The sequence below is a fragment of the Cervus elaphus genome, chromosome 20, assembly GCF_910594005.1.
Source record: "Cervus elaphus chromosome 20, mCerEla1.1, whole genome shotgun sequence".
NCBI lineage: Eukaryota > Metazoa > Chordata > Mammalia > Artiodactyla > Cervidae > Cervus > Cervus elaphus.
In genome coordinates, this window is record NC_057834.1 from 65,774,555 (window position 1) to 65,846,643 (window position 72,089).

The 72,089-nt window shown below is 38.5% G+C and overlaps 2 protein-coding genes across 3 annotated transcripts; both read right to left on the reverse strand.

Moving 5' to 3' along the window:
• Positions 1–4,367: 4,367 nt before the first annotated feature.
• Positions 4,368–27,416, reverse strand: LOC122677317 (vascular cell adhesion protein 1-like). 2 transcript variants are annotated; one of them, XM_043877291.1, is made up of 9 exons: positions 27,210–27,411; positions 26,392–26,670; positions 23,653–23,973; positions 21,905–22,171; positions 19,718–19,993; positions 17,340–17,660; positions 16,008–16,274; positions 12,142–12,408; positions 4,368–5,282 (listed from the first exon to the last, which is right to left on the reverse strand). In XM_043877291.1, the coding sequence occupies exons 1-9, from the start codon at positions 27,271–27,273 to the stop codon at positions 5,137–5,139; spliced, it is 2,208 nt and encodes a 735-aa protein (XP_043733226.1). In that variant the 5' UTR covers positions 27,274–27,411; the 3' UTR covers positions 4,368–5,136. The 2 variants fall into 2 exon arrangements, with proteins under 2 accessions (XP_043733226.1, XP_043733227.1); XM_043877292.1 differs by lacking the exon at positions 12,142–12,408 and having other exon boundaries at positions 27,210–27,416.
• Positions 27,417–44,907: 17,491 nt separating this feature from the next.
• Positions 44,908–65,057, reverse strand: LOC122677316 (vascular cell adhesion protein 1-like). The gene is made up of 9 exons (XM_043877290.1): positions 64,865–65,057; positions 63,840–64,118; positions 61,229–61,549; positions 59,477–59,743; positions 55,426–55,701; positions 53,056–53,376; positions 51,700–51,966; positions 49,515–49,781; positions 44,908–45,814 (listed from the first exon to the last, which is right to left on the reverse strand). The coding sequence occupies exons 1-9, from the start codon at positions 64,926–64,928 to the stop codon at positions 45,654–45,656; spliced, it is 2,223 nt and encodes a 740-aa protein (XP_043733225.1). The 5' UTR covers positions 64,929–65,057; the 3' UTR covers positions 44,908–45,653.
• Positions 65,058–72,089: the final 7,032 nt, after the last annotated feature.

The window sequence follows — 72,089 nt, forward strand, 5'->3', positions numbered from 1 at the left end:
AGCTCTGGAAACCTTCCTCAAGCTGGGCTATGGAGGTTTCCTATACAAGGAAACCACCCAAATCTGGGGAAAGAACCACCCAGTAAGAACAAGGGGAATGATTGTTGGAATTCCACAGGACAAAGAATAGTTTGTGCTATCTCCAACAAGAGTGGGAAAACTTGTAAGTCATAGGGTATCAGGTAGAATACTCAGAAGAGTTTTGATTTAGTGATAAAATTAGCCCTCGACTAAAGGTTGCTCCAGTCCCTCATAACAATACTTAAAAACAAAATCCTAAAAAGTGTCAATCACCTTAGCAATCACCTAGGGAAAAAAGCTCACAAATAGTTACGAGTGTGAATATATTCAGCACCACGCAAGGTAAAATTCATAATGCCTTGCATCTAATAAAAATTAAAGGTCACAAAAAGGCAGATGACAAATATGACTCATATTGAAGAGATGAGTCAATCAATAGAAACAGACCCAGAAATGACACATATGATAGAATTAGCAACAAGAACATTAAAAGTTGTAAGATATACTTACATTCAAGAAGGTGAAGGAAATTTGAGCACAATAAGTAAAGGCAGGAGTAGAGCTATTAGCCATAAAAATGACAATGTCTATGATTTAAACACACACACACACACACAAAATGTGGTTAATAGCAGATTAAACAATGTAAAAGAAAAGGTTAGTAAAATTAAAAACATAGCAATTGAAACTATTCAAAATGAAAAACAAATTTTAAAAAAGAATAGAACAAAGAGGCAAAACATCAGTGAGATATCAGACAATGCCAAGCACCTTTATGTACCAGTGTTGGGGTTTATGAAAGGGAAGGGATGAGTGGTACAGAATAAAATTCTGAAGAAACAATGATTGAATTTTTTCCAAATTTAATGAAAACTATAGAATCATAGATCCAAGAATCTGAACAAACCTCAAACACAAAAGAAACCATAAAGAAAGTGATATAAAGGTGTATCATAATCAGATTTCTTAAAGCCAGTGTTAAAAATGCCTTAGAAACGACCAGAGATGAAAAAGATGTTACATTAAAAGAACGAAGATAAGCAGATTTAGAAGACAGTGAGATATTTCTAAAGAACTAAAAACAAAACAAAACTCCCTATCAAGCTAGAATTCTATACCAATAAAGCTATCTTTCAAAATGAAAAAAAAAGAGAGACTTTCTCAGCAAAGAATTCATTACCAGCAAACATGTATATCCTATGAAGGATGTTAAAGGAAGTTTTTATTTATTTATTTATTTTTTATTAGTTGGAGGCTAATTACTTCACAACATTTCAGTGGGTTTTGTCATACATTGATATGAATCAGCCATAGATTTACACATAAAGGAAGTTTTTAAACAGAAGGAAAATGATGGCAGAGGAAATTCTGAATCTATGGAAAAGAGTGATGAGTGCTAGAAATGGTAAATATCTGGTTAAACACAAAATTTTTTAATTTTCAAATATCTTTATTAAATAATTGACTGTTTACAGTAAAAACAACATCATATTATGGTGTTTATTACATCTACAGAATAAAAATGTCTTATTAGCACAAAGGGCTTCCCTGGTGGCTCAGAGGTTAAAGCATTGGCCTGCAATGTGGGAGACCTGGGTTCGATCCCTGGGTTGGGAAGATCCCCTGGAGAAGGAAATGGCAACCCACTCCAGTACTCTTGCCTGGAGAATCCCATGGATGGAGGAGCCTGGTGGGCTACAGTCCACTGGGTCGCAAAGAGTCGGACACGACTGAGTGACTTCACTTTCACTTTCATTTTATTAGCACAAAGGCTGGAGGCAGAGATAAAATATACTGTTATAAAGTTCTCATAAAAGTGGTGTAATAGTAAACTGTGATAAGTTAAAGCTATGGACCATAAAGCAGTGGGCTTCCTTGGTGGTTCAGTGGTAAAGAATACACCTGCTAATGCAGGAGACACAGCTTCAATCCCTGGGTTGGGAAGATGCCCTGGAGCAGGAAATAGCAACCCACTCCAGTGCTCTTGCCTGGGAAATTCCATGGACAGAACAGCCTGGTGGGCTACAGTTCCTGGGGTCACAAAGAGTCTGATATGACTTAGCAACTACTAAAAACAAAAACAAGTAAGCCAACAAGAAGGATAAAATGTAATTGCTAAAAATATAATAACCCAAAAGAAAGCAGAAAAAGAACATAAAGAACAGATGGGATTATCTTACACCATATAAAAAAATTAACTCAAAATAGACAAAGACATAACCTTAAGACCTAAAATTGTAAAACTCCTAGAAGAATAATAGGGGAAACCAACAAAGGACTAGCATCCAGAATAAATATATACACACATATACATATAAATATTATATATATTGAATTTTACATGCATGCCTGCTAAGTTGCTTTAGTCACATCAGACTTTTTGTGACCCCATGGACTGTTGCCCACCAGGCCCCTCTGTCCATGGGATTCTCCAGCAAGAATACTAGAGTGGATTCCCATTTCTTCCTCCAGGGTATCTTTCCAACCTAGGGATCGAATTCCTGTCTCTTCCATCTCCTGCTTTGGCAGTGAGCTCTTTACTACTAGTGCCACTTGGGAAGCCCATATAAATATATATATATATATTGACCAGGGATCGAACCTGCGTCTCCTGAATTGGCAGGCAAATTCTTTATCACTGGGCCACCAAGGAAGCCCATTGTTTTAGGGTAATATATATACATATTCTAAAATATATAAACATATTTTAAAATCTCCCCAAAATCAATAAAAGGCTACCAAACACCAGGAAAACAGCAAAAGAAATGTACAGATATTTCACAAAAGGGCCAGCTCCAATGATCCTAAACACAGAGTCCTTAAATATTTGATAAGATGTTCAACCTCACTAGTAATCAGGAAAATGCAAGTTCAAACCACATGGAAAATCATTTTAGGGCATAAGAAGGGTAAATTTCAAAGTCAGACAATGTCACTGGTAAGCTATTTAGTAATGTGAACTCTTTTTCGCTGCTGTTGGGAGTATAAATTATTTCAACTACTTCAGAAAATAGTTTAGCTTTCCTTATAAGCCTGAAAGCGTACATTTCCTGCAATCCAGCGATTTCATTAGAATGTATACACTACAGAGGAATTCTTGCACCCTAACTTAATTCATACACGTAATTCAGGAATATGTAAAACAGTGTTTACAGAAACTTTGATCATATTGTAAAAACTGTAAACAGGTCAAATATCCATCAATGATGGGATGGATAAATAAGTTGTGGCAAAATCTTATAATAAATAGACATAGCTGAATATAACAATATGGATTAATTAAGCCAAAACATAATTTTGAGTGAAAAACAGTCACTGTCAAATATATCATTTGATTATATTTAGGGGCTTCCCAGGTGGTGCTAGCAGTAAAGAAATCACCTGCCAACGCAGGAGACACAAGAGACAGGAGTTTGATTTCTGGGTTGGAAAGATCCCCTGGAGGAGGAAATGGCAAGCTACTCCAGTATTCTTGTCTGAAGAATCCCGAGCACAGAGGAGCCTGGCAGGCTACAGTCCATGCGGTGACAAAGAGTCTGACTCGACTAAAGCAACTTAGCAGGCATACATGTAAAATTCAAAAGCTGGCAAACAAAACAATGTTCTACTTAGGGTTACCTATATAGGTATAAGGACTTCCCAATGGCTTAGCAGATAAAGGATCTTCCTACGAATGAGGAAACACAGGAGATGCAGGTTCGATCCCTGGGTCAGGGTGATCCCCTGGAGGAGGAATGGTAACCCCCTCTTGCATTCTTGCCTGGAGATCCCGTGGACAGAGGAGCCTGGTAGGTGGGCTACAGTCCATGGGGTCACAGAGTTGGGCATGACTGAGTGAGTAAGCATGCATATAGGTATAAAATTTGGGGATTTTATACCCCAAGAAAGGGAAAGGTTAATGTACAATCCAAGATATTGTTGAATCCTCAGTAACAGAGCTACAATCAGTGAGTGGCATCTAAAAAGATTTGAAGAACAATAATGTTCTATCTCTTCACTTTAATGGTACATATGGGTGTTCACTTGCTGCCCTTTAACGTGTCCATGTTCATCTGTATTCACTCTTTCTGTGCATACTATATTTTAAAATTTATTTTAAAATTGCAGATTCCAAGGCTACAAAACAGATATTTCAATTCAATAAGTCAGGATGGCCCCAAGATAAGTAAATATTTGTAAAGTTTCCATGGTGATTCTGATAAAAGTAATATGAGGACCACACTTCAAGTATCTGCTTATTATCACCATGGGTTTGAACACTTCGGTCTTGGGACTGATATTACAAAAAGAGTTACAACATGATTAAAGGAGGCAACTTGTAATAAATAAACACACAACTCTTTCAATTCCAGAAATCATTGCTTTACTATACAAATAAAAAGCCCTAAATATTTACAAACGAAAATCAAAAGAAGTTGCATTTTTAGACCACTTGGGAAAGTCACACAAGAGTCTGACAAACAAACAACATCAAAAAACATCTCCGTACCGTGTCAGTACCACCCAGAGAAATCCAGTTAACCATTAAATCATAGGTTGAAGTGTTTAGTACCTGAAAGTCAACCCAGTGCCCCCTTGGTCTGTCATTTGCCTATAACAATATAAAACCCTGGCATCTTTCCACAACATGAAATTGTTGCCCATGAACTTTATAGGAATAAAATTTTGTTACAGGAAATAAAATATTAAAAAGATGACATAGGTCAGCTGCCAGTTGATGTGAAGATGCATTAAGTTATAACAATCAGTTCAAGCAACATTTTAATAATTTTAGATATATTGACTCTAGTGTGCTGATATTCCAAGCAACCTTGCTACGGCATAGTTTTACATATATACAAATCATATTATTGTATATACACATCAAGAAATTACTCCAGTCACCTCAATGGTAGTGCCTAGGTTTTAAGCAGAAATTTTCCTTTGGCTTCTTGCTCACAGTGAGAGCCATATGCAGCCTTTTCTTTCCAAGTGTTCACTGCATTCAAGGAAGCCTGAACTCCCAGTTTCTGTTTTCCTCATGGAATGATGAGCAGTACTGAGCATCTGAACTGATAGTGTCTTTGGTAGAGCATTTCACGCAGTAGCTACACTTTACAAGCATTAGCACACTTTCTATGCTTCTACAAGACTGTACGACCCTGTCATGTTAGCTCTTCTAGCAAAGTAAATAATCATTCCAATGGCAGGTATTATTAAGGAGGATGCACAATAGAGTACCAAAAGTCCAGGAGAAAAATAGTCCTTGTAACTTTCTCTTCCTGGAAAATAACAAAATAGATGCAATTAATGTCTGGTACAAAAAGAAATTGTTTAAAAATAAAAGTCACATGTTTTATTTTAATAGTACCATTAGTTCTCCAAAGAAAAGTGAATCAAAGTGGTGATATGAATCAACAGGACTCAAAATGCACATTTCTTTGAATTAATCAGATAATCAGTTAGCAGTTGCTATGGTCATGACGAGTCTAAAGATGTTGTTGGTTTCCGCAAACTTGGATTCAAATACTGATGCTGGTTCAGTAACAGGATGGAAGGAAGGGTGCAAATTTTTAGGGTTCATTTAGAAGAGTAAGAACTGGAGAAGAGTGTTTGCCTTGGGAAATATAAGTATATACTAAAGAACTAGAACGCTGATCATTATGAACTAAAATAACTAACTGTTTCTCCAAGAAAAGTATTTTAACACCTACCATGACACCATTATAGTCAAACGTCACCTGTAAGATATTAAGAGAAAGAATTCTTGCTGATGGTTTTTTTTAGAACTATGTAGAAAATTTCATATTTTGTATCTCTGATGTAGGGCACCTTAACATACATTATTCCTCTTCAGCAATTATATCATTTCATGATAATATGAAGTTCTTTGGATAGTATTGTATTTTAGCTTGAGAACCCCATGAAGAGTATGAAAAGGCAAAAAGATAGGACACTGAAAAAGAACTCCCCAGGTTGGTAGGTGCCCAGTATGCTACAGGAGATCAGTGGAGAAATAACTCCAGAAAGAATGAAGAGATGGAGCCAAAGCAAAAACAACATCTAGTTGTGGATGTGACTGGTGATGGAAGTAAAGTCCAATGCTGTAAAGAATAATATTTCATAGGAACATAGAATATTAGGTCCATGAATCAAGGTAAATTATAAGTGGTCAAACAGGAGATGGCAAGAGTGAACATCAACATTTTAGGAATCAGTGAACTAAAATGGACTGGAATGGATGAACTTAACTCAGATGACCATTATATCTACTACTCTAGGCAAGAATCCCTTAGAAGAAATGGGGTAGCCCTCATAGTCAACAAAAGAGTCTGAAATGCAGTACTTGGAGGCAATCTCAAAAACCGACAGAATGATCTCTGTTCATTTCCAAGGGAAACCATTCAGTATCACAGTAGTCCAAGTCGATGCCCCAACCAGTAAAGCTGAAGAAGCTGAAGTTGAATAGTTCTATGAAGACCTACAAGACCTTCTAGAACTAACACCCAAAAAAGATGTCCTTTTCATTATAGGGGACTGGAATGCAAAAAGTAGGAGGTCAAGAGATACATGGAGTAACAGGCAAATTTGGCCTTGGAGTAAGGAATGAAGCAGGGCAAAGGCTAATAAAGTTCTGCCAAAGGAACACACTGGTCATAGCAAACACCCTCTTCCAACAACACAAGAGAAGACTCTACACATGGACATCACCAGATGGTCAATACCAAAATCAGGTTGATTATATTCTTTGCAGCCAAAGATGGAGAAGCTCTATACAGTCAGCAAAAACAAGACCGGGAGCTGACTGTGGCTCAGATCATGAACTGCTTATTGCCAAATTCAGACTTAAATTGCAGAAAGTAGGGAAAACCACTAGACCATTCAGGTATGACCTAAATCAAATCCCTTATGATTATACAGTGGAAGTGAGAAATAGATTCAAGGGATTAGATCTGATAGATCAAGTGCCTGAAGAACTATGGACAGAGGTTCATGACTTTGTACAGGAGGCAGGGATCAAGACCATTCTCAAGAAAAAGAAATGCAAAGAGGCAAAATAGTTGTCTGAGGAGGCCTTACAAATAGCTGAGAAAAGAAGAGAAGCTAAAGGCAAAGGAGAAAAGGAAAGATATACCCATTTGGATGCAGAGTTCCAAAGAATAGCAAGGAGAGATAAAAAAGCCTTCCTCAGTGATCATTGCAAAGAAATAGAGGAAAACAACAGAATGGGAAAGACTAGAGATCTCTTCAAGAAAATCAGAAATACCAGGGATTATTTCATGCAAAGATGGGCTCGATAAAGGACAGAAATGGTATGGACTGAACAGAAGCAGAAGATATTAAGAAGAGGTGGCAAGAATACAAATAAGAACTGCACAAAAAGATCTTCATGATCCAGATAATCATGACAGTATGATCACTCACCTAGAGCCAGACATCAAGTGGGCCTTAGGAAGCATCACTAAGAACAAAGCTAGTGGAGGTGAGGGAATTCCAGTTGAGCTCTTTCAAATCCTAAAAGATGATGCTGTGAAAGTGCTGCATTCAATATGCCAGCAAATTTAGAAAACTCAGCAGTGGCCACAGGACTGGAAAAGGTCAGTTTTCATTCCAATTCCAAAGAAAGGCAATGTCAAAGAATGCTCAAACTACTGCACACTTGGACTCATCACACGCTAACAAAGCAATGCTCAAAGTTTTCCAATCCAGGCTTCAACATATATGAACTGTGAACTTCCAGATATTCAAGCTGGGTTTAGAAAAGGCATAGGAAACAGAGATCAAATTGCCAACATCCGCTGGATTATTGAAAAAGCAAGAGAGTTCCAGAAAAACATCTACTTCTGCTTTATTGACTATGCCAAAGCCTTTGACTGTGTGGATTGCAACAAACTATGGAAAATTCTGAAAGAGATGGGAATACCAGACCACCTGACCTGCCTCTTGAGAAATTTGTATGTAGGTCAAGAAGCAACAGTCAGAACTGGACCTGGAACAACAAACTGGTTCAAAATCAGGAAAGGAGTATGTCAAGGCTGTATATTGTCACCCTGCTCATTTAACTTATATGCAAAGTACATCATGCGAAATGCTGGGCTGGATGAAGCACAAGCTGCTGCAATCATGATTGGTGGGAGAAATATCAATAACCTCAGACACGCATATGACACCACCCTTATGGTGGAAAGCAAAGAAGAACTAAAGAGCCTCTTGATGAAAGTGAAAGAGGAGAGTGAAAAAGTTGGCTTAAAACTCAACATTCAGGAAGCTAAGATCATGGCATCTGGTCCCATCGCTTCATGGAAAATAGTTGGGGAAACAGTGGCAGACTTTATTTTTTTAGGCTCCAAAATCACTGCAGATGGTGATTGAAGCCATGAAATTAAAAGACACTTGCTCCTTGGAAGAAAAGTTATGACCAACCTAGACAGCAAATTAAAAAACAGAGGCATTACTTTGCCAACAAAGGTCCACATGGTCAAAGCTATGGTTTTCCCAGTGGTCAGGTATGGATGTGAGAGTTGGACTATAAAGAAAGCTGAGCATCAAAGAATTGATGCTTTTGAACTGTGGTGTTGGAGAAGACTCTTGAGAGTCCCTTGGCTAGATCCAACCAGTCCATCCTAAATGAGATCAGTCCTGGGTGTTCATTGGAAGAACTGATGTTGAAGCTGAAACTCCAATACTTTGACCACCTGATGTGGAGAGCTGACTCATTGGGAAAGACTCCGATGCTAGGAAAGATTGAAGGCAGGAAGAGAAGGGGATGACAGAAAATAAGATCGTTGGATGGCATCACCGCCTCAAAGGACATGAGTTTGAGTAAGCTCCGGGAGTTGGTGATAGACAGGGAAGCCTGGTGTGCTACAGTCTATAGGGTTACAAAGAGTAGGACACGATTGAGCAACTGAACTGAACTGATCTGATATTTTAGCTTAAGTGTTACTTAAACAGAGAGGCATCCTCTGACCTGCATTTCCTCCAGCCTAAATTAGGAAACTTAATATAATTTTTTTCCCTAATATACTTTTATAACCACTACATTTTCCCTCCATAGTTCTCATTACAGCTTATAGTTAAACGTTTCTTTGATTATCTGTTAATTTTGGTTTCCTCCTTCAGACTGTGAATTACATGAGGAAACAACCTAGTTTCTTTTTGATCCATCACTGTATAGCCAGTAACTGGCTCACTGCTTGGAGTAGCTTGCACCCAGTAAATTTTTTTTTTCCAATAAATATTTTTTGAATAGTAATAAATATTTTTCTTTCTACATCCTATCATTTTGTCATTTAGTTATAAATTGAGTACATAAAGTAATAGTATCCCAAAACTTGAAATTTAGTACTCTTTCTACTCTACCAAAAATCATCTGACAGCTACAGTATTATTTAACACTTTAACCTTATAAGAACATCTGAAGAAGACATCATGGTATTTACTGGAGAATCATCTCTATTTACATTTATATTTGCATAGCACAGTATGACCTCACAAATACTACGTTTTTTCAGTCCTGGAAAAAATGAGTGATTTGGCCTTGGAAGTCATTACTTTACTTCTAGGGGTTTCTAATCACTGGAGGTCAACCAAGAAGAAAAGAATCATTAGATGAAGGGAAGCCCATTTTTGAATTATTGAAGTAAAAAATATATCACCACAAATATAATGATAACTGTCTTATTTTTCTACTTTCCCTTGCTAGAGTAGAACTAGTCAGAGTATGAGTCCTAATTTAATGGGATATTCATTATCAAAATTATAGTTAGGCATCAATATTGATGACATGGTAAGTAATGGTATTGTTAGGGGAAGCACACTGATTGAAACTGCCCACCCTGGCCAGGCACCATAGTAACCATTTGCATGAGTTGTTTTATGACAGGAGATCCTGATAAGGAATACGGAACTAATAAGCCACCACCAATGGGAAGAGTTCTGGAAAGGTCAAAAGGAGACACTGCCTCTCCGTCCACTTCCCAGAATCCCTCTCACTAGCATCCATCTTGGCTGAGCGATGCGTGTGCCACCAGGAAAGACTCTGAATTAGAATGATTGGCCAAAGACCACCCAGAAACTAATCCCATCACCATAAATCCCAAGACTGCGAGCCACGCGGCAGAGCAGTTCTCCTGGGTTCCCTTACCCTCCTGCTCTCCGCCCGGGTGCCCTTCCCAATAAAATCTCTTGCTTTGTCAGCATGTGTCTCCTCGGACAATTCATTTCCGAGTGTTAGACAAGAGCCCAGTTTCAGGCCCTGGAAGGGGTCTCCCTTCCTGCAACAGTATTTTTGATCCTATTGTTTTCTTTTCAATTTAATAAATAGTGTATTATCTTCTCCCTTTGGTTTCCCCCTCAAGCATCTATGGTAAAATTTTGCCAATGAGTTGGTTACCAGGGCAACCTTCAAATACAATTTTCTATTAGCTGTAACACTGAAATTCTTAAAGACTTCCAACCATTTCTATCATTGGACTACATTTGAGCAAATGTATTTTTAAAACAAAACAAACAAAAAATAGTTTAAAATATCAGCTAAATGCAAAGGTTGACTAGATAAAAATTTCCAGGAAAATGACAAATTTTTGTTTCCGTTCATTTATAGTTCTTTGAAACCATAATTAGTTTGGGGGTTCTAGCTGAGTGCCTATAATATACTTCAATTGTTCATTTAAGTAATGAGTGAAAAAATAGCAAATAAATAAATTTACTAACTTAATAAAGCAATTAGAAAAGACAGCAATGTGTGAGAAAGAGTTAAAAAGTGGAGAAGAAGCTTTGCTATGTCTTTAAAAGAGAAACATTAAGCACAGAAAAAATTATAAAAATGTTAGGAGTGCAAGTTTCTGGAACCAGGCTTAATTAAAGGTGGTCTGGAGCCAAGAGGGATTAAATAGGAATAGGTGAATTTCAATGTACTCATAATGGAGATCTCAATCTCTCCAGAAATGTCCCCAACCTCATTGGAAGCACTGATTACATACACCCCTGTATCATTTTGAGTGACATGATACAAGGTAAATGTCCCATTCTTTGAACACATAGTAACTTCATTGGCCAGATCAACTCTTTTCAGAATGATCACTGCATGTGGATGACTAAAAGTTTTACATGTAATAGTGATATTTTCCCCTTCTTTAACATTTCTAGATGGATATATTGATATTGTTTCAAGGAGGTACTGTGAAGACAGAAAACCTATGGTAAAGCATGAAATCTTGAGAGATTTGGCCAGATGAGTAAAATTTTAAGTCATTTTCTGACCCAGGTGTAAATTTTGTTTACATTGATAAGTAGTTGCTATATCTGGGAGCTCAGTGCCAGAGGCTCTTAATAGTTGGTATTTGTTTACAATCATGTTTATTTCAAGTTTGGCTTCCAGTACACAAAGGGGGCTCGTTAGCACTCAAGGAGTGGAAGATTGAGTAGTAAAAGCTGACAGATTCTATTCCCACTGATAAGATCAACATATCATACAGTGTGTTCACAGTAGGATTAGCAGGGTTAGAAGATTAAGAGGCCCCTGAAATTCCTCTGCTGAGGCCATTGCCGCCTCCCTTCCTTTTTCCATTAGAATACAGCAGGATGAATAAGGATCTTGGATATCTAAGGAAGCAGTTCTGCAGTCTAGAGACTCGTTATGCTGTTCAACATTAAGATCACTATTCTCAATTATTATCCTGTAAAGAGTCAATCCCAGAAAATATGCAGTCACTTTGTGTTCAGAGAGTGGCCCTCTCTTCAGGTAGGAAGGAAAAGGGCCTGGATAGAAACTTGCTTTTTCCATGAACCAATTCTACTTCTTCGTTTCCTAATAACTCCCAAGGAAAGGTTTTGAAAATGGATTTAAACACGTAAGAAATGCAAGACCTCAGAGACAAATGATGAATTGTCAACGTCTCAAAAAGCAAATGGGAATTCTACACTGACTTATGATAAAAAGTCAACATCCTGGCTAAACTCCTTAGGACAGAGCACCTGTACATGATTATTTTAGGAAACACTAAGAAATAACCTAAGTCAACATGGAATTCAGTTCCATTTTGCCAACTCATTCATCTAACCCTTGAAATTTTTTACAATCCACCAAGCTTGTTATAAAAATAACAAGAAACAAAAATAACAAAGAAATAAACTAACCTTTAACATCAAGTGTTAGGCTTCTTAGCTGTGAGCCAACTTCATTTTTGGATTCACATTGGTATACTCCCGCATCCTCTAACTGAGCCCTGTGAATGGTATATGCACCATCTGTAGACTGTAGCACTGTGTAGCCAGTCTCTGCTTTTTTCTTCAGAATTATCAAAGTTGGGGGAACATTTCCACATGTACAGGAGATAATGACAGTGTCTCCTTCCTTGACACTCTCAGAGGGAAAAGCTGTAAGTTGTATATCTTTTGGAGCAACTGTGGAAAGAATTTAAAGATACCTCTGATTGACTGACATTCAATCGTCATTGAACAGACAGAGGAGACCAGTGGGCTACAGTTCACAGGATCGCAAGAGTCGTCCATGACTTAGCAACTAAACCACCACTGATTGAATGAAATATAAACAAATTCCATATTAATTTAATGACAGTAGTAATAGCTGTCAAGATAGTACTTGTGCTTACTGTTTGCATTAACTATTTATAGAGGCAATTAGAGAGGTCAAGCATTTTTTGGATTCTTGTAAAATGATCGTGTTTTAATGAAAGAAGACATCTTATGTTTCTCTCATGCTCCTAAATACAAGGGTCCCCAACCACCAGGCCATGGGTCTGTGGCCTGCTGAGAACCCAGTCACACAGCAGGAGGTGAACAAATAGTTATCAAGCTTCTTCTGTATTTACAGACCCTACCCATTGCTCAAGAAGTGAGGTGACAAGAATACACGGAAGAATTATACAAAAAACCCAGATAACCACAATGATGTGATCATTCACCTAGAGCCAGACATCTTAGAGTTCAAAGTCAAGTGGGCCTTAGGAAGCATCACTATGAACAAAGCTAGTGGAGGTGATGGAATTCCAGTTGGGCTATTTCAAATCCTAAAAGATGATGCTATGAAACTGCTGCATTCAATATGCCAGCAAGTTTAGAAAACTCAGCAGTGGCCACAGGACTGTAAAAGGTCAGTTTTCACTCCAGTCCCAAAGAAAGGCAATGCCAAAGAATGCTCAAAGGATTGCCCAATTGCACTCATTTCATAGGCTAGCAAAGTAATGCTCAAAATTCTCCAAGACGGGCTTCAACGTACGTGAACCGTGAACTTCCAGATGTTCAAGCTGGATTTAGAAAAGGCAGAGGAACCAGAGATCCAACTGCCAACATCCGTTGGATCATAGAAAAAGAAAGAGAATTCCAGAAAAACATCTACTTCTGCTTTTTGACAATGCTAAAGTCTTTGACTGTGTGGATCACAACAAGCTATGGAAAATTCTTAAAGAGATGGGAATACCAGACCATCTTACCTGCCTCTTGAGAAACCTGAAGCAGCAGTTAGAACTGGATATGGAACAACAGACTGGTTCCATATCAGGAAAAGAGGACTTCAAGCAGGTTATATTGTCACCCTGCTTATTTAACTTATATACAGAATACATCATGCAAAATGCCAGACTAAATGAAGCACAAGCTGGAATAAGATTGCCGGGAGAAATATCAATAATCTCATATGCAAATAACACCACTCTTATGGTAGAAAGTGAAGAACTAAAGAGCCACTTGATGAAGGTGAAAGAGTAGGGTGAAAAGCTGGCTTAAAACTCAATATTCAAAAATGAAGATTGTGGCACCCGGTCCCACCACTTCATGGCAAATAGATGGGGAAACAATGGAAACAGTGACAGACTTTATTTTCGGGGTTCCAAAATCACTGCAGATGGTGACTGCAGCCATGAAGTTAAAAGACACTCCTTGGAAGGAAAGCTATGACCAAACTAGACAGCATATTAAAAGCAGAGATGTTACTTTGCCAACAAAGGTCCATATATATAGTCAAAGCTATGGTTTTCCAGTAGTCATGTATGGATATGAGAGTTGGACTATAAAGAAAGCTGAACGCTGAAGAATTGATGCTTTTGAACTATGGTGTTGGAGAAGACTCTTGAAAGTCCCTTGGACTGCAAGGAGATCCAACCAGTCCATCCTAAAGGATATCAGTCCTGAATATTCATTGGAAGGACTGATGCTGAAGCTGAAGCTCCAATACTTTGGTCTCGTGATGCAAAGAGCCAACTCATTAGAAAAGGCCCTGATGCTGGGAAAGATTGAAGGCAGGAGGAGAAGGGGAGGACAGAGGAAGAGATGGTTGGATGGCATCACTGACTCAATGGACATGAGCTTGAGCAAGCTCAAGGACAGGGAAGCCTGGCGTGCTGCAGTCCATTGGGTCACAGAGTCGAACATGACTGTGAGACTGAACAACAACCCATTGCTTGAATTACCGCCTGAGCTCCACCTCCTGTCAGATCAGGGGTGACATTAGATTCTCACAGAAGAATGAACCCTACTACACTTGAATCTCCCCAAAACCAGCCCCCTCTCCCATCCATGGAAACATTGTGTTCCATGAAATCAGTCCCTGGTGCCAAAAGGGTTGGGAACTGCTGCCTTAATGTAATTCTTACCCAGCTTAGCCAACAAATAGCTGTTTTAAAACAGTCATAGATTTCAAATCTGAAAAATAATTTTTTTTTGTCACACAGTTGTGCAGATATTTCTTTAAGTGTAAAAGCCTTTGCAGGATTCTGAGTTTTGAGCTAGATCATTCCAGATCAAAAAGTTAAGCTCTGCAGTGATGGCTCTTACAATCCTTAACACCAGTTGTTATCCTGAGCTAAGTGCCTGACATACAACACTTCTGTTAATATGCAACCTGTGGAGGGAGGTAACACATCACTGTTTTGTGAGGTTCCCATTAAGATTATCTGTTTTGCAACTTGATACTCTGTCTTCAACCAAAACTACAGTCTAAGGGCCTTCTTCAAGGCAGTGAATTGCTCCTCCAAGTTTCTTCCTTTCCTTTAAAATACAAATTATTATTATAATGGTAACAAGACAGTCACTAACACCTTAGTGGAAATAATACCAAGGGATAAGAAAGGAACTGACAGCCTTAGTGAAGAAGAGGACCTCAAACCCCAAAAGGGAAGGTATGAGGGAAATCCAAATTGACTACTTCGTGACTTTGCCCAAAACTGCCTAGAGCTTCAACCTGTCAACTAGAAATTATTTTGTCCTCAGTTTTGCTTCTCCATCCTGGAAAGAATGGGTCTGGATCACCTAACTTAATCCATCCTGGTAATTTGATGCCATTTTATTGACGAACCAGAGGGCAAGGTAAGTGCTACTCAATCTCTGAATTTATAAAAGATTTAAGAGCCTTCTTAGGCTTCTAAGCAAACCCTAGCAGTCAGTTTATGAGATTACCATGAGGAATTTATCCAGTCAGATAAGGTGATCTGTATGCTAGGTGCTAAGTTGTTTCAGTCATGTCCAACTCTTTGCGACCCTATGGAACATAGCTTGCTTTGCTCTTCTGTCCATGGGATTCTCCAGACAAGAACACTGGAGTGGGTTGCCGTGCCCTCCTCCAGGGGATCTTCCAGATCCAGGGATCCAACCCACGTCTCTTACATTTAACCCACATTGTCAGGCAGGTTCTTTACCACTAGAGCCACCTGGGCCCTAAGTAATTCCAAAATATGTATATACATCTGTCTATCCTTTTTTTCAACACCATAATCAATGCCTCGAAAGTATAACTGGAACTTTTGGCACAGTTCCTGGAGATAGCCTTCCACTTGAGGTTGAAAGAATTTTAGGATAAGTGACTTGGAATGGTTCATGGGGATAACTCTTCCAGGAGCTTTCTATGCAGAGGAAATATCATGAGCTCTTCAAAAGGCTCACTACTTTTTATTTTAGAAAATCTTATTTCCAGAAGGACTTTGTTCAAAACCAGTAACACAACCAAAATAAGACTAGCACCAATAACTCATTTAATCACTTTAGCTCACCTTGGATAATTAATTCGACTTCTTTTCTGCTTCTTCCAGCCTGGTTAATGCCTTCACAGACATAAATACCAGAATCTTCCATTTTTGTAGACGTGAAGGTGAGAGTTGCATTCTCAGAAATAGGCTGTAGATCCCCATTACTTAACTGCCTGTGCCACAGGATTTTGGGAGCTGGAAGGCCATCGCTAGCACATGTCATATTCACAGAACTACCTTCCTCCAGGATGGAGGAGGGACTGACCAAAATGGTTGTATCCCTGGGAGCAACTGAAAAGGTAAAACACACTTGTTAGCTTGGCTGGTTACACCCTGCCAAAGAGTTTTACTAATGTTATAAAACTTGGCTATGAGTTTAGTGGATTAGAACAATTTGTATCTTGATAACTTTACCAAAGGAGTTTTCTGCCCCCATTTACTATAGCAGATACAGACTAATTGTTGTTGCTATTGTTTAATCCCTAAGTCATGTCTGCTTCTTTGTGAACCCATGGACTGTAGCCTTCCAGGCTCCTATGTCCGTGGGATTTCCCAGGCAAGAATACTGGAGTGGGTTGCCATTTCCTCCTCAGGGGATCTTCCCCACCCTAGGATCCAACTTGCGTCTCCTGCATCGGCTCTTTACCACTGAGCCACCAGGGAAGCCCAATACAGAATGATAGAGGAGAACATGGATGCATCATGGATATTTACTCTCTTGCTATCAAAGACTGGATGGTCAATGATATTGTGTATTGACATTTAAGATACATTAAACATGACCACGAACCATGTAAACCACCTATGAAAAGGTGGACTCTATTTTTCTACCTCTTGAATCTAGGCTCCCCTTGTGATTAACTTTGACCAATATACCCTGGAAGAAGTAACACCGTAGGACTTCCAAGCCTAGACTGCAAGAGGCCACCTTCATTATCACTCTCTTGAAACACTGCATTCTGGTGACTAAATCTATGCTACCTTCCCTGAGAGACACCACATGGAGAAAGGAAGGTCCAGACAACCCCAGCAAAGGCCCAGATGTGTGAGTGAAGCTACCTAGGACCAACCCCCCACTGACCTTCTAACTGACTGAATGAATGTGTAAGCTCATCTAATACCATATTGAACATACTACCCATTTGACCTCTTCTCAAAGTGCCAGCTTAGAATCATAAGCAAATAAATGGTTGCTTTAAGCTCAGAGGTGTTTAAAAAAAAAAATCAATATTTTGTAGTTTCTTTTCATTTATTTTTTCACAATTGTTTCAACTATGAACCTCATGCTAACTATTACCTGGCAAACATGATAAAAAAAATCATAATCTATTGTGAATACATCACACATGTACTTACCATTAACATAAAGTGTTTGTGTTCTCTGCCTTTGTTTGGGTTCAAATTCCATTTCATCAATTGATAACCGAGCCAGACAAACAAGAACATTTCCAGTATCTTCAGTGGTGGGGATGAAGGTCTTTTCCAAACTCTTGGTCTCTAGGGCTTTCTTACTTACATCTTTTGAGAAGATTTTATTCATCATAATACTCTCTCCTTTTAACAATTCAATCTCCAGCCGGTCAAAAGGATATACATTAGGAACCTTGCAGCTTACAGTGACTGGGTTTCCACTCACTAATGGACCACTCATTTCAATTTCTGGATCACTAGAGAAGGCTGCAAATATCAAGCAAAATATGAGGTTTATATGTGACACTAGAAGAAAAGCAGAGCTAATCTTTATTAAATGCAAAGGCCTCAAAATGAAGGCTTTAATTCACCTGAAATAAAATGATTACTAATAGATGCATCACAACATTAAATATAAACATTTATGATATCAAATATAAATAATGCTGGAAACAAAAAATACCTAGCACATCAAATCATCAAGAAATAAATATACTTCTCACTCTTCTCTCCTTAATGATACAGTCTTGTTGACAGCTACGGACTAGTCTTTTCAAAGGACACATCAGCTTCTACCAACTTATTTAGTAAATATATATTCTAAGCATTGTATTATTTTTTGTGATATAATAGATGATTACTGTGTGCTAGTCCCTTAATATTCATTATCTCTGCTTCAAAGCAGCCTAATCTAATGGGTGTCAACTTATTTTAAAGCCAGAAAAATGTCCAGAGAATGTATTTGATAGCTAGGGAGACTTATAAAACTTATAAAGGCTAAGAGTCTGCCATTTGACAACATATCTAGTAAGTCACCCAGCTGAAATCAGAATTCTTATTTCTTTGATTTAGAGCCCAGGCTTGGTTTCACAGAGCCATGCAGTTTAGACATTTTTATTTCCAACAGCCAAATTTAGGCAGATAGCTTTAAGTGTTCCTTGGATAATACTTGTAGTTCAGAAAAAACTATAAGAGATTTAGATTCTAAATAATGTTGATAATATATCTGATAAACAAATCAATAAAAATGAGATTAGAATTTTTATGAAGAGCAAGAGCAATGCTGAATTATTTCTTTCTCCTTAAGCAAAATGTCATCAAAGTGATAGGTTCTCTAATGTTCCTACATGACTGTAGGCTTCACTGCTGGTTCTCGTTGCTGTTGGGAATATGCCTGATTCAGCAGCTCCTGGACTCTTGGTAACATAGTAAAGCAATCATATTGCTTCTTTGGAGAGATTCAGATATCTTCCTGGACATGCTCTAACTCATTTTGAACAAAATCCTGAGGGGTAACACAAGTTTGGGCAGGATTTCTGGAGGAACGTGTCCACAATTGTTCTCTTGAATTCTGCTGAATAAAAACAAGGCAGAATGTACGGGCTGTGTGCTGTGCTTAATCATTCAGTTGTGTCTGACTCTATGCAACCCCATGGACTATGTGGACCCCCAGGCTCCTCTGTTCATGACAAGAATACTGGAGTGGGTTGCCATTTCCTCCTCCAGAGAATCTTCCTGACCCAGGGATCCAACTCGCATCTCCTGCATTGTAGGCGGATTCTTTACCATCTGAATCACCAGGGAACTTTCTGATCACTTTGCACATCTTGTCCCTCATTCATTACAAGCCGAGTAACTCCAGCAATGGCAATTCATAGAGATTGAAGCTATTCAGGATTTTTGTTAAGGTGACAAGACTAGCAAGAAGAATGTAGTATACGTATGTGGTATAAATCAATACTCAAATCTAGTGCAGTCTCCTGGTGCTTCTTTTCACCTGAGCTGCTGCACTGACCGTCCCTGGTGATCATTCTAACTTCCCAGTTTTCTCCTGCTCCCCATTGCCTCATGTCTCCATCCTGCCAATCAGCTTTCAAATGTGCCTTCAAATCTGGAGGTTCGGGCCTCACCCGCAATTTGAATAACTGGGCAACAGTCATCCCACCCGATGATCTGAATGGGCACTGACACTACTCTTTACACACAACCATCTCTGTATACACCATATACATCATATTTCCACCAGAGTAGGGTAGAAAACAGGGAGTATGAAGTTTGTTCAAGTCCATGATGAGAGAGTATCCACATGACAGAAACTAAGGATTGGGGATGCTTGGTTTATACATAATATATACTTAAGATTTAGGGCAATTAAGCTGCATCAAAAACTCTGGTTTGGAGATTTAGGAACCATTCCCAATGCTAAATTCCCTTCCTAAACACAAAGATCTTGTTGGGTATCACAGATTTCCATTCTGCTTCTTCCAATGGAACTGGGAACAACAACAACAACAAAACAGTAAACAATTCTGAAAACCACTTACAGTAAGGCTTCACCTGGATTCTTTTTTCCAGTTTCTTTTGCCCACACATCACAGTGCACAGGTAGAAATGTTCGTTCTCAGGACTCACAGGGCTCAGTGTCAACGTGGACTTGGAGCCCTCGCTCCTCACCTCCCCTTTCAGAGGGCTGTCTATCTGGGTTCTCCAAGAGAAAGATGGGGAATCGCAGTCCCTGACATCACAGGTCAACACGACTGAGTCTCCAATCTGAGCAGCAATCTGGGGTCCAGGCAAGATCTCAACAGTAAAGTTTTTCTCTGGGGTGAGGGGAGAAAAGAACAAAAAAATAAAATAAAATAAAATATTTTTCTTTCACCAAAGTTTAATACACTGTATTTTTTCTGAACTCTTTTCAGTTAACATCTGTGCCAAGAATATATTACTCCTTTCCACTTTGAGACTATCAGGAAGGGAACCACATCTTTCAAGAACAAACCCACAAGACACTGTGATTCATTCATTAAACAGATTGAACAAGGATAAAAACTTGTAGATGGAGATTGGCATATTTTCCCAACAAAAATTCATTCTCCACTCAAATGTATTTATCAAATTCCTATAAATGTGGAAGAACAGCTCAAAAATATGAGGTTCCAGTTTATCAGGCACTATTTAAACCACTTTACATATATTAATATTATCTCATTTAATCCACACAGCTTAATGATCTGGTATCATTACTTCTTCTCCTTGACTCTCATTTTCTGTTTCTACTTTTCCTTATTTTCCGTCCCTTCCTCCTCTCCCTCCTCCTCCCCTTTCTTCTTGAGGAAAAATGATAATTTCACCCAGCTTGCAAGCGGCAAAATTAGGACTTGGAGCCAGGTGATTTAAGATCCCAGCTTTTAACTTGAACAACTAAATCAAAACATCCTCATGTGGAAATAAAATCTAAGAAAAGTACCGAAAAAAAGCTATATGAATATGCCTTCTGATTAGAAGCAGTACCCGTAATGGACCAGTACTTAGAGCTTCTATACCAACAGAATAAAGTTGTACCATTGAAAGTCACACAGAATCACACTGAAAACAAAGTCAAAATTTAAGCTTTAAAGTGGTATGCAAGCCACCTCTTAAACTTGTTTAACACAATGTAAAAATACAATAAATTCAGGGACTGAAAACTGAAATGCTGGGTCAAACTCCTAAGTCTCATATATCTAGGAAATCTCTTTGGCTGCCAATGCTATCCCCATGGGGCACCCTGGCTGCTTTGGGATGACTACTGTCCCAGAAGAAAAGGAATTTCAAATCTTGACTCTATTCCCCCAGCGAAAGTGGGAATCCTTGAGCACCTCTCTAAGTGACAGATGAGACTCCACAGAAAACTTGCCCTTATAAATAGCCGGCTGGAGGCGGAAGAAAGAAAGCTCAGCATATACATGATCCAAAGGCACTACATTTTGAAGGGTTCTCATCTGTGCCAGAAGATTTTTTTCAGTCTGATTGGTCTAATAGGGACATTATGGTATCTTCCAAAGAATGCTTTCCTCAAATTACCATAACAAGCTGATGTGCTATCAGATTTTTGAAGAGAAATTTCATTCAGAACAATAAGCACTGTTTCTGAATTCCTTATATACTAGTGTGAGAATGGAGAATTTAAGGAGATACTTCCTGCCTGTGAACAGTCTCAGGTTGTTCTTCACAGTTGCTGCATGTGTTACCCTGTAAACTCACGGCTCCTGGAAAAGCAACTCTGAGATAGAAAAATGTGAGTGTTAGTCGTGTCTGACTCTTTCAAACTCCATGGACTATAGCCACCAGACTCCTCTGTCCATGGAATTCTCCAGGCAAGAATACTGGAGTGGATAGCCATTCTCTTTTTCAGGGGATTTTCCCAATCCAGGGATCAAACTCGGGTCTCCTGCATTGCAGGCGGATTCTTTACCATCTTGGTCACCAGGGAAGCCCTCAAGGGGCAGAAAGAAGAGGGATGAGACCATGGAAGAATGATGAGCAATGAAAAAGAACCAAAACAGCAGAGCCATGGAAGCTCTGGCAGGAAAGATTTCCAAGAAGCAAGAGTAAGATGAGTATATAATTGTGCTAAAGTACGTAACAGTCAGATGGATCATTAATAAAACTTAATGAAGTAATTCTGACATTGAAGCTTTTTCACTATTGCTTAAATCGCAATGACAGCACCTTTTTCACATTTTGCTTACCTTGAACAATTAATTCCACCTCTTTTCTGTCTTTCCCAACAGGGTTATCTCCTTCACACACATAAATCCCAGAATCTTCTGCCCTCATAGAAATCAAAGTGAGAGTTGCATTCTCAGAAAGGAGCTGTAGATTCCCATTGTCTAATTTCTTGCTCCAGAGAATCCGGGGAGCTGGTAGACCTGCACTGGTACATGTCATTGTCACAGAGTCGCCTTCCTGCAGCCTTGTGGATGGATCCACAGATATAGCTGTGTCTTTGGGTGAGACTGAGAAGGCAGAGCACAGAATTAGTCATTGCTAAGCATCATAATGGTCCCACAGGGCTACTGTGTTTCTCTCATAGACTGTATTTACAGCTTTCTCAATTGGACATACTCTGCCAAACTAGCATAAAGAATTGCTGAGTCATAAAAATTAGTCAGTCCAGTTTCTGACTGATTTGATGGAGTTATTTTTTTTTGATGTTGGTGTTTTCAGGTGGCCATAGATACTCAGAAATTAAGAAAAACCCTTAGAATTATGTGGTTCAACCTCCCAGGTAAGGTACAAATTCTAGCTCAGCTTCCTTGCCAAATGTTCATGCAAGTCAGCTTCAACACTTCCAGTGTACAAGGCAATCCACTGCCTTATAGTAAATATTGTCCATTTGATTTTTGGATAGCTCTGATTATTAGAACATTTTCCCTCTATTGAGCTGAAATCTTTCTCTTTGTAACTAACTTCTATACACCGGTCATAGTTCAGTCCTCTATTGCTAAAGAATAATCCAAATTTCACTTCTACATGACAGCCATTCAGATAATTATAGCTCTCATTTCCAAGTTTTATGTTCCTAGGAAAAATATCTCCTATTTCTGACTATTCTTCTCAAAACATTGATAAAATCCTTTCCATCTCATTCTGTCTCAGCTAGACACATTGTAGAAGGCAATGCTCCTTTTAACTATGGTGTCTAGAGAAGACCAGGGCATTTTAATCTAGAACAGAGCACAGTGATCACTCCTACACACACTTTGGGATTACAAGACTGCCTCAACTCCCCCAGCCATCTCCGAGAGAATGGAGACAATCAAATCTCATCTCCTCTCTCCCACCCCATGCACACGTATCCAGGTATGCACACACACATACGCTCACACACAGACTAAGTGCTGCTTGTAAAACTTCTATACCTTGATATTTCAAGGCATGATATAAGAGTTTACAAAACATAATTTAAAACATTTTATCACTTGAGCCTATTATTTCCCACTACCTAATCAGATGGTGGTGATTTAGTCACCAAGTCTTTTCGACTCTTGTGACCCCTCTGGGCTATAGCCGCGGGGCTCCTCAGTCCATGGGATTTAATAGGCAAGAGTACTGGAGTGGATTGCCATTCACTTCTCCAAGGGATCTTCCCAATCCAGGGATAGAACCCTGGTCTCCGGCATTGCAGGCAGATTCTTTACTGATTGAGCCACCAGGGAAGCTCCCCAATCAGGTGGTATTATCATTATTCTCCTTTGCTAGACTGAGAAATTAAGTGACTCTAATTCACAGTTAATGGAGACAGAACTTAAGCTCAACTTTTCTCAACCCTAATTGGGTGTGCTTTTTTTTGAATTATGCAGTTGACAAGAATTATGCTCTCAGTGAATCAAAATGATATAAAAACTACAAACTTGTTTCTTCTTGACTGTAGCTGCTCGGTTTATCGCTGTGTGCATCCAAGAGTAGATTCCCATAGACAGACACAAGTACTTACTGTAGACTTCCAGTTGTTTGGTAGTTTTCCTTACTTTGGGTGGAGAATCATCATCATAAATGTGTAATGTAGCTTGACAAACAAGAGCTTTCCCAATATCCTCATCAGTAGGCGAGAAGGTCACTTCCAAGCTCTTTGTTTCCTGGGCCTTTTCTTCTGAAGGCTCCAGAAAATCCTGTATTTTCATGGAACGGTTCCCTTTGAACAACTCTATCTCCAGCCTTTCAAATGGGTAAACATCAGGCACCGAGCACGTGACTGTGACTTGCTTCCCAACCTCTGGGGGGCTACTGAAATGAATCTCTGGATCCTTAGAGAAAGCTGCAAAGGTCAAAAGAGTACAAGCATGTGGATTTTTTGTTCATATTGTATAAAGTCCCTTACTGATTTAAATCAATGTAATCTGAGTCTAATATTTTTGTGAATACAATCTTAATACAGCAGAATGAATTGTTTAAATAGTTTTTCATGGTTTGGAGTGCATTCAAAATCAGAACAACCTGTTAGGGAGTTCTTTAGTTTGATCCTGCATGTACAAAGGGTTGCATGTTGCAACCTTTTGTAAAAAGAGGGAGAAGAAACTTATGTTTATTGAATATTGCTATGTGCCCATCCCTGTGCTATTCATTTAACGTTGATGACTTTATTTTATACTCACAACAACCCTAAGAAATAGATACCACATTTCATAGATTATGAAAGCATAGATTTAACATATTTGCATAACTTTGCTAAGGTCACACAACTAGTAATGGTAAAGCTGGGATTTAAACTCAAGATTTTTCTCATTCTGTATTGCTACTGGGGCTTTCATTGTGTTATATCACAGTCTCTTATTTTAGTGAGGGCAGATATACTTCATTTTATTGTAAGGAACCTGAGGCTTAGAATGTCATGGCAAAGAATAATTATTGGGATAGATAGGCTAAGAAATGAAAAGAACAACTCTAAATACTTAGCCTCTGAAAATGGTGTCTCTGAAAGACATTCATCCATCGGAAAGGTATACCTGTGTGATCTTTAAGTTATGGAAGGCAGATTTGCCTCCCAAAATGTCTAACTCAACATTTACTATTCCACTTGAAATTTTTAGTACCAAGGAACACACAAGCTCAGTGAGTCATTGCTTTCTTTGCAAGGCTGCTTTCCGTTGCAAACCGCCATAATGGTAACACATTGGCTTGATTCAAGACTGTGAAATAAGAAGAATACAAAGGTCCCCACCAAGAATTTTACAATCAAATGTGGAATGGAGTCAGGACTGTTAAACATAATGAAAGACAGACACTTTTGGGGGAAAAGAGAAAAACTTCAGGCAAGATAATTAAAGCCAGAAGAAACTTCTCTTCTCTACTTAAATCTTCAACTATATGGTTCCTGCAAGGAAAGGCAAAGGAACTGGCAGATATTTGCTATATGAAGAAATAATACTTTTCATTTATCCACCCATAATTCTGTCCCTTGTATTCTGAAAGATATGCACCCATAATCCATATAGTTTGTTGTCAGGTGATACAAGAACTGGCTACTTTCCCCTGTATTTACATAAGGGGGCCTTTCAAGGAGCTCAGAAGGCTGTACAGACATAAATTCTGCATGTACAACCAGCTTAATTGAAAACAGTCAGCCAAGCACAGTTTCTTGAGAAGTATTAGCAACATATGGGATTATTGAAGAATCAGTTAAGGTTATTGGATCAAGTTGAGCTCCACTATAACAAAAGAAAAGCAACATAATTAGAAAAGATAATCAAATGATATCTTCCTGAAGAGATGACTATCAAGAATTCCAGTTTTCTGGAAAGACCAGTAACCAGAATGCAAATGATATATTTCAGGTTATTTTTTTACTCATTTTGCTACCTTTCTTTTCTAGTTTAAGAATGGATTGGAATACATTTTGGTAGGCTAGTAAACAAAGGCTATTCATTCACATTCACTAGGCAAATCAAGTTCATTTTCCAAATATCCTTGAGTTTGAGCTGTTGAGCATTAAGACTTAACGGCACCAAACAAAAACAGAAATAAAACCTCTTATCTCTGCTGAAGACAAATGAGTGAAAAGTTTGCAGATATTTTTCTTCCATCTAAGGGGGAAGGTTTTGTACTGAAGCCCATTATTATTATGGATCTCCTACTTAATCTTTAAACTAATTTTAAGTGCCAAATTGCTTTAGAATAGATAAATAGAAAATCCCTGAAGTATGGAATTCATAGATTATTTGGACACATGGACAAGTAAACATGTAAGAATCCAACTGAAAAGAATTAAAAGAAATGAAAAGAAAAGAACCTTAGAGAACTTCACTTTATGGCTAAGAAAACTGAGGCCTAGAGAAGCTGAATCTTACCCCTTACCCATGGTCACCATATTCATGGCAGAGTTGGAAGCAGAGCCAAGATCTGGGTCTCTAATCTGGTGGGAAATTCAGCTGTCTTCTAGATTCTTGCTGCAGTATGTCGCCTAGCCAAGAATCTGGACGCGAATATCCTTCTTAATTTTTTTCTCTTAGAACTATCTTTCAATCATTGAAAAAACTGTCATTTTATCACTGACTCGATGAACATGCGTTTGAGCAAGCTCCAGGAGTTGGTGATGGACAGGGACGCCTGGCATGCTGCAGTCCATGCGGTCGCAAAGAGTTGGACAAGACTGAGTGACTGAACTGAACTGATTATTTTAATAAACTTATTTTAAAGCAAAATGGAGAGAAAATCAAACATTAGCTGAAGTACTCACAGTAGATCTTCACTTGGATTGCTTTCTCCAGTTTTATAGCTCCGCAAATCACTGTGCACAGGTACTGGTGTTCATTCCCGAAACTAACAGGATCCATGATCAGCATGGATGTGGTCCCCTCATTTCTCACCTTCCCGTTCAGTGGACTGTCCATCTGAGTTCTCCAAGAAAATGATGGGGACTCACAGCTTGCTGTGCTGCAAGTCAGTGAAACAGAGTGACCAATCTGAGCAAAAATTTCGGGTTCACTTGGGAATATGTCGATTTGGGAAGCTTGAGCTATGAAAGCAAAAAGAGAAAAACAAGCTTACCACTCGTTTGTTTAATATTCTACTCCTTCTTCTCTGTTCTAGTATAACACCCAAATCTGGCTGATCTCTTTCCTAAACTGCTTCTAAGTAATGCAAGGCAGCACTGGAGTCCCTGCCAAAGGAAGGTATTGAAATTATGTTCACTTAGGAGAACTTTCACTTCTGACCTTGATGCCCATTTATCAGTTGTTTTGTCACTAGCCAAGTTTGATCTCATTATCAAGTTCAGGAAGCTAAAGAGACAGACCTTCCTAGAGATAGAATCCAATTACTCAGGCAACATTGCAAAAATCCAAAAAATATCAACTTTGCTGCTCTGACTATAACAATATAATTGTCTAAATTAATAGCAATAGTCAATAGTATATTAAAAATTAGGTTAAATTAAGTTTTCCCACTCTTTAAAAATCCTTCTGCCTTTCTTTACTATCATAACAAAACTGACTGAAGCCAAAGTCAGGGCTAAAATGGAATGCTAGCATTTGGAACAAATCAAGAAGAACTTACAAACTGCAAACACCATCCAAAGTATATCTGAGGCTCCAAAGATCACAAACATCTTCCTAAACATTTTAAGTTGTTGCTCTTATGAGAAAATGATTTCAAAACGCTTCTTTCTGTCCCTCCTGAAGGTTCCTGGGAAGGGTCTTGAGCTCCTAAAACCAGTGAGGTTTGGTAAGGAATGAAATAGAAAGTCGGCTCTTTATAAAGTGTCTTGTTGCAGAGGCGGAGGGAAATCCCTTCAAGGGGAAACCTGGAGCAGAGCCAGAAAAAAAGTTTAACTGACTCCTAGCCAAGCCCAGCATTAACCCCTTCTGTTGCACTCAGTACTGAAACTGCTTTCTCCATCATAGAAAAAGAAAACACTTCCAAGTCTATAAAATTAAAACTTTTTCTCGTTTTCAGTTCCAAAAGAATATCTTGCTTGATACATAAATGCTAATGCTTGCTTCAGAGTGAGGCTTTCTGAATCCAACAGGGGAGAAAAGAGTCAGAGAAATAGTAAATTACACTCTAGTCCTTGAAGTGGCCAAACAAGCACTATGTCATGTGAACTGATTTTTCTCCATTATGAAGATATATTTACAATTCTAAAACAGAGACTACATTTTCTCATGGAAATGTAGGAAGGAAAAGGAAAAGATCCTTTCTTTTGATGTATTATTTTTAAAAAGGGAGACAGCATAGCTTCTGAGTTTTATACATTTCATTCACAAAATAGGTTTTTGGACAACAAACATCAAGTTTCTGAAATGATTTTCTTGAGTAGAGAATGAAGGAATCCTACAAAAAGAAGAGAAATAGTTTTCTTCTTTTGTTTTAGAAAAGTTACCAATTCTCAGTTCAGTCACTGGATAATTGAGAGCCTTAAATGCAAATATATGGAATTCCTCTGAAATGGTAAATCCCTTAGACTATGAGACTTAAACAGTAAAAACATGAAAAATAATTTGTTTTTCTTACATGAGAGATGAGGACAATAATTTTATGCTCTTTTTCCCCTCCAATAAAGTGACTTAAAGGATGTTTTTTAATAGCTGTTTTTGCCTTGCACACCCATACATAAGTTTTTGCAAAAGATTCCCCATCAGAAAGAAACTGGAACAACCACTTCCTTGTATTATATATGTGCAAGTCTTTCTCCTTTATCGGATCATCAATTCCTATCATGGTCCCTGACCAGTTCTTGTTCATCATTGTATCTACTTCTGCCTTCCCAATGTCTAATGCATGGTTTACACTTAGTGATTACCAAAAAAAGTCCAACTATAAATAGTTTAAATTAAAATTTGGAAAAGAAGCTCCCAAAAGGTTAGAAATAATATGTAACTATTGCATGAGAAAAAATCCTGGTTTCTAAAAAAAAAAAAAAAAATCCCAAGTTCACTGACTCCCAGGGGTGTGTACAATAAACAGCCCTGTGCCTTTTGACAGAGGAAGACCATAACTGAGATTTGGAACTAATAACTGTTCCTCATGGCTGGAGAGGTTCTGGACCTCCTCTTGGGTGCAGATGAGGCTCCCATTCAAGGATAAGGAGAGAAAAGAAGTGGAAGCAGCTAGTGACTGTAATAACATGTAAGTGTGACTTCATCTGCCAAAGAGCTAAGGATCAGAAAAGTAGCTTCAGGCAAAATTAGCTGATGAGCAGGTACTGTACAGGTTCTTTACAAGCTCATGTCATGGAAGAAGATGATAAGAACTATGTAGGTTGATGGCTTAACTCAGAAGAGATAGAAAGGGAATTATGGAATTTCAATGCAATTTTCTGGGGTGTAAAAACAAAAGTGAACAATAGGATCCCCAAAACGGGATCACCAGGAACAAGTCATAGCAAATAACTTCAGTTTCAAGCTTGAATAGGATTCCAGGCTTGGAACATTGGAGAAATATCTAATCTATTGAATTAGTTCATAGTTGTTTCAGCAAAAGTCCCTTATGGTATCTTTGAGTTGGATGCCATTTAAGATCCTACCTGCTCCTCCCAGGTTGAGCTGACTGTGTTCTCTTCTGTGACCTCTCCACTAGAGCACACTGGCCGTGAAGCTCTTTACCTTTTAACATGTTGATTGTTCCTAAACTGACAAAACTCAGGTAATTTCATTTTCCATCATCGCATCTAGCTTCGAATAAGGTATTCATTAAAATTTACAAAATGAATGAGTTAATAGAAATTCAACTATAAGCTTAAAATATTGAGACTGGATAGACTGTTACTGTGTTCTGTGTATGAAATTGTTCAGTTCAAGATTTTCATCATTAACTTAGGAGATGTTTTTATCATTAACCATTTAGCCTCATCTGCACTGTTTTTATCATTGACATATGATTATCTAGCATTCATAATGCAAGAGAAAGATAGCTAACCTTAGAAATGACAGAATCAAGATAAGGACAATCCTAAAAGATGTAACAATTTGTCCAGATGATGGAGTGAAATTTAATGGGAATGCATTAAAGTCCTGCATAAATGTGAACATCAAAGTCTTGAGTAAAATATGGAAGAGATTTGCCTTGATAGTTATCATAGGAAGATTGTCTGATGGTTTTAGTGAATCACATGCCAACAGTGCCATGGGAAACCAAAATAGATATTGATAACCTCAAGGTGCACTCATAGCATTCAACCTTCATGTCGTCTGAAGTCATGGTCTCTAAGACCATATTGGGAGCAGAGGTGTCAGTTCAAGGTTCTAGTCCTTATGTGAGAGGCTGACAAAATACAGGGTGTCCAGAAAAAAGTGATAAGGCTGACAAATGACTCCAAAATCCCTGGCCTGATAGGAGTTGTTGAAAGAATTGGATATTTAGTTTGGATAAGAGACACACAAAATCATGTGATAATTGAATGGCTGATGTGCAGAGGAAGGAATATACTTGCTGCTCTGTGTTATATCAAAGGCTAAGAGTAGAGCTTTTGGGTAGGTAATTGCTAGATTATTAGCTGCAGGAAGACCAGGAGTGTGTGTGTCCTATTCACCAGTAGATCCTCAGCACTTAATATAGTGACCAGTAGATAGTAGTGACTAAGTAAATCAATACTGAATAAACAAACAACAGTTTGAAAGAGAGCTTGACTCGGATCTCATTAGTCCTGAATTCAAATCCACTGCTCCATCTAGGAATTGTGCAACCTTGCACAAACATAGCTAGCCTTTCTGCAATTTTGTTTGCATGCATGCATGCTAAATCGATTCTGTCATGTCCGACTCTGTCCAATCCTTTGGACTATAGCCCGCCAGGCTCCTCTGTCCATGGGATTCTCCGGGCAAGAATACTGGAGTGGATTGCCGTGCCCTTCTTCAGGGGATCTTCCTGATCCAGAGATTGAACCGACGTCTCTTGCAGCTCCTGCATTGCAGGTGAATTGTTTACCACTGAGGCATCAGGGAAGCCTGCGTTTTTGTTTGTTGTTGTTGTTCAGTCACGTCCAACTCTTTGTGACCCCATGGACTGCAACATGCCAGGCTTCCCTGTCCTTGACCATCTCCCAGAGCTTACTCAAACTCATGTTCATTGAATCGGTGATGCCATCCAACTCCTCTTCTCTTCTCACCTTCAATCTTTCCCAGCATCAGTGTCTCTTCTAATGAGTTACCTCTTTGCATCAGGTGACCAAAGTATTGGAGCTTCAGCTTTAGTATCAGTCCTTCCAATGAATATTTAGGACTCATTTCCTTTAGGATGTACTGGTTGGATCTCCTTGCAGTCTAAGAGACAAGAGTCTTCTCCAACACCGCAGTTCAAAAACATCAGTTCTTCAGTGTCAGCTTTCTTTATGGTCCAGCTCTCACATACATACATCACTACTGGAAAAACCATAGCTTTGACTACACGGACCTTTGTAGGCAAAGTAATGTCTGTTTTTTTTAATATGCTATTTAGGTTAATCATAGCTTTTCTTCCAAGGAACACCTTTATTTACACATGCTTAAATAAGGATAACAGTAATTCAAGTGGTTCACATGATTTTTATGATTATCAAATCAAAAGTGATGGTGTGAAATCTTTTTAAATGTAAATAGCAAAGTGCTGGGTAAAAAGCATGTAACGATATTAAAATATGGGCTTCACAGGTAGCACTAGTGGTAAAGAACCTGCCAGTTCAGGAGACGTAAGAACTGTGGGTTCAACCCCTGGATGGGGAAGATCCCCTGGAGGAGGGCATGGCAATCCACTCCAGTATTCTTGCCTGGAGAATCCCATGGACAGAGGAGCCTGCTGGGCTACAGTCTATAAGTTTGCACAGAGTTAGACACAACTGAAGTGACTTAACATGCACAGTATTAAGAAACAACCCTATTAAGTTCACTGTGAAGAAGGACATTCTAATTGCCAAATCTATCCAGCAGTGGAATGGGTCTCCTTAGGAATTAACCAACTCCTAGTCACTGTAAGTTGTCAAGCAAGGTTGGGTGACACCTCCTAAAAATGTGATAGAGGTCAAGTTTTGCTTCTATGAGATATCCAACTGGGTGACCATTAAGGTGCCCTCCAATGTTAAGATTTTGTTTCTGCATTATCCATCCTTTCTAGACTAACCTCGGCAATCCCCTCATTGTCCATTTCAAAATTCTAAGCATTCTGATTCTGCTTTGGTTGGATCCTGAGAAGATTCAGGCATACTTTTCTCAGCTGGTTTCATAACCACCATGTTCGTAGCAAGTCTCTTTTAGGACTTCCAAGTAATCAATTTGTTATGGGCCTCCCTGGAGCTAAAGTCCCTCACTTTTTCTAACACATCTGAGGCAAATGACACTCCTAGCAGTAAGAGGGGCTCTTTAACTTATTCAGTACCAGTAAGTACCAATGAAAGAAACACCATATCCTGATGAGCTAAAATGTTCCAATTAGTCTTACCACCTTATCCAATTTAAACCTCCCATGTTCAAAAGTTATTTGAATTATGGAAAGATTTTATAAAGATACCTCATATTTGTAAAGTGCTTTCTAATTTTTGTTAATTCTTTAATATATTTTGTCTCACGTGAGCCTTCTAACAATGCTCAGCGTGAGTATTTTTATCTTCATTAGATGGAGGAAGAAACTGAGGATCTGAGAGGTAAACTGACCTCCTCAAAAACACACAGCTAGGTAATAGGAAAGCTAGGACTAGAAGTGAAGTTTTCTGATTCCCTGTTTAAGTGCCCTCTCTGCTAGCACAGTTCAGCTCAACCGTGGACTTTTTTCGGTCTTCCTGGACCTTTTTTGGCTGTCCAGGAAAGCCTTGGAGATAACGAAGGCACTACCTTTTCCTGGGATGTGGTATCGTCAGAAGCAAACTATTTTTATCCTTTTTGCTTCTGATTTCACAGAACAAACTTTCCATTTCCAAATCACACTTAAAAGTTCACTGCCCTGATTAGGAACTATATTTGTAAGAAGTAATGTTGTGAAGTAAATCAACTGAATTCAAAAATTCCCCCTGTATATTTTTGTTGGCTTGGAACATAAGCTGTGGAAATTCCAAAGCTTTCATATAAAAAATTAGAAAAGCCTGCCTGTGATTTGCCACATTATAGCTAAAATTGAACTTAAGGAGAATATCCTGTTTTTGAAGACTTTGTGCCAGAAGAAATACAATAAATACTAAGTGGTTAAACTGTTTAAAAAGAAAGTTATAACAAAAATTTCAATGTCCTTATGGAAGTTAAATATATTTTCTATAAATTTCCTAAGTACATTTTTTAAAAACCCAAAGGGAAATAAACAAGTAGGGAGAAATGCTGAATGTGAAAATGAAAGTAGATAGCTTTAACCTGAAAAATTTTCCACTTAAAGGATTTGGCCTCCTAGGAATCAGTGGGTTCCGTCTTTTCCTCCAAACCGGGACCGAGGCCATCTTTGCTTCAGATGACAATCTTCTTAAGCCAGATGACACTGGCAGCCTGACATTTTCCATGCCTCTCAGGATCCTGCAGGAGCAGTGATGAAATTGGCAATTTTCTTCTCAGGGATGTTCTTAAATTTTTTCAAAGAATTGCTACAACAACTTTTCCTTTTAGATTAGCAAACTGAACAGAATTTAGAAGTAATGGTGCTGTGTAACTTGTCTTCCAAGCAATCAATCCAGAAAGACGACTGTGAAAGTCTGCTGGACAAAAGTTTCAAGGCCATAAAGGAGAAGTTTGTGTTGGAAGAGATCTGAAAATCATCTCGTCCTGTGGTTCTCAACCAGAGTGGCGATCAGGTAAAGTGCTGCTCTTTGGAGATGATTTTTTAAAAAAATAGATTAGATTGGAGATAATGCCTATGATGATCATCAGGCTTACTCACTTGCTTTCTGAAATGCTTTCCTGATTGAGAGTAAAAAGGTGGAGTTACAGCAAGTTTCCTGTGAATTGCTTATAACCCACAGTCTATCTTATCTGCTACTGGTGAGTAAGACAACAGACATTCTGTTCATTATTATAGTTGTTGTAATTAGGGAGAAAAAAGGCAGGCAATCATTTTTCCTGCATCCTTGAAAAATATTTATGGATTTCTCTCAAGTCTGGGTTTGTGAAAATGAAAATCATCCATCCTATATTGTGGTGGAGATAAATTGGAGTCCCTCTGATGAAGTTCAACACCATCCAATGTTAAATGCAGGAAACAGTGACCACCAGAACCACAGATAGCACCTGCAGGACTGGAGTGGAACTCGAATTCTAAGTGAACTAAGGTCTCTGGTGACCTCAGAACATCTGCCTTTAGGATTGGTTGCACATTAGAAATAAAGTAATTTTGAGTAGTTCCATTGAATATCAGCAAGAAAAAGGAATGCATGACCATTTTGAGAAGTATATAAAAATAATTCTTTAAGGATCAGACATACAAAGAAAGCAAAAGAGATGATAAGTTTACAGAACTTAGCCATTTGATTCGTTGTAGAAAATAGAGTAACATCTAAAATATTACAAAGTGTAGTATCTTGTAGGCATAATGTATCCTTTCTCTGTGGCCCCTGACAAGTATATTGTCTCATTAATTCCCACATTATCTTTGGGCAGCAGGACCCATTTTATAGAATGTAAATGGTGGAGTGTTTCATTTTTCCAGAATTATATATTTGGAAGCAAGATGCTACTGCAAATCTTGATTCCACCACTTCTTTTTTGAGTAACCTGTGGGAAGTCACTTTGCCTCTCTAGGTAAAGCTTTCCCCATCTATGAAATAGGATAAAAAATCACTCATCTAATAGGATTGTCTCAAGGGTTACATAAGATCCTGCAAATAGAATTCATAACACCTTTCACAGCAAACAGAAAATGCTCAGTAAATACCGAGAGAGAGGGAGAACATATCTGAACTCTGATTTGTGACGTTTCTGTTGAATTCTTCTATAAACTGATGAGACACCATCCAAAATACACCAAGCATTTAAAATAATTTTCGGCCAAATTGTAAATCAGAGTGTCTACAGTTTTGAACCATGAAGAGAGGAAGAGTGGAGAAATTGAGTGACTGTACATGAATTTGCCCTATTCTCCATTTTCTGTGTTGATGGTGTGTGTGTGGTGATTATTACAGGAAAACAGTCTTCTGGAATCTGAACTAGAAGGTCACGATATCATCGCAAAGACTGCCCATCACACATTGTAACCTGGGGAGAGGTTGACATGGAGGGATCAGATCACTGACTCAACACTGGGCAAATGATATTCTAGAACCCTGTAGTCCCAGACCAGCAGCAACACATCACCTGAAAATTTGTTAGAAATAAAGTTTTCATATCCTGCCCCAAATCTCCTGAATCAGCAATTCTGGGGGCGGAACTTAGCAATCTGTGTGATTGTGATGCTGCTAAAGTATGAAAACCACTGTTCTCCAAAAGAGTCCAAAAGGGCCCAGGACCATATCCCCATGGCCTGATCTGCTTCTTAGCACAGTGCCTCCATAGGTATCAATAGTTCTGTTCTGGGGAATATTAAATCATAAAAAGAAATGTCAAGATGACAAAAAACGTTATTTTACATACTTGATCCAAAAAATTAAAAGGTGAGGGCAAGCAGAGGCATAATAGTCTAAGTTCCTATTGTAATTTGACTTTTCCTCTAGGCTTAATACTTTAACAGCTTATGAACTGGACAACATCTTGGCATTTGTCTAGTCTAACTAAAGCCCGCCATCATGTGCCCAAATACATAAGACTGCTTAGAGTAAAAAGCGTAATTACTACCCAGGCCTCTAGCCTAAAATTAGTTCAGTTTTTTCAGTGGACTTTTTGAAAAATAAAAATATCATGGCATTAGAGAGAACTTAAGAGAAATTTTTTTCTGAAATTCTAATCTGGCCTATCCCTACACCTAGTTTCCTAGTGTTTGTTTTACAAGTTCTGTACAAGACATCTGCTCAAGTGACTGGTGACGCTGCTATTGTCCAAAGAGTCAGAGGAAATTTTCCTAAATTACATGGATGAATAAAAACCATTGAGTTCGAGATAAGAATCTCTTGGGAAAAGGATTACAGTGTTTAAAACCTTCAACTCCCCAAATACACACACTTGAATCCCAGGGAACTCTAAAAGAAGCCTTCTCTTCCCTCTCCCTGAGTTGAGATTGAATCATTGCTCTTAAAGTAAGTCTCACTGGTGAATTATAGGATGTATTCTTCCTGGCGAGAGGAGTCTTTGATTTAGCATGAAATTCAAAGTCCCTGTTAAAGATAGAAATGTCCACTAAGAATGTCTGGAATGACTGTATCAGGTTTCCTTAGCGGCTGAGACCTCGCCTTGATAAGAGAGGTGTTGCAGTGTGCTCACTGGGGCTGCCACGGACAGTATCAGAAGAATGTGGCAGGTCTGTGCGGAATAACGTTAAAACAATACGTACAAAATGACTGAGTCAGCTACAAAATCTAATCGTTCTAACACTCAGATTATTATCACTAAGTATTTATGAAATACTTCTGAGAACTCTATCATAAGATGGCTTTATTCTCTTTTCTTTTCCCAGTAGATTTAAACCTAGTCTCCCCCTCACAACCTGTGGTGTCAGGCTTTCCATGTGTCTCATATACAAGGGGTACTAATTAAAAAGGTTATTACCCTTTTTTGACAGATCTTCAGAAGTCAATCATCTTAATTATCTTAAAAACTCACCTTAAGACCTTTGCCAACAAGTTGCCTGAGTTTGACTGTCCCTGATTATAATACAGAGGCATTACTTCTAGCACACCAGGAAACAGTTAAATGAGTTCAGTTAGAGTTGCCTTCAGCCAAAAGAGATCAGTATATCTCCCATCTCTAACCTTGCTAATTACGGTATAATCACAAATGAGGGAATGTTAGACAGTCCACAGGAAATGTAATAAAACAAATCTAACCCACTTCCCCATTTCAGGATAGGACAAGTTTGTGGAGGCAATGTGACATGGTGCAAAGAGTAGAGAAGAACATTGTAGTCAGAAGAGAAAGTGTCACTCTTTACTCACTGAGTGACTGTAGCCAGCTCAAAATCTGGTCTTTGCGTTTATTCAGCTGTTAAATGGTGATGATAATGACAACACCAACTTGACATGTAAGAAAAAGTGGCTACCAACCCCCAGACTAGAGTGTGTTAAATATATTCTAGCCTTATCACCAGCAATTCTACTCCTGGAGTAAAGTTAGAGAGTCCAAAGAGATTCTTACACAGGTTCTTAAGGATCACATACATGAACATTGACTTCGGCACCCTTTGGAGTGAGGTAACTAGAGGTAATCTGGGTGCACATCACTGAAAGACTGCATAGAGGAAATTCTTTGTCATTAAGTAAATGTATCATAAGGAAAATGTACACATTGTATGGTCGTTGGAAGCAAGAAACTAAATAAACACATGGTACATGTTGTTGTTGCTCTAGTCTCTAAGTCATGTCTGACTCTCGTGGGTCCCCATGGACTGACTGTAGCCCACCAGGCTCCTCTGTTCATGGAGTTTCCCAGGCAGGAATACTGGAGTGGGAGGCCATTCCTTTCTGCAGGGGATCTTCCTGACCCAGGACCTGAACCCACATGTCCTGCACTGCAGGAGGATTCTTTTCCGCTGAGCCACCAGGGAAGCCACCACACAGAGTACATGTGAAAGTCACTCAGTTCAGTTCAGTTCAGTTCAGTGGCTCAGTCGTGTCTGACTCTTTGCGACCCCATCAATAGCAGCGTGCCAGGCCTCCCTGTCCATCACCAGCTCCCGGAGTTTACTCAAACTCATGCCCATCGAGTCAGTGATGCCATCCAGCCATCTCATCCTCTGTCGACCCCTTCTCCTCCTGCCCCCAATCCCTCCCAGCATCAGGGTCTTTTCCAATGAGTCAACTCTTCGCATGAGGTGGCCAAAGTATTGGAGTTTCAGCTTCAGCATCAGTCCTTCCAATGAACACCCAGGACTGATCTCCTTTCAGTTGTGTCCAATTCTTTGTGACCCCCATGGACTATACAATCCATGGAATTCTCCAGGCCAGAATACTGGAGTGGGTAGCCATTCTATTCTCCAGGGTATCTTCCCAACCCAGGGATCGAAGCCAGGTCTCCCACATTGCAGGCAGATTCTTTACCAGCTGAGCTACATGGGAAGCCCACAGAGTACATGGATGAAGAATCCTCCATATATGGTCCTGAGTAAAAGAAAATTTTAAAGTAAATGTAAACATAAAGCATGATATTATTTATATAAATTAAATACAAGCAAAAACACATGCGTTTTACAAGAACATGTACAAACCAAAAGGTACATGTTGAATACAATAAAAAATGTCTGCCTGTGGGGAGAAGGAACGGGAATGAGAAACAGAAAAAAAAAGAGAAAAAATAAAAAAGGACTCTTACTTTGAGCAGTGATGATAATGTGTCAACTGAGGGAATAATTAATTCATCCCCTGGTGTCCAGAAAGGGAAAAATTATGTAAATAGAATTTGTTAAGAAAATAATTGTTGCTTCCTCTCCAAACTCTTCATCTCTTTCTTTCATCTCTTCATTGAAGAATTTTCCTTCTTTTGATCCTCATTCATTATCAGTTCAGTTCAGTTCAGTTGCTCAGTCGTGTCCGACTCTTAGTGATCCCATGGACTGCAGCACACCAGGCCTCCCTGCCCATCGCCAGATCCCAGAGTTTACTCAAACTCATGTCCATTGAGTCAGTGATGCCATCCAACCATCTCATCCTCTGTCATCCCCAACTCCTCCCACCATCAATAATTCCAAGCACCAGGGTCTTTTCAACTGAGTCAGTTCTTCTCATCAGGTGATCGAAGTATTGGAGTTTCAGCTTCAGCATCAGTCCTTCCAATGAATATTCAGGACTAATTTCCTTTAGGATGGATTGGTTTGATCTCCTTGCAGTCCAAGGGACTCTCAAGAGTCTTCTCCAACACCACAGTTCAAAAGCATCAATTCTTCAGGGCTCAGCTTTCTTTATAGTCCAACTCTCACAGGCATATATGACTACTGGAAAAACCATAGCTTTGACTAGATGGACCTTTGTTGGTAAAGTAATGTCTCTGTCTTTTAATATGCCGTCTATGTTGGTCATAATTTTCTTCCAAGGAGCAAGCGTCTTTTAATTTCATGGTTGCAGTCACCATCTGCAGTGATTTTGGAGCCCAAAAAAATAAAGTCTGTCACTGTTTCCACTGTTTCCCCATCTATTTGGCATGAAGTGATGGAACCAGATGCCATGATCTTACTCTTCTGAATGTTGAGTTTTAAGCCAACTTTTTCCACTCTCCTCTTTCACTTTCATCAAGACCCTTTAATTTTTCTTCACTTTCTGCCATAAGGGTGGTGTCATCTACATATCTGAGATTATTGATATTTCTCTGGAAATCTTGATTCCAGCTTGTGCTTCATCCAGCCCAGCATTTTTCATGATGTACTCTGCATATAAGTTGAATAAGCAGGGTGACCATATACAGCCTTGACATACTCCATTCCATATTTGGAACCAGTCTGTTGTTCCATGTCCAGTTCTAACTGTTGCTTGCTGACCTGCATACAGATTTCTCAAGAGACAAGTCAGGTGGTCTAGTATTCCCATCTCTTTAAGAATTTTCCACAGTTTGTTGTGATCCACACAGTCAAACGCTTTGTCGTAGTCAATAAAGCAGAAGTAGATGTTTTTCTGGAACTCTCGCTTTTTTGATCATCCAACAGATGTTGGCAATTTGATCTCTGGTTCCTCTGCCTTTTCTAAAACCAGTTTGAGCATCTGGAAATTCACGGCCCACGTACTGTTGAAGCCTGGCTTTGAGAATTTTGAGCATTACTAGTGTATAAGATGGTCCATGTGTAGAATCTTCTCTTGTGTTGTGGGAAGAGGGTGTTTGCTATGACCAGTGCGCGTTCTCTTGGCAAAACTCTTTTAGCCTTTGCCCTGCTTCATTCTGTACTCCAAGGCCAAATTTGCCTGTTACTCCAGGTGTTTCTTGACTTCATAGTGGATCCTCCACTGGTGCCAGGTCACAGACATCCAAGGTCATGAGAGATCTGTGGTTGTAGATTACAAATTTGAGTAAGGTCTCATATAATCAAAGATACCACAAGAATCTGATTATCTTCTGTCTTTGAAAGTTGACTTGAATTAGAAGCTTTCAGGTCAAAGTGGATCCCATACCATTCTTCCCTAACAAACAGAAGGTTTATTCAGTGAATATGCCTACTTTAATCTATTAACCCCTTTGTGATTTTGTAAGTGGAGTGATACAGGAGAAATGAGGTACAGTCGAAAGACTTGAATATCTAGGATTTGGAAGAAACAAAAGACTGATTAATGTAAAATGCAGTTTACTGGATGCATTGTCCAGTTTGCTGCCCAATAAAATCTCTCCCACCAGGCACCCTCACACTGCCTAGTCATCTGATTTACCCCCATGAGGAAGTGAAGGGGTTACAGTGAGAGGCTCTCTTTTATATATTAACAAAAGGGCAGGTGTTTGTAGGTGTACTGTGGAGGAGGCTTCTGACGTTTCTTATTCTGTGGATTGTGTTTAACTTGTCACTTTGACATCTTTCTTTTGTATTTCTTATGTTCCCCCTTTAACATCTTCACCTTGTTTTACTGACTCCTTTGTTCCGTGAGATGTTAAGGGTCATCAAGCTTTCATAGCCATTGTCAAGACATTGTCATTTTTCAGGAAAATCAGTCAATGCACTTGTCCCCTTCTACCTGGGTAAACTTCTTTGTGAAGTTTAAAGTTTTGAAGACACTTCTTCTTTGCTAAATTTTGATTACTTAGTCTCTCAGATCTTCTAAGACAATGAAAGAGCATAATATCTGGCCTGTCCTTAATTTGGAATACATCTTCCAAAATATCTTCTCAAAATAGTTTACAGCAAGAGCATTGACATCTCTTGCTTTCTCTCTCTATCTTTTTTTACTTAATTTAGGAGCATTTTTATAATAATTATTTCACCAGCATGCTCTGTGACTTCCAAGAAAGATCCAAATATTGAGTAAAATAAACAATTTTAATACATTATTATTTATGGTATAAATACTATATTTATTGGTATTTTGACTGACTTCCCTACAGGCTTTAATTTTAGTCATTTGTGGGAGTTTAAATTCAGTTATGATGTCCAAATAATAATACAATTTCAACTATATTTTATTTTTTTCAAAAGGTGAATATTTATTTAGTAATAACATGATGTGAGAGATATATGAGTGCTAATATGGATAGGTTTAATACCCCTACACACAAAAACATATAACAAAGAAAGCAGCAAGACATTATGTCCACTAAACAAGCATCAACTATATTTCATTTGCCTGGATTTCCTGTGGCCTAGTGTTATAGAGCCACATAGAAGTACGGTGTGAAAATTCAACATAGAAGTACGTTGACCAGGATGGATGCTATTAAGCTGCACTAACCAGTCACAAGCCAGGGTTAGAAATTAAAGGCATAGGAGAGTCGTGAATTGTTTCCCTCTTGGTTTCTAATTTATGGGCCCAAAGGAAAGAATGAGATTCTTAGGTGAATGATATCTTGTACTAATAAGAGCTGGTGTTGGTCAAGGTACAGCTTTATCTTCTTATCTTTAGAAGCAGTTCAGACAACCAGCTTTCCTTAAATACACATCTACTCTGATGCCTAGGCTGAAATGTACAATAAAGAACTCTTTAAAAATCCTATGATCAGAGCATAATCTTAATTGTCTCTTTCTCCTCAGAATGATTTGTCAGAAAAGAAGAGAGCTGTGTGAAACATATCGCCAGAAAAGCAAAACAACATAACCAATAACGTCAATCACTTTCCACATGCTGAGGCTGTGTTGACTTTGGAATGTATCAACTTGGCTAGTACGAACTGCATTGCCAAGAATTCATTTCTCTGTATTTCCAGTTAGACTTTTGTGCAATATTGGATAGTAGATGTGAAGTAACACTCAGATCATTTTGTTTTCTTGTTTGGTAGTTTTTGTCTTGTTTGTTTATTTTCTCAAACAAAAGCAAGATAACCAGGAACTGTTGAAACTCATAAACATTGTCAGTTTGCTGGCTTACTTCATGGACATCAAGTGATCCAGATTCTCCGGCACCTCCTTCATCTTTTCTGATTCAAGAGCCAGATGTGTTTGGGTCCACAATGAAGCGTTCCAGTGTCTTACTGCCTTGAGATTGAAAGCAGTGGGAAATGACATGGGTTCGCATCCACCATTGCAGGTTCCAGCTGATGCTTATAAGTTCCAATTTTCCCTTGCTGTCTCTGACTTTGCATCCACATTTCCCTTCTGACTGACTTCCTTACAGGCTTCAAACTCTAGCATCAGAAATGAAGACAACAGCCTTGCAGAGACAGTTTAACCAGCTCTTTTCCACTGTGTAGGCTTGAATCACTATCACAAATCCCTTAATACAGAGAAATAGATATATTTCCTTCAAGTGATTCTTCCTGGACTGATACAGAGATCTAGCATGTTACAAGGAAAGGAAAAAGAAAAAGCAGTCCCCTAGGTGAAAGCATGACAAAATTAGCCAGAGAACAGTGTCAACTGTGGGGAAGAGGAATGATAAAGAGACAATGGAGAGTCTTGACACCCCTACTGGGATGGCTTCCCCACTCTACCCTTGTCCTTAAATTTACCACAAGAGAAACAGTTAACCTGGAATTTAACTTTCTCATGAAGGCTAGTGAATACTCCTAATTACTGTGAGCTCACAGGCCCACTAACAAAAGACATTTGATACCAGGATTAAAAAAAGCAAACAGAGAAACTTATACCTGAAAAATAAGACTTAATTAGCTAGAGATTTAAAGTGAGCATTATAATCATCTTCAGAAAGATGAGTAAGATATTATTAACATAAAGAAAGAGCTAGCAGTTATATGGTATAACCAAATAGAAATACTATAGCATAAATAAAAATTTGAGATAAAGAACTCAATGCATGATGTGATAGGAGAGTAAAGACAGTTGAAGAACAAGCTAGTGAGCTGAAAGGTAAGAATGAAGAAATCTTAGAAAACACTAGGAAGAAATAAGGGCTTCCCTGGTGGCTCAGATGGTAAAGAATCTGCCTGCAATGTAGGAGACCCAGGTTCAATTCCTGGGTCAGGAAGATCCTCTGGAGAAGGGAATGGTTACCCACTCCAGTATTATGGCTGGGAAATTTCATGGACAGAAGAGCCTGGTGGCTACAGTTCCTGGGGTCACAGAGAGCCAGATATGACTTAGCTACTAAACAACAAAGACCTTAAAGTAACTACTAAAAAAAAAAAAAAACAAGTGAGCCTACAAGAAAGATAAAATGTAATTGCTAAAAATATAATAATTCAAAAGAAAGCCAAAAAAGAGGAAATATAAAGAACAGTGGGATTATACCATATACAAAAATTAATTCAAAAGAAACAAAGACATAAACATAAGACCTGAAACTGTAAAACTCCCAGAAGGATACAGGGGGAAACCAACAAAGGACTAGCATCCAGAATAAATATAAATGTGTGTGTGTATATATATATATATATACGTGTGTGTGTGTGTGTGTGTATTATGATCTAGGGATAGAATCTGCACCTCCTGCATTGGCAGACGGATTCTTTACCACTAAGCCACCAGTGAAGCCCAATGTTTTAGGGTAATATATACACATATTCTAAAATATATAAACATATTTTAAAATCTCCCCAAAATCAATAAAAGACCACCAGGAAAACAGCAAAAGAAATGTACAGATATTTCACAAAAGGGCCAGCTCCAATGATCCTAAACACAGAGTCCTTAAATATATGATAAGATATTCAACCTCACTAGTAATCAGGAAAATACAAGTTAAAAACAGTATGGAAAACAATTTTAAGCCATAAGAAAGGCAAATTTCTAAGTGAGACAATGTTACCGGTAAGCTGTTTAGTAATGTGGACACTTATTCACTGCTGGCGGGAGTATAAATTATTTCAACTGCTTCAGAAAATAGCTTAACTTTCCTTATAAACCTGAAAGCGTACATTTCCTGCAATCTAGCCATTTCATTAGAATATACACACTTTAGAGGAATTCTTGCACCCTAAGTTAATTCATACACGTAATTCAGGAATATGTAAGACAGTGTTTATAGAAATTTTGATCATATTGTAAAAACTGTAAACAGCCCAAATATCCACTAACAGTATATATATATCCTATATAAATAAGTTGTGGCAAAATCTTATAATGAATATACATAGCTAAATATAACAATATGGATTAATTAAGCAAAAGCATAATTTTGAGTGAAAAATAAAGTCACCATCAAATATACCATTTGATTATATTTAGGGGCTTCTGAGGTGGTGCTAATGGTAAAGAACTCACCTGCCAAAGCAGGAGACACAAGAGACAGGGTTTCCATCTCTGGGTTGGAAAGATCCCCTGGAGGGAGAAATGACAACCCACTCCAGTATTCTTGCCTGGAGACTCCCATAGACAGAGGAGCCTGGAGGGCTATAGCCCATGGGGTAACAAAGTGTTGGACTTGGCTAAAGTGACTTAGCAGGCATGCATGTAAGATTCAAAAGCTGGAAAACAAAACAATATTCTACTTAGGGTTACCTATATATGTATAAGGGCTTCCTCAATGGCTCAGTGGGTAAAGGATCTTCCTGCAAAGCAGGAGACACAGGAGACCTGGGTTCCATCCCTAGGTCGGGAAGATCCCTTGCAGAAGGAAATGGCAACCCACTTCAATATTCTTGCCTGGAAATCCCATGGACAGAAGAACCTGGCAGGTTCCAGTCCATGGGGTTGCAAAGAGTTGGACATGACTAAGAACACATATAGGTATAAAATCCCCAAAGAATGGAGGGAAAAGGTTAATGTACAATTCAAGATCTTGTTGAAGCCTCAGTAACAGAGCTGCAATCAATGAATGACGTCTAAGAAGCTCTGAAGAACAGTAATGCTCTATCTCTTTGCTTTAATGGTACAGGTGTTTACTTGTTACCCTTTAACATGTCCATGTTCATCTTCATTCACTCTTTCTGTGCATACTATATTTAGAATTTTTTTTTTTTAATTGCAGGTTCCAAAGCTACTAAACCAGGTATTTCAATTCAATAGGTTAGGATGGCCCCAAGATAAGTAAATACCTGTAAAGTTCCCATGGTAATTCTGATAAAAGTTATCTGTGAGGAGCACATTTCAAGTAGATATTATTTCTATGGGTTTGAACTCTCAGGTATTTGGAACTTGACATTACCAAAACAGTTACAACATGATTAAAGGAGGCAACTTATAATAAATAAACACACAACTCTTTCAATTCCAGAAATCATCACTTTACTATACAAAAAAAACCCCAAAAAACCCTAAACATTTACAAAAGAAAATCAAAAGAAATTGCATTTTTAGACCACTTTGGAAAATTACACGAGTCTGATGAACAAACATCAAAAAATGTCTCCGTACCGTGTCAGTACCACCCAGAGAAATCCAGTTAACCATTATACCATAGATTGAAGTGTTTAGTACCTGAAAGTCAACCCAGTGCCCTCTTGGTTTATTGTTTGCCTATGACAATATAAAACCCTGGCATCTTCCCACAACATGAAACTGTTGCCTATGAACTTTATAGGAATAAAATTTTGTTACAGGAAATAAAATATTAAAAAGATGACATAGGTCAGCTGCCAGTTGATATGAAGATGCATTAAGTTATAACAGTCAGTTCAAGCAACACATTTTAATAATTTTAGATATATTGACTCTAGTGTGCTGATATTCCAAGCAACCTTGCTACGGCATAGTTTTACATATATACAAATCATGTTATTGTATATACACATCAAGAAATTAGTCCAGTCACCTCAATGGCAGTGCCTAGTTTTTAAGCAGAAATTTTCCTTTGGCTTCTTGTTTACAGTAAGGGCCACAGGCAGCCGTTTCTTTCCAAGCGTTCACTGCATTCAAGGAAGCCTGAACTCCCAGTTTCTGTTTTCCTCATGGAATGATGAGCAGTATCGAGGATCTGAACTGACAGTGTCTTTGGTAGCACGTTTCAAGCATTAGCTACGCTTTTGTTCTCTGTGCTTCTACGAGACTGTACGACCCTGTCATGTTAGCTCTTCTAGCAAAGTAGGTAATCACTCCAATGGCAGTTAGTATTAAGGCGGATGCACAATAGAGCAGGAGAAATTCAGGAGAAAAATAGTCCTTGTAACTTTCTCTTCCTGGAAAATAACAAGATGGAGGCAATTAATGTCTGGTATGAAAAGAAATTGTTTAATAGTAACAGTCACAAGTTTTATTTTAATAGGACCACTAGTTTTCTGAAGAAAAGTGAATTAAACCAGTGACAAGAACCAACAGGACTCAAATGCACATTTCTCTGAATTAATCAAATAATAGTGAGCAGTTGTTATGGTCATAATGAATCTAAAGATGCCACCTGTTGACTTCCACAAACTTAGATTCACATAGATGCAGGTCCAATAACAGGATGGAAGGAAGGGTGCGACTTTTTAAGGCTCATTTAGAAGAGTAAGAATGGGACAAGAGTGTTTGCTTTGGGAAATAAAAGTATGTACTAAAGAACTAGGACTCAGATTATTAATGAGTTAAAATAACTCACCAATTCTCCAAGAAAGGTCCTGAAATACCTACAGTGCAACCATTATAGTCAAACATCATGTATGAGATAGTAAGAGAAAGAATTCTTGCCAGTGGCCTTTTTAGAAATATATAGAAAATTTTATATTTTGTATCTCTGAAGTAGGGCATCTTAATACATAATTCCTCTTCAGCATTTATATCATTTCTTGACAATATGAAGTTCTCTGGATAGCTTTATATTTTTACTTAAGTGTTACTTCCTGAAAGAGGCATTCTCTGACCTGCATTTCCACCAGCCTAAATTAGGAACTTAACATACAGGAGGAGAAGAGGGCAATAGAGGATGAGATGGTTGGATGGCATCACTGACTCAATGGACCTGAGTCTGAGCAGGCCCCAGAAGATGGTGAAGACATGGAAGCCTGGCATGCTGCAGACCATGGCATGCAAACAGTCAGACACACAGAAGTGACTGAACAACAACGATGCGCTTTTTCCCCTGTATACTTTTATAACCCACTACATTTTCCCTTCACAGCCCTCATCACCACTTATAGTTAAACATCTGTGTGTTTGATTATCTATTAATTTTGGTTCCCTCCTTCAGACTGAATTACATAAGGGCATGTATCTAGTTTCTTTTGATCCACCACTCAATAGCTAGTAACTGGCTCACTGCTTGAAGTAGCTTGCACCCAATAAATATCTTTTCTTTCCCCAATAATATCTTTCGAATAACAATATATATTGTTTTCCTTCTACATCCCGTCATTGTCATTTAGTCATAAATTGAATTCATAAAATAATAGTGTCACAAAACTTTTAAATTAATACTCTTTCTGCTGCTGCTGCTGCTGCTAAGTCACTTCAGTCGTGTCCGACTCTGCGACCCCAGAGATGGCAGCGCACTAGCTCCCCCGTCCCTGGGATTCTCCAGGCAAAGAACTCTTAGCACTCTTTCTACTACACTAAAAATCGTCTGACAGTTACAATAGTATTTAACATTTTAACCTTATAAGAACATCTGAAGAAGACAGCATGATATTTGCTGGCGATTCATCTCTATTTATATTTATTCTTGCACAGCACAGTATGACCTCATAAATAGTAAGTTTCTTCAAGAGGCTTCTATATTGTTTTTGTTCTAGAAGAAATGAATGATTTGACATTGATAATCATTGCTTTACTTCTAGAGGTTTCTAATCACCAGAAGTCAACCAAGAAGAAAAGAATCACTAGGGTCAGATGAAGGGAAGCTGATTTTTGAATTATTGAAGTTAAAAAAACTTCATCATAAACATAATGATAATTACCCTATTTTTCTACTTTTCCTTACTAGGGTAGAACTAAGAGTATGAGAGTAATATTTTAATGACATTCATTATCATAATTATGCTTAGGCATCAGTATTGATGACATGGTAGGCAATGGTATTTCTGATCCTATTGTTTTCAACTTAATAAGTATTATACTGTCTTTTGCCTTTGGTTTTTCCCCTCAGGCATCTGCAGTAAAGTACAAATTTGCTGCTGAGTTGGTTACCAGGGCAACCTTCAAATATAGTTTTCTATTAACCGTATCAATACTGAAAATTCTAAAGACTCCCAAACATTTTTATCATTGAAATATATTTGAGCAAATGTATTTCTAAAGCAAAACAAACCAAAATTAGTTTACAATCTCAGCTAAATGCAAAGGATAACTAGTTCAAAATTCCCAGGAAAACGTCAAATTTTGTTTCCATTCATTTGTAGTTAGTTGAAACCATATTTAGTTTGGGGGTTCTAGCCGAGTACCCACAATGTGCTTTAATTGTTCATTTAAGTAATGAGTGAAAAATAGCAAATATGTAAAGTTATCAACTTAATAAAGCAATTAGAAAAGACAACAATGTATGAGAAACTTAAAAAGAGAAGACGCTTTGATACGTCTTTAAAAGAGAATTACTGACTACAAAAAGAATAATGAAAATGTTAGGAATCCCTGATGGCTTAGATGGTAAATAGTCTGCCTGCAGGAGACCAAGGTTTGATCCCTGAGTCAGGAAGATCCCCTGGAGAAGATTGGCAACCCACTCCAGTATTCTTGCCTAGAAATCCCATGGATGGAGTAGCCTGGGAGGCTACAGTCCATGGGGTTGCAAAGAGTCGGACACGACTGAGCGACTTCACTTTAGGAATCCAAGTCCCTGGAACCAGGCTTAATTAAAGGTGGTCTGGAGACATCAAGGATTAAATAGCAATAGATGAATTTCAACCTACTCATAACTGAGATCTCAATCATCCAGAAATCTGGAAGCACTGATTATATACACTCCTGTGTCATTTTGAGTGACATGATACAGGGGATATTGTTGTGTTTCGAGGAGGTATTGTGAAGACAGAAAACAAGGGAAAGCTTGTAATCTTGAGAGATTCGATGAGATGAGTAAAATTTGAACCCAATTTCTGACCCAGATTTAAATTCTCTTTACATTGATAGTTGTTATCTCTGGGAGCCCAGTGCCAAAGGCTCTTAAGAGTTGCATTTGTTCACAATCATGTTTATTTCAAGTTTGGCTTCCAGTACACAGTGGGAGCTCCTTACCACTCAAGGAGTGGAAGACTGAGCAATAAATGCTGACACTTACTACTTTCACAGATAAGATCAACAGATCCTACTGTGAGTTCACAGATGGACTGAAATTAAGCTGGCCCCTGAAATTCCTCTGCTGGGGGCCGTGGCCCCCTCCCTCCCTTTCTCCATCAGAAAACAGCAGGATGGACTAGGAGCTTAGATATTCTAAGGAATAATTCTGTAGTCTATAGACTCCTTTACATTGTTCAGCATTAAGATCATCATTCTTAAATCCAGAAAAGAGTTAATCTGGAAAATATGCAGTCACTTCTTATTCAGAGAGTGACACGCTCTTCGGGTAGGAAGGAAAAGGGTCTAGATAAACCTTTCTTTTTCCATGTGCCAACTCTACTTCTTTAGTTTCCCTATAACTCCCAAAGAAAGGTTTTGAAAATACATTTAAACACACAAGAAATGAAAGACCTCAGAGACCAACGATGAATTGTCAATGTTTCAAGTAGCAAATGGCAATTCAACACTGATTTATGATAAATGTCAACAACCTGGCTAAACTCCTTAGGACAGAGAACCTGTACATGATTATTTTAGGAAACACTAAGAAATAACCATAATCGACATGGAATTCAGTTCCGTTTTGCCAACTCATTCATCTAACCCTTGAAATTCTTTACAATCCACAAAGCTTCAGACCTGTTATTAAATATAACAAGAAACAAAAAACAAAAAAAAACCCAAACTAACCTTTAACATCAAGTGTTAGGCTTCTTAGCTGTGAGCCAACTTCATTTTTGGATTCACATTGGTATACTCCCGCATCCTCTAACTGAGCCCTGTGAATGGTATATGCACCATCTGTAGACTGTAGCACTGTGTAGCCAGTCTCTGCTTTTTTCTTCAAAATTATCAAAGTTGGGGGAACATTCCCACATATACAGGAGATAATGACAGTGTCTCCTTCCTTGACACTCTCAGAGGGAAAAGCTGTAAGTTGTATATCTTTTGGAGCAACTGTGGAAAGAATTTAAAGATACCTCTGATTGAATGAAATATAAACACATTCCATATTAATTTAATGACAGCAACAATAGTTGTCAAGATGGTATTTGTGCTTACTGTTTGCATTAAATATTTAGAGGGGCAATTAAAGAAGTCAAACATTTACTGGATTCTTATAAATGGTCATATTTTTAATAAAAGAAGACATCTCATGCTTCCTTCATGTCCCTTATACAAGGGTGCCAAACCCTCAGGCCATGGACTTGTACCAATCTGTGTCCTATTAGGAACCCAGTCACAGAGCAGGAGGTGAGCAGCAGACAAGTGATGCTTCATCTATATTTACAATCCCACCCCACGGCTACCACCTGAGCTCCACCTCCTGTCAGATCAGTGGCAACATTAGAGTCTCATAGAAGAATGAACCCTACTGCACTTGAATCACTCTGAAATGAGCCCCCTCCCCAACCCATGGAAAAACTGTCTTCCACAAAACCAGACCTTGGTGCCAAAAAGTTTGGGGCCTCAGCCTTAATGTAATTCTTACCCATCCTTAGCCAATGAATGGGTGTTTAAAAACAGTTGGCGATTTCAAATGTGGAAAATAACATTTTTGGGGGGGTCACTAAATTGTGCAACTATTTCTTGAAGTATAAAAGGCTTCTGAGTTTTGAGCTAGACCATTCCAGATCAAGAAATTAAGCTGTGCAGAGATGGCTCTTACAATCCTTAACACACCAGTTGTTATCCTGGGTTTAGTATCTGACATACAACATCTCTGTTAATATGCAACCTGTGGAGGGAGGTACCACATCACCATTTTATAAGTGAGGTTCCCATTAAGATTATTTGCTTTGTGACTTGATTCTCTTTCCTCAACCAAAGCTACATCCTAAGAGCTTTCTTCAGGGTAGTGCATTGCTCTTCCAAGTTTCTTCCTTTCCTTTAAAATACAAATAATTATTGTAACAAGGTAACAAGACAGTCACTAACACCTTAGTGGAAATAATACCAAGGGATAAGAGAAGAACTGACAGCCCTAGTGAAGAAGAGGACCTCAAACCCCAAAAGGGAAGGTATGAGGGAAATCCAAATTGACTACTTCATGACTTTGCCCAAAACTGCCTAGAGCTTCAACCTGTCAACTAGAAATTATTTTGTTCTCAGTTTTGCTTCTCCAACCTGAAAAGAATGGGTCTGGATCTCCTAACTTAATCCATCCTAGTGATTCTATGCCATTAAATTGATGAATCGGAGTGAAAGGTCACTGCTACTCAATCTCAGAATTTATAAAAGATTTAAGAGCCTTCTTAGGCTTCTAAGCAAACCCTAGCAGTCATTTTACGAGATCACCATGAGGAATTTAATCCAGTTAGATAAGTTGATTTTGTATGCTAGGTGCTAAGTTGTTTCAGTCATGTCCAACTCTTTGTGACCCTATGGAGCATAGCCCGCCTGGCCCTCCTGTCCATGGGATTCTCCAGACAAGAACACTGGAGTGGGTTGCCATGCTCTCCTCCAGGGGATCCTCCACATCCAGGGATCCAACCCACGTCTCTTACATTTAACCCACATTGTCAGGCAGGTTCTTCACCACTAGTGCCACCTGGGCCCTAAGTAATTCCAAAATATGTATATACATCTTCCTATCCTTTTTTCAACACCATAATCAATGCTTCATCATAACTGTAACTGGAACTCTTGGCATAGTTCCTGGAGATAGCCTTCCACTTGAGGTTGAAAGAATTTTAGGATAAGTGACTTGGAATGGTTCATGAAGAAGTACTATTCCAGATTTCCATGCAGAGCTCTTCAAAATGTTCAGTGCATTTTGTTTTAGAAAATTTGTTTTAAAAGGACTTTATTCAAAACCAGTAACATAACCAAAATAAGAATAGTGCTAATAACTCATTTAATCACTTTAGCTCACCTTGGATAATTAATTCGACTTCTTTTCTGCTTATTCCAGCCTGGTTAATGCCTTCACAGACATAAATACCAGAATCTTCCATTTTTGTAGACGTGAAGGTGAGAGTTGCATTCTCAGAAATAAGCTGTAGATCCCCATTACTTAACTGCCTGTGCCACAGGATTTTGGGAGCTGGAAGGCCATCGCTAGCACATGTCATATTCACAGAACTACCTTCCTCCAGGATGGAGGAGGGACTGACCAAGATGGTTGTATCCCTGGGAGCAACTGAAAAGGTAGAGACACTTGTTAGCTTGGCTGTTTACACCCCAAGTTCCAAAGAGTTTTTATCAGTGTTGCAAAACTTGGCTATGTATTTGTGGGTTAGAACAGTTTATAAACCTTGATAACTTTACCAAAGGAGTTTTCTGCCCTCATTTACTTTAGCAGATACAAAATGATTGTTTTTGTTGTTTAGTCCCTAAGTCATGTCTGATTCTTTGTGACCCCATGGACTGTAGCTTGCCAGGCTTCTCTGTCCATGGGGTGTCCCAGGCAAGAACACTGACGTGGGTTGCCATCTCCTCTCTTGGGGATATTGCCAACGCAAGGATTGAGCCCAGTCTCCCGCATTAGCAGACAGATTCTTTACCACTGACCCACCATGGAAGCCCTATACAGAATGATCCAGAGTAGAATATGAACATATCATGGATATTTTTTAATGGAAATAAAATCTATAGAGACATTCTTGCTGTCAAAAAAATGGATGGTCAGTGATAGTGTGTATTGACATTTATAGTACATTAAACATGAACATGAACTATGAAAAGGTAGACTCTATTTTTCTACCTCTTGAATCTAGGCTGTCCTTGTGACTAACTTTGAACAATATACCCTAGAAGAAGTAACTCTGTAGGACTTTCAAGCTTAGGCCCCAAGAAGCCACCTTCATTTTCACTCTCTTGAAGCCCTGCACTCTTGTGACTAAATCTATGCTACTTCTCTTCAATATGAAGAAAGGAAGGCCCAGGCACCCCCAGAGAAGGCCCAGGCTTGGAAGTGAGGCTACCTGAGACCATCCCCCACTGAACTTCCAACAGACTGAAAATGAACATGTGTGTTCATCTGATACCATATTGAATAAACTGCTCATCTGACCTCTTCCCAAACTACCAGCTTAGAATCATAAGCAAATAAACAGTTGCTTTAAGTTTGAGGGTTTTTTTTTTAATATGAAATCATTATTTTGCAGTTTCTTTTCAATTATTTCATTTCACAATGGTTTTAACTATGAACTTCATGTTAACTATTACCTGTAAAACATGATCAAAAAAAATTCACATTAAATTGTGGATACATCATACATGTACTTACCATTAACATAAAGTATCTGTGTACTCTGCCTTTGTTTGGGTTCAAATTCCATTTCATCAATAGGTAACTGAGCCAGACAAACAAGAACATTTCCAGTATCTTCAATGGTGGGGATGAAGGTCATCTCTAAACTCTTGGTCTCTAGGGCTTTCTCACTTAAATCTTCCAAAAAGATTTTATTCATCATAATACTCTCCCCTTTAAACAATTCAATCTCCAGCCGGTCCAAAGGATATACATTAGGAACCTTGCAGCTTACAGTGACTGGGTTTCCACTCACTAACGGACCACTCATTTCAATTTCTGGATCACTAGGGAAGGCTGCAAATATCAAGCAAAATATGAGGTTTATACGTGACACTAGAAGAAAAACAGAGCTAATCTTTATTAAATGCAAAGTTCTCAAAGTGAAGGTTTTAATTCACCTGGGATAAAATGATCACTAATAGATACATCACAACATTAAATATAAATATTTATAATATCAATATAAATAATGCTGGAAACAAAAAATACCTAGCACATCAAATCATCAAGAAATAAATATACTTCTTACTCTTCACTCCTTAGTGATACAGTCTTGCTGACAGCTAAGGACTAGTCTTTTCAAAGGACATATCAGCTTCCACCATCTTACTTAGTATACATACATTTTAAACATTTTAAATATTTTCCATGATGTATTGGATGTTTATTATGTGCTAGTCACTTAATATTTACTATCTCAGTCTTCAAAACAGTGTAATCTAATGGGTATTAACTTATTTTAAAGCTAGAAAAACACACAGAGAATGTATTTGATAGCTAGGGAGACTTATTAAACTTATAAAGGTTAAGAGTCTGCCATTTGACATCATATCTAGTAAGTCACCCAGCTGAGATCAGAATTCCTATTTCCTTGAGCTCAGAGCCCAGGCTTGGTTTCACAGAGCCAAGCAATTTAGACATTTTAATTTCGAATGGCCAGGTTTAGGCAGAAAAGTTTTAAATGTTTCTTGAATAATACTTGTAGTTCAGAAAAAAAATATAAGAGATTCAGATTCTAAGTAATATTTATAACACATCTTGATACAAATCAACAAAAGTAAGATGAGAACAGTTATCAAGAGCAATGCTAAAATTTTTTTCTCCTGAAGCAAAATGTTGTCAAGTGACAGATTCTCTAATGTTTCCACATGACCACAAGGCTTCACTGCTGGTTCTCATTGCTGTTGGGAGTATGCTGCATCAGCGGCTCCTGGACTCTTGGTAATATGATAAAGCAATAAATTAACCTGTCTTTTGAGAGATTCAAATCCCTTTACAGACATACTCTAACTCATTTTGAGCAAAATCTTGAGGGGTAACACAAGTTTGGCAGGATTTCTGGAGGAAAATATCCACAATTGTTCTCTTGGATTCTGCTGAATAAAAACAAGGCAGAATGTGTGTGCTGTGTGCTGTGCTTAGCCACTCAGTCATGTCTGACTCTATGCAACCCCATGGACTATGTAGACCCCCAGGCTCCTCCGTTTGTGGAATTCTCCAGACAGGACTACTGGATTGAGTTGCCATTTCCTCTTCCAAATGATCTTCCTGACCCAGGGATTGAATTCGCATTTCCTGCATTGCAAGCAGATTCTTTACCATCTGAGCCACCAGGGAACTTTCTGATCACTTTGCATATCTTGTCCTCATTCATTATAAACTGAGGAATTCCAGCAATGTCAATTCATAGAGATTTGAAGCTCTATGATTTTGTTAAGGTGACAGGAATAGCAAGAAGAAGTGTAGTATATGTATGTGGTATAAATCAATACTCAAATCTAGTGCGATATTCTGGTGCTTCTTTTCACCTGAGTTGCTGCACTAACCATCCCTGGTGATCATTCTAACTCCCAGGTTTTCTCCTGCTCACCATTGCCTCATGTCTCCATCCTGCTAATCAGCTTTCAAATGTACCTTTAAAACAGTAGTTTTGGGCCTCACCCTCCAATTCGAATAATTCGTCATCCCACCCCATTATCTGAATGGGCACTGTTTCTACTCTTTGCATACAACCATCTCTGTACACACCATATACAACCAGAGTAGGGTGGGTAGCAGGGGACATGCAGTATGTTCAAGTCCATGATGAGAGAGTATAGACAAGACACAACCTAAGGATCAGGGATGCTGGATTCATATGTAATATTTACTATGAAATATATACATCAAAGTTGCATCAAAATCTTTGGTTTGGAGATTTGAGAACCACTCCCAATGCTAAATTCCCTTCCTAAACACAAAGACCTTGTCGTGTATCACAGATTTGCATTTTGCTTCTTTCAATGGAACCGGGAACAACAACAACAACAACAAAAACAGTAAACAATTTTGAAATCTACTTACAGTAGAGCTCCACCTGGATTCCCCTTTCCAGTTTCCTTTGCCCACACATCACAGTGCACAGGTAGAAATGTTCGTTCTCAAAACTCACAGGGCTCAGGGTCAACGTGGACTTGGAGCCCTCGGTCCTCACCTTCCCGTTCAGGGGGCTGTCTATTTGCGTTCTCCAAGAGAAAGATGGGGCATCGCAGTCCCTGACATCACAGGTCAACACAACTGAGTCGCCAATCTGAGCAGCAATCTGGGGTCCAGGAGAGATCTCAACAGTAAACATTTTCTCTGGTGGGGAGAAAAGAACAAGACAAAAATAAAATTCTTTCACCAAAGTTCAACATACAGTTTTTTTTTTTCTGACTTCTTTTTAGCTAACATCTGTGCCAAGAATATACTACTCCTTTCCACATTGGGGCTTTCAGGAAGGGAACCACATCTTTTAAGAACAAACATACAAGACGCTGTGATTCATTCATTCAACAGAATGAACAGGGATAAAAATGAGTCAAGACAGAGATTGGCACCTTTTCATAACAAAAATTCATTCTCCACTTAAATGTGTTTATCATATTCTTATAACCGAGGGACAAAAGCTCAAAAATATAAGATTCCAGTGTGTCAAGCACTGCTTAAACCACATTACATATATGAATATTATCTCATTTAATCCACACAACTTCAGGATCTGGTATCATTGCTTCTTCTTCTTGACTCTCAGTGTCTCATTCTACTTTTCCTTATTTTCCTTCCCTTCCTCCTTTTCCTCCTCCTCCCATTTCTTCTTGAGGAAAAATAACTTCATCCAAACGGCAAGTGGCAAAATTAGGACTTGAAACCAGGTGAGTCTGATTTAAGATCCCAGCTTTTCACTTGAACAACTAAATCAAAATATCCTCAGGTGGAAAGAAAACCAAATCTAAGGAAAGTACTGAAAAAAAGCTATATAAATATGGCTTCTGATTAGAAACAATACCTGTAACAGACCAGTATTTAGAGCTTCTGTATCAACAGAACAAAGTTGTAACATGAAAGTCACATAGAATCCCACTGAAAACACATACTGAAATCACACTGAAAAGTATGATTTCAGAATCACACGGCAAAGTCAAAATCTAAGCATTAAAGGGGTATGCAAGCCACCTCTTAAATTTGCTTAATACAACATAAAGATACTTTACAATTATTTCAATGGCTGAAATGCAGGGCGAAAAATCTGAAATATCTAGCAAAGTTCTTTGACTGCCAATGCAATCCCCGCGGGGCACCCCAGCTGCTTTGGGATGACTACTGTCTAGGGAGAAGACGAATTTTAAATCTTGACTCTATTCCCCTAGCAAAAGTGGGAGTGGTTGGGCGCCTCTAAAAGTGACAGATGAGACTTCACAGAAAACTCACTAAAACTCGCCCTTGTAAAGAGCTGGCTAGAGATAGAAAAAAGAAATCACAGCATATACGTAATCCAAAGGCACTACATTTTGAAGGGTTCTCATCCGTGCCAGAAGATTTTTTTCAGTTTGGTTTGTCTAACACGGCCATTATGGTATCTTCCAAAGAATGCTTCCCTCACATTACCATAACAAACTGACATGCTATCAGATTTTTGAAGGAGAAAGTTCATTTAGAACAATAACCAGTGTTTCTGAATTCCTTATATGCTAGTGTGAGAATGGAGAACGTAAAGATCTGCTTCCTGCCTGTGAACAGTCTCAGACTGTGTTTTACCGTGGCTGCATATGTTGCTGTGTAAACTCATGACTCCTGAAAGAGTAACTGTGAGATAGAAAAAAAGTGTTAGTCGCTCAGTCGTGTCCAACTCCTTGTGACCCCAAGGACTATAGCCTTCCAGGCTCCTCTGTCCACAGAATTCTCCAGGCAAGAATACTGGAGTGGGTAGCCATTTCCTTCTCCACTTCTCCAGAAGATCTTCCAGGTCTAAGATAACTGAAGTTCAATTCTCTCTTCAGCACTTAAGGTTGCTAATGTCCCGTGATGCAAAATGAAAAGCAGCACTGCCTAATCCCAGAACACGTTTCCTTTTCACATTGAAATGGGATACAGCTAATCATGGGGTAGAAGTTATTCCAGATGAAAGATTAGCTTTACATGCTTTTATCAGTGTAATGTTTTCCCTGGTTTCTTGAAAAATGCTGACCTAAAAGCAAACGGGTTCATCTTTTGAGAGAGTTTGAATTGTATCTTTTTAGCCATGCAAGTTCAAATTCCATGTTTTCATATTTCAAAAGTATGTTTTTTAATTTATGTTCACAAGTTATTCATTCAGTATCTACTGAGCACCTACTACATGGCAGGCACTTGTAAAACACACACACACCCACACACACCAGTCCCTAACTTTAAGGAGTTGCCAGTCAGTTTAGTGGAAAGACACACTTACCTAAGTATTGGCTCTTACTAAAAATATTTAAATTATCTATTTATACATCTGCCAATCTCTAGATTATAAGTTCCTCTAGGGTAATCACTGTGACTTTTTATGTCTGTACCCCCAGTACCAAGCACAATTCTTCGATTCTTGGACAAGGCACCTTAGTTAATACATGTTAAACTGAACAAAAGCACATACAAGTTCATAAAAAGTGTTGAAGGTACATGAAGGGATCAAAAACTAGCTGTGCCTAACACAAACTGGAATTGGGAGGCTGACATGAGCTTGATCTTGACGGATGGCTAAAACTTTGCCAGATAAGGAAGGAAAGGACACTCGAAGCAGAAGTTATAGCATAAACAGACACAGAGTCAACCAAAAAGACGCAAAGGTCATTTCTGACTAAATTCTGAAGAGTTTTATGCAACTACTTTAGGAAATGTGGGTTTTAATTTATATGCAATTAGGGTCAAGTTGAAGTCATATGAAACATGCAGTCTTCTTGTTTCAAGTAGATAACTCTGGTAGCAGTACATAGGATTATGCCGGGGGACAGAATGATAGTAGGGCGACCATTTTAAAACAATTAGCCATGGTTAAAAAATCATGGAGTTTGGAGGCTAAATGGGTCCATGTTAAAATCACAGTAAATGCCATTAATGAGTTATGTGACATGGCAAGTTGTGAACTATTCTGAGCCTGAGCTTTCATTCACCTCAAAAGGTTGTGGCAAAAACTAAAGTGGTAGCATTTATAAAGTAGCAAGGAAACTCCTGGCAAGTATTAGATGTACAATAAATAAGGGTCATTATTAATCTCTGTGAGACACTATTCTCTCAGCACTAAAATGAATACAAAGTACTTACTCCTTAGTCATTTCTTAAAGATCACAGGAAACATATGTAAAGTGCCTGGGATATAGCTGATGGTCAGTGAATGTTATTTAAGAATATCTTTCAAGAGCCCAAAGGAGAGATGATGAAGTAGAGCTATGGCAAGAGGTTTGAAGAATAGAGGTCAGATTCTTGGAGGGATCATTTTGAAGTAGAACCAACAGGTTTTGATGATATGGAATAGGAGCACAAATTTCAGAGTAAACAGCATATATCAGTAATACATAGCTCAAATCTTGGAAGTGACAAGGGAGGAGGACTAGACATGGGAAACAGAATACTAATATACAAGGGGCAGAAGGAACAGAGAAAGTCATGGGTTGAAGCAATGAAAGAATGATGAGAAATGAAAAGGAACCAAAACAGCAGAACTAATGGAAGCTCTGGCAGGAAAGATTTCATCCAAAAAGCATGAGTAAGGTGAGTATATAATTGTGCTACAGTACAGAACAGTCAAATGGATCATCGTAAAACATAATGAGGGTTCCCCCGGTAACTCAAATGGTAAAGAGTCTGCCTGCCGTGTGGGAGACCTGGGTTCGATTCCTGGGTTGGGAGAATCCCCCAGAGAAGGAAATGCCAACCCATTCCAGTACCCTTGCCAGGAAAATTCCATGGACGAAGGAGCCTGGCAGGCTACAGTCCATGGGCTCGCAAAGAGTTGGACAGAACTGAGAGACTTCACTCACTCACTCAAAACACAATGAAGTATTTCTGGCATTGAAGTTATTTCACTATTGCTTAAATCTGAATGATGGCATCTTTTTCAATTTCTGCTTACCTTGAACAATTAATTCCACCTCTTTTCTGTCTTTCCCAACAGGGTTATCTCCTTCACACACATAAATCCCAGAATCTTCTGCCCTCATAGAAATCAAAGTGAGAGTTGCATTCTCAGAAAGGAGCTGTAGATTCCCATTGTCTAATTTCTTGCTCCAGAGAATCCGGGGAGCTGGTAGACCTGCACTGGTACACGTCATCGTCACAGAGTCGCCTTCCTGCAGCCTTGTGGATGGATCCACGGATATAGCTGTGTCTTTGGGTGAGACTGAGAAGGCAGGGCACAGAATTAGTCATTGCTAAGCATCATAATGGTCCCACAGGGCTACTGTGTTTCTCTCATAGACTGTATTTACAGCTTTCTCAATTGGACATACTCTGCCAAACTAGCCTAAAGAATTGCTGAGTCATAAAAATTAGTCAGTCCAGTTTCTGACTGATTTGATGGAGTTACTTTTTTTGATGTTTGGTGTTTTCAGGTGGCCATAGATACTCAGAAATTAAGAAAAACCCTTAGAATTATGTGGTTCAACCTCCCAGGTAAGGTATAAATTCTAGCTCAGCTTCCTTGCCAAATGTTCATGCAAGTCAGCTTTAACACTTTCAGTGTACAAAACAATCTACTGCCTTATAGTAAATATTGTCCATTTGATTTTTGGATAGCTCTGATTATTAGAACATTTCCCTCTATTGAGCTGAAATCTTTCTCTTTGTAACTAACTTCTATACACCGGTCATAGTTCAGTCCTCTATTGCTAAAGAATAATCCAAATCCCACTTCTACATGACAGTCATTCAAATACTTAATTATAGCCCTCATTTCCAAGTTTTATATTCTCTAGGAAAAATACCTCCTATTTTTGACTGTTCTTCTCAAAACATTGATAAAATCCTTTCCATCTCATTCTGTCTCAGCTAGACATACTGTAGAAGGCAATGCTCCTTTTAACTATGGTGTCCAGAGAAGACAAGAGCATTTTAATCTAGAACAGAGCACAGTGATCACTCCTACACACACTTTGGGATTACAAGACTGCCTCAACTCCCCCAGCCATCTCCGAGAGAATGGAGACAATCAAATCTCATCTCCTCTCCCACCCCATGCACACATGTCCAGGTATGCACACACACATATGCTCACACACAGACTAAGTGCTGCTTGTAAAACTTCTATACCTTGATATTTCAAGGCATGATATAAGAGTTTACAAAACATAATTTAAAACATTTTATCACTTGAGCCTATTATTTCTCACTACCCAATCAGGTGGCAGTGATTTAATCATCAAGTCGGGTCCGACTCTTCTGATCCCATGGACTATAGCCCACTCGTCTCCTCAGTCCATGGGATTTTCCAGGTAAGAGTACAGGAGTGGGTTGCCATTCCCTTCTCCATGGGATCTTCCCAATCCAGGGATAGAACCCTGGTCTCCGGCATTGCAGGCAGATTCTTTACCGACTGAGCCACCAGGGAAGCTCCCCAATCAGGTGGTATTATCATTATTCCCCTTTGCTAGACTGAGAAATTAAGTGACTCTAATTCACAGTTAATGGAGACAGAATTCAAGCTCAACTTTTCTCAACCCTAATTGGGTGTGCTTTTTTTTGAATTATGCAGTTTGACAAGAATTATGCTCTCAGTGAATCAAAATGGTATAAAAACTACAAACTTGTTTCTTCTTGACTGTAGCTGCTCGGTTTATTGCTGTGTGCATCCAAGAGTAGATTCCCATAGACAGACACAAGTACTTACTGTAGACTTCCAGTTGTTTAGTAGTTTTCCTTACTTTGGGTGGAGAATCATCATCATAAATGTGTAATGTAGCTTGACAAGCTAGAGCTTTCCCAATATCCTCAGTAGTAGGTGTGAAGATCACTTCCAAGCTCTTTGTTTCCTGGGCCTTTTTTTCTGAAGGCTCCAGAAAATCCTGTATTTTCATGGAACGGTTGCCTTTCAACAACTCTATCTCCAGCCTTTCAAATGGGTAAACATCAGGCGCCGAACACGTGACTGTGACTGGCTTCCCGACCTCTGGGGGGCTACCCAAATGAATCTCTGGATCCTTAGAGAAAGCTGCAAAGGTCAAACGAGTACATGCATGTGGATTTTTTGTTCATATTGTATAAAGTCCCTTACTGATTTAAATCAATGTAATCTGAGTCTAATATTTTTGTGAATACAATCTTAATACAGCAGAATGAATTGTTTAAATAGTTTTTCATGGTTTGGAGTGCATTCAAAATCAGAACAACCTGTTAAAGAGTTCTTCAGTTCTGATCCTGCATGTACAAAGGGTTGCATGTTGCCAGAGTAAAAGGAGGGAGAAGAAACTTATGTTTATTGAATATTGCTATGTGCCCATCCCTGTGCTATTCATTTAACATTGATGACTTTATTTTATACTCACAACAACCCTAAGAAATAGATACCACATTTCATAGATATGAAAGCATAGACTCAGCACATTTGCATAACTTTCCTAAGGTCACACAGCTAGTAATGGTGATGCTGGGATTTAAACTCAAGACTTTTATTATTCCATATGACTACTGGGACTTTCATTATGTTATATCACAGTCTTTTATCATTATGTTATATCACAGGCTTTTATTTTGGTCAGGGTAGATATACTTCATCTTACAGATAAGGAACCTGAAGCTTAAAATATCATTGCAAAGAATAATTATTAGGCAAGATATGCTAAGAAATGAAAAGAACAACTCTAAATAATTGGCTTTTGAACAGGCATTCATCCACCAGAAACATACATCTGTTCAATCTTTAAATTATGGAAGGCAGATTTGCCTCCCAAAATGTCTAACTCAACATCTAACTAATATTCCACTTGAAATTTTTAAAGTCGAGGAAAGCACTAGTTCAATGAGCCATTGCTTTCTTTGCAAGGCTGCTTTCCATTGCAAACCGCCATGACGATAACATACTGGCTTGATTCAAGACTGTGAAATAAGAAGAATACAAAGGTCCCAACTCTAAAAAATATTACAATCAAATGTGGAATGGAGACAGGACTGTTAAACATAATGAAAGACAGACACTCTTAAAGGAAAAAAAAAAAGAAATTTCAGGCAAGACAATTAAAGCCAGAAGGGCCTTGATTTTCATTCTTAAATCTTCAACTATTTGGTTCCTGCAAGGAGAGGCAAAGGAAGTGGCAAAAATTTGCTATGTGAAGAAACAGTACTTCTCATTTTTCCACCAATAATTTTGTCCCTTGTATTCTGAAAGAAATGCGCCTATAATCCACAAAGTTTGCTGTCACATAATGTAAGAACTGGCTACTTTCCCCTGTATTTACATAAGGGAGCCTTTCATGGAGCTCAGAAGGCTTCACAGACATAAACTCTGCATGTACAACCAGCATAATTGAAAGCAGCTGGCCAAGCACAGTTTCTTGAGAAGCATTAGCTACATAAGGGATTATTGAAGAATCAGTTAAGATTATTGGACCAAGTTGAGCTCCACAATAGCAAAAGAAAAGCAACATAATTAGAAAAGATATTCAAATAAGGTCTTCCTAAAGAGATGACTATCAAGGATTCGTGTTTTCTGTCAGGAGCAGTAACCAGAATGCAAGTGATGTATTTCAGGTTATTTTTTCACTCCTTTTTGCTAACTTTCTTGCTGGATTGAGAATGGATTGAAATACATTTTGGTGGGCTAGTAAACAAAGGCTATTCATTCACATTCACTAGGCAAATCGAGTTCATTTTCCAAATATCCTTGAGGTTAAGCTGTTGAGCATTAAGACTTAATGGCACCAAACAAAAACAGAAATAAAACCTTCTAAATTTATCTCAGCCGAAGTCAAATGAGTGAAAAGTTTGCAGATATTTTTCTTCTGTCTAAGGGGGAAGATTTTGTACCAAAGCCCAGTATTAAATTATATATCTCCTCCTTAAACTTTAAACTAATTTTAAGTACCAAATTGCATAAGAATAAATAGAAAAATCCCTGAAGTATGGAATTCATAAGTCATTTGACATATGGCCAAGTAAACATGTAAGAAACCAATTGAATCAACTTAAACACACACACACACAAATAAAATAAAAAGAATCTTAGAGAACTTCACTTTATGTTTAAGAAAACTGAAGCCTAGAGAAGTTGAACCTCACCCGTGGTCACCATATTCGTGGCAGAGTTGGAAACAGAAGCCAAGATCTGGGTCTCTAGTCTGGTGGTAGATTCAGCTGTCTTCTAGATTTCTTGCTGCACTCTGTCCCCTAGCCAAGAATCTGGACATGAGTATCCTTTTTCTTTTTTTTCCTTTAAAATTATCCTTTTACAAAATTTATTTTAAAGCAAAATGGAGAGAAAATCAAACATTAGCTGAAGTACTCACAGTAGATCTCCACTCGGATTGCTTTCTCCAGTTTTACAGCCCCGCAAATCACTGTGCACAGGTACTGGTGTTCATTCCCGAAATTAACAGGATCCATGATCAGCGTGGATTTGGTCCCGTCATTTCTCACCTTCCCGTTCAGTGGACTGTCCATCTGAGTTCTCCAAGAAAATGATGGGGACTCGCAGCTTTCTGTGCTGCAAGTCAGTGAAACAGAGTCACCAATCTGAGCAAAAATTTTAGATTCATCTGGGAACATGTCCACTTTGAAAGCTTGAGCTGTGAAGGCAAAAAGAGAAAAGCAAGCTTACCACTGGTTTGTTTAGTATTCTACTTCTCCTTCTCTGTTCTAGTATAACACCCAGATCTGACTGATCTCTTTCCTAAACTGCTTTTAAGTAACGCAGGGCAGCACAGGAGTCACTGCCAAAAGAAGTTGTTAAAATCATCTTTGCTTCTGCGAATTCTCACTTCTGACCTTGATGCCCATTTATTAGTTGTTTTATCACTAGCCAAGCTTTTCTCATTATCAAGTTCAGGAAACTAAAGAGAAAGACCTTCCTAGAAACAGAATCCAATTACTCACGCAACATTGAAAAAATCCAAAAAACAACAACTTTGCTGCTATAACTATGACAATATAATGGTACATATTAATAGCAGTAGTCAGTAGCACATTAAAAGTTAGGCTAAATTAAGTTTTCTTACTCTTTAAATATCCAGGGCTTCCCTGAATGGCTCAGATAGTAAAGAACACACCTGAAATGCAGGAGGACCAGAGTTTGATTCCTGGGTTGGGAAAAGCCCCTGGAGGAGGGCATGGCAATGCACTCCAGTATTCTTGCCTGGAGAAACTCCATGGACAGAGAACCCTGGTGGGCTACAGTCCATGGGGTTGCAAGGGGTTGGACACAAATGACGAAGCACACACATTGCCTTTCTTTATTATCATAACAAAGTGACTGAAGTCAAAGTCAGGGCTAAAATGGAATACTAGCATTTGGAACAAATCAAGGAGAACTTACAAACTGCAAACACCATCCAAAGAATATTTGAGACGCCAAAGATCACAAACATCTTCCTAGGCATTTACGCTGCTGTTCTTATGAGAAAATAATGATTCCAAAACGCTTCTTTCTGTTCCTTTTGAAGGTTCCTGGGAAGAGTCTTGAGCTCCTAAAGCCAGTGAGGTTCGGTGAGGAATGAAATAGAAAGTCAGCTCTTTATATAGGGTCTTGTTGCAGAGATGCAGAAGCAGAGGAAAATCCCTTCAAGGGGAAACCTGGAGCAGAGCCAGAAAAAAAGTTTAACTGACACCCTGCCAAGTTCAGCATTAACCCCTTCCGTGGCACTCAGTACTGAAACTGCTCTCTCCATCATAGAAAAAGAAAACACTCCGAAGGCTAAAAATTAAAACTTTACCTCGCTTTTCTTTCCAAAAGGATATTTTTGCATGAAGCTAATTTTTTTTCAGAGTGAGGCTTTCTGAATCCAACTGGGGAGAAGAGAGTCAGAAAGAGTAAATTACACTCTAGTTCTTGAAGTGGCTGATCAAGCACTATGTCATGTGAACTGATTTTTCTCCATTATGGAGATATGTTTGCAATTCAGAAACAGAGACTATATTTTCTCTTGCAAGAAAAAGGAAAAGACACTTTTTCCTTTTCTTTTTTGATGTATTATTTTTAAAAAGGGAGACAGCATAGCTTCTGAGTTTCATACATTTTATTCACAAAATAGTTTTTTGGGCAGCAAAGATCAAGTTTCTGAAATGATTTTCTGGAGTAGAGAATAATGGGATGCTACCAAAAGAAGAGAAAAATTTTCTTATTTTGTTTTAGAAATGTTATTAATTCTCGATTCAGTTGCTGGATAATTGAGAGTCTTACATGCAGACTCTCATGCAAATGATGGAATTCCTTCGAAGGGGTAAATCTCTTAGAATGTAAGACTTAACCACAAAAGGTTAAAACATGAAAAATAATGTGTTTCTCTTATATGAGATGAGGACAACAATTTTATGCTCTTTATTTCCCCTCTAAAGAAGTGACTTTTTAAAAGGTATTTTTAAATAGCTGTTTTTGCCTTGCACACATGTACTTCAGTCTTTGCAAAACACTTACCCATCATAAAGAAACCAGAACAACCACTTCCTGGTATTATACATGTGCAGGTCTTTCTCCTTCATCGGATCATCAGTTCCTACCATGGTCTCAGACCAGTTCTTGTTCATCATTGTATCTACTTCTCCCTTCCCAAAGTCTAATGCATGTTTTTACACTTAGCAGTTACCAAAAATAATTTAAATTAAAATTTGGAAAAGAAACTTCCAAAATGTTAGCAATAATATGTAACTACTGCATGAGAAAAAAATGTCGGATTCTACAAAAAAAAAAAAAAAAAAAATTCCAAAGCTCACAGACTCCAAGGGATGTGTACAATAAACAGCCCTGTGCCTTTTGACAGAGGAAGACCATAACTGAGATTTGGAACTAATAACTGTTCCTCATGGCTGGAGAGGTTCTGGACCTCCTCTTGAGTGCAGATGAGGCTCCCATTCAAGGATAAGGAGAGAAAAGAAGTGGAAGCAGCTAGTGACTGTAATAACATGTAAGTGTGACTTCATCTGCCAAAGAGCTAAGGATCAGAAAAGTAGATTCAGGCAAAATTAGCTGATGAGCAGGTACTGTACAGGTTCTTTACAAGCTCATGTCATGGAAGAAGATGATCAGAACCATGTAGGTTGACTGCTTAACTCAGAAGAGATAGAAAGGGAATTATGGAATTTCAAGGCAATTCTCTGCAATGTAAAGATAAAAGGAATTAATAGGATCCCAAAATGGGATCACCATGAACAAGTTATTGCAAAAAACTTCTGTTTCACACTTAAATAGGGTTCTAAACTTGGAACACTGGGGAAATATCTAATCTATTGAATTAGTTCATAGTTGTTTCAGCAAAAGTCCCTCATGGTATCTTTGAGTTGGATGCCATTTAAGATCCTACCTGCTCCTCCCAGGTTGAGCTGACTGTATTCTCTTCTGTGACCTCTCCACTAGAGCATACTGGCCGTGAAGCACTTTACCTTTTAACAAGTTGATTGTTCCTAACTGACAAAACTCAAATAGTTTCATTTTCCATGATCACATCTAGACTAAAATAAGGTATTCATTAAAATTTACACAACGAATGATTGAATAGAAATTCAAATATAAAGATAACATATTGAGACTGGATAGAGCATTACTACTGTATTCTGTATTTGAAATTGTTCAGTTCAACATTTTTATCATTAACATAAAAGATGTGATTGCTTAGCATTCATAATGCAAGAGAAAGATAGCTAACCTTAGAATCAAGATGAGGATGATCCAAAAAGATGCAATAATTGTCCAGATGATGAAGTGAAATTTAATGGAATGCATTAAAGTCCCACATTTAAATGTAGAACATCAAAGTCTTCAGTAAAATATGGAAGAGATTTGACTTGACGGTCATCAAAGGAAGATTGCCTGATGGTTTTAGTGAATCACAATGTGTACATATGCCGGCAGTGCCATGGGAAACCAAAATAGATATTGATAACCTCAATGTGCACTCAATCAAGACAGCATTCAAGCTTCAAATCGCCTGAGGCCATGGTCTCTAAGACCATACTGAGAGCAGAGGGGTCAGTTCAAGGGTCTAGGCCTTATGTGAGAGACTGACAAAATAGAGGGTGTCTAGAAGAAAGTGATAGGGAGATAAATGACTTCAAAATCCCTAGCCTGGTAGGAGCTGTTGAAAGAATTGGATATTTAGTTTGTATAAGAGACACACGAAGGTCATGGATAATTGAATGACTGATGTGCGGAGGAAGGAATATACTTGCTGCACTGTGTTATATCAAAGGCTAAGTGTAGAGTTTTTTGGTAGTAATTACTAGATGATTAGCAGCAAGAAGATCAGGAGTGCATGTCCTATTCACCAGTAGATCCTCAGCAGTTAATACAGTGACCAGTAGATAGTAGGGGGCTCAGTAAATCAACACTGAATGGACAAATTAACAATTTGAAAGAGATCTTGACTTGGATCTTATTAGTCTTAAATACAAATCCACTACTTTATGTAGGAAGTATACTTTGTACAAACATAGGTAGCCTCTCTGCACTTTGTTTATACATGCTCAAATAGGGATAATAGTATCATTTCAAGTAATTCACATGGTTTTATGGTTACCAAATCAGAAGTGATTGTGTGAAATCTCTTTAAATATAAACAGCAAAGTGATATGTAATAATACTTAAATACAACCCTATTAAGTTCACTGTGAAGAAGGACATTCTAGATACTAAATCTTTTCAGCAGTGGAATGGGTCCCCTTAGGAATTCATTAACTCTTAGCCACTGCAGGTTGTCAAGCGAGGTTGGTGACACCTCCTAAAAATGTGGTAGAGGTCAGGTTTTGCTTCTATGAGATATCTAACTGGGTGACAATTAAGGTGACCTCCAATATTAAGATTTTGCTTCTATGTTATCCATCCTTTCTAGTCTAACTTCACCAGTCCCCTCGTCCATTTCAAAATTCTAAGCACTTTCTAATGCTACTCTGGTTGGACCCTGAGAAGTTTCAGGCGTACTTCTCTCAGCTGGTTTCAGAACCACCACATTTGTAGCAACTATTTTAGGACTTCCAAGTAATCAATTTGTTATGTTATGGGCCTCTCTGGAGTTAAAGTTTCTCACTTTTTCTAACACATCAGAGGCGAGTGACATTCCTTGTAGTAAGTGTGGCTCTTTATGCAGCCACACTCACCAAGGTGAGAGGAGGAGCAATTCCTTTTTGGGAGGGCATCTCAGAATGAAAAGGGAACCTAAAAGACCCCTTCAGTAGATTTTGCTATGTCAGTTCCTCCCCACTTTGAGAAGTACTCTGGATAGCTAAAAAAAAAAAAAAAAAAAAATCAGTGTCTGTTACTCCATTAGGCCTATGTAGTAGGAGTCTCTCACAGTGATTTAACGAATGTGAGAGCCAAGGATATGCAGTTCAAAGCTGTTTCAGCTACTTTAGAAAAACTTTGAAAACCAAGATTTCTTCTAGTTTAAGGGATTGTCATCTATAGCTTGTCACTAACCCTCGTGATCATAGGACAGCTGCTTCATCTCCAAACATCACATCTGTATTTCAGGCAAGAAAACCAGAGAAAGGCAAAGGGGCAGACAGAAAAAACCATTGGAGATTATTCCCTTTTAAAGAGCTTTCCAAGAAGTCCCAGGGAGTGACTTACAGTTGTATGTCATTGAAAAAGCTGAAAGATTGAATATTTTAACTGAATATATTGTTGCCCCAAATAAATCAGAATTATGTGTATAAGAAAAAGAGAATGGATAATAAGAAGGCAATTAGCAATGCCTGTCACAGTTTCCAAATTCAGCTCAATTCAGAAGATGTTTACCGAGAAACACTATACAGGCACATGCTAGCCCTGGGGAAATATAAATGAAGGTGAACGTAATTCCCATGTCAGAATGAATAACTGCACTGTATTGTTCTTGCCTGGAGAATCCCAGGGACGGCGGAGCCTGGTGGGCTGCCGTCTATGGGGTTGCACAGAGTCGGACACGACTGAGGCGACTTAGCAGCAGCAGCAGCAGCATCAGAGAAGAACTTCCACATAATTGAGAGGCCACTTGATTATCTTTGTCTATAATTAGAAAATAGAATGTGGGATTCCTTGGTGGCTCAGTGGTAAAGAATCCACCTACCAATGCAGGAGATGTTGCAGGAGACCAATGCAGGGTTCGATCCAGGATCTGGGAATATCCCACATGCTCCAGGGCAACTAAGCCCATATGCCACAGCTACTAAGCCTGTGCTCTAGAACTTGGGGGCCACAACTACGGAAGCCCTTGTGCCCTAGAGTCCTTGCTCTGCAACAAGAGAAGCCACTGCAATGAAATGCCTGCGACCCACAAGTAAAGAAAAGCACACACAGCAATGAAGATCCAGCATAGCCAAGAACAAATAAATAAAAGGAAAGAAAATAAAATATATTTTAGCAACCTAATATAAGTTTGACATTTTCTGGAAAACAAACTACAGGAAGGATCATTGGTTAAATTCTACTTCATCACGGATTTATTGTGGCTTCTGAAATTTTGAGGAATCTGTTACTTATCATTAAGAAATATCTGTTTAATGAATATATATACCTGATAAGAGTGACTTACTGAATTTTTAACCTAGCACTAATTATTGGACAAAATACTGATAGGAAGAAGACTGCCAATATAAATATTATTTCTTCTTTTCCTTTCATAAGTACATATCACAGAATTTAGGCTTTAATCATTTATGCTTTGACTATCCCATGCATTTAAGTTTAACATTTCACACAGACAAAGGTGTCTTTGTGTATTTCAGTTCTACTGTTTGGGATAACTTTCCTCTACTCCCTGCTAATTCCCACCTCTGACCATTTTTGAAGGCTAAGTACTGGAACAACTTTTGCTGAGCCTTCAGAATCTGCTGCAGGTGTAGAAGAATCAGAAGCATGAGCAGACAGTACGGGAACACATTGTTCAGACTGGCTTTTAGTTTCCTATTGAGGTATAATTGACATTTAACACTACATTAATTTCAAGTGTACAACATAAGGATTCAATATTTGTATATATTGTGAGACTATCACCACAATAAATCTAGTTAATATCCATCACCATGTATAGTTACAAAATTTTTTTCTTGTGATGAGAACTTTTAAGATCTACTCTTTTAACAACTTTAAAATACACAATGCAGTATTATTAGCTACAGAGACTATGTTGCCTGCAATGCAGAAGTCCCAGGTTCGATCCCTGGGTCAGAGAGATTCCCTGGAGAAGGGAATGGCAACCCACTCCAGTATTCTTTCCTGGAGAATTCCATGGGCAGAAGAGCCTAGGAGGCTATACCCCATAGGGTTCCAGAGTCAGACACGACTGAGTGACTAACAATTTAAGGTTTGACTAAACTCCGGGAGTTGGTGATGGACAGGGAGGCCTGGCGTGCTGCGATTAATGGGGTCGCAAAGAGTCGGACATGACTGAGCGACTGAACTGAACTGAACTGAACTGATGCTATACATTGCATCCCCATGACTTATTTTATTTTATGCTTTATTGAGGTATAGTTGAATCATAACGTTTCAGGTGTGCATCAAAGTGATTCAGTTATAAACACACATACACATATGTGTGTGTGTGTGTGTATAATTCTTTTTAGATTATTTTCCATTGTAGGTTATTACAAAATACTAAATATAGTTTCCCGTGCTATACATTAGGTTTTTGTTCTTTATCAATTTTATGTATAGCAATGTATACATGTATTCATTCCAAATTCTTAATTTATCCCTCCCTCCTCCCTCCTTTGGTAACCATAAGTTTATTTTCTATGTCTATGAGTCTATTTCTACTTTGTAAATAAGTTCGTTTGTATCATTTTTTTATATTTCATATGTTAAGTGATACATGATATATGTCTTTCTCTGACTTACTTCACTTAGTATAATAATCTCTAGGTCTATCCATGTTGCTGCAAATGGCATTATATTATTCTTACTCAGCCATAAAAAGAATAATATAATGCCATTTGCAGCAACATGGATAGACCTAGAGATTATTATACTAAGTGAAATAAGTCAGAGAAAGACATATATCATGTATCACCATAGGGCTTCCCTGGTGGTTCAGAGGTTAAAGCATCTGCCTGCAATGCGGGAGACCTGGGTTCAATCTCTGGGTCAGGAAGATCCCCTGGAGAAGGAAATGGCAACCCACTCCAGTACTCTTGCCTGGAGAATCCCATGGACAGAGGAGCCTGACAGGCTACAGTCTATGGGGTCGCGAAGAGTCGGACACGACTGAGCCACTTCACTTCACTTCACCAATGTACACATTCCCTCTGTATATATGTACCACATCTTCTATATCTCTTCATTTGTCAATGAACATTTAGGTGGCTCCCATGTCTTAGCTACTGCAGTGCTGCTGTGAGCACTGGGGTGCACAGGTCTTTTCAAATTAGAGTTTTCACCTGTGACTTATTTTATAACGGAAAGCTTATACCTTTTGATTCCCCTTTATCCATTCTGCCCACCCTTCACCCACTCAGATTCACTCTTGGGGGCTAAGACTCTAACTTCAAAAGAGGAATTCTCTTTGTCTCTTGTTGGATTTTAGAAGGAGAATTAGAGCCCCTGAGCATCAAAACACACTTCCTAACCATTC

Coding starts and splice junctions, on each gene's coding strand:
- LOC122677317 (XM_043877291.1), bottom strand. CDS start 27,273: ATGTTTAGGAAGATGTTTGTGATCTTTGGAGCCTCAGATATACTTTGG. Junction 17,661..19,717: donor AATCCAGGTGAAGCCTTACT/GTAAGTGGTTTT, acceptor TGATATTTGCAG/CCTTCTCTAGTGATCCAGAA. Junction 5,283..12,141: donor CCTAACACTTGATGTTAAAG/GTTAGTTTATTT, acceptor GTTATTTTCCAG/GAAGAGAAAGTTACAAGGAC.
- LOC122677316 (XM_043877290.1), bottom strand. CDS start 64,928: ATGCCTAGGAAGATGTTTGTGATCTTTGGCGTCTCAAATATTCTTTGG. Junction 59,744..61,228: donor TAAACAACTGGAAGTCTACA/GTAAGTACTTGT, acceptor CTGCCTTCTCAG/TCTCACCCAAAGACACAGCT. Junction 53,377..55,425: donor AATCCAGGTGGAGCTCTACT/GTAAGTAGATTT, acceptor TGATATTTGCAG/CCTTCCCTAGTGATCCAGAA.